The sequence below is a fragment of the Nicotiana sylvestris genome, chromosome 10 (assembly GCF_000393655.2).
Source record: "Nicotiana sylvestris chromosome 10, ASM39365v2, whole genome shotgun sequence".
In the NCBI taxonomy this organism is placed as follows: Eukaryota; Viridiplantae; Streptophyta; class Magnoliopsida; order Solanales; family Solanaceae; genus Nicotiana; species Nicotiana sylvestris.
Genome location: NC_091066.1, coordinates 95,921,906 through 95,993,994, shown reverse-complemented (window position 1 = coordinate 95,993,994; position 72,089 = coordinate 95,921,906). Strand labels below are relative to the sequence as shown.

At 36.8% G+C, this 72,089-nt stretch overlaps 2 protein-coding genes, 1 long non-coding RNA gene and 1 pseudogene across 3 annotated transcripts; 1 reads left to right on the top strand and 3 right to left on the bottom strand.

Moving 5' to 3' along the window:
- Positions 1-12,202: 12,202 nt before the first annotated feature.
- Positions 12,203-12,639, top strand: LOC104242461 (uncharacterized). Its single transcript, XM_009797513.1, has 2 exons — positions 12,203-12,520; positions 12,580-12,639. The coding sequence occupies exons 1-2, from the start codon at positions 12,203-12,205 to the stop codon at positions 12,637-12,639; spliced, it is 378 nt and encodes a 125-aa protein (XP_009795815.1).
- A 13,867-nt stretch (positions 12,640-26,506) lies between these two features.
- LOC138879699 (uncharacterized) lies at positions 26,507-44,298 on the bottom strand. The gene is made up of 4 exons (XM_070159331.1): positions 44,293-44,298; positions 44,083-44,209; positions 27,452-27,617; positions 26,507-27,350 (listed from the first exon to the last, which is right to left on the bottom strand). The coding sequence occupies exons 1-4, from the start codon at positions 44,296-44,298 to the stop codon at positions 26,507-26,509; spliced, it is 1,143 nt and encodes a 380-aa protein (XP_070015432.1).
- Positions 44,299-46,516: 2,218 nt separating this feature from the next.
- Positions 46,517-47,586, bottom strand: LOC104242460 (uncharacterized). Its single transcript, XR_715004.2, has 2 exons — positions 47,264-47,586; positions 46,517-47,136 (listed from the first exon to the last, which is right to left on the bottom strand). It is a non-coding gene; the product is annotated as an uncharacterized lncRNA (long non-coding RNA).
- Positions 47,587-48,253: 667 nt separating this feature from the next.
- LOC104242462 (ribonuclease J-like) lies at positions 48,254-62,930 on the bottom strand (annotated as a pseudogene).
- Positions 62,931-72,089: the final 9,159 nt, after the last annotated feature.

Sequence of the window (72,089 nt, the reverse complement as noted above, 5' to 3'; positions counted from 1 at the left end):
AAAATCCTCAGGGAGGGTCAAAAATCACGTGCTTACAGATATATCTAATTCTTCTATGACTAGAGTCATTCATGGAATTTGTGCATTTGCACGTTTCGTTCGTATCGTATGGATCATGCCAAAAGAAAGAAGGGATAGCCTTAACATACCTGCTCCCGGAATTATTTGAACGAATATGTTTTTTTGAAATAGGGAAGAAATTTATTCTGCTTTCACATTTTTGGACTGATGAAAGAATTTATTCTACTTTTGTTCCAATGTTTCTTGGATTGAATTGTTAGGAAGAAAACGTTTCTGCTTCTTGAAGTCTTGGAAAGAGACTTTGTTTTGAACTCTTTTTGGTTCAAATGGTTTTGAAAATGTTGAAAACAAAGTGTTTCTGATTCTAATTGAAAATCAGATTCATATAATGTCATAAATTGATCTTAGGTGGCCACGTGTAAAGGTGTATAGTGAGTCACCTTAAGGGGGGAAGCTACCACGTTTCTTGGGGGTGTGATTTTGATAATTTTATCCACTTATTAGTTAATCGGATAATATTATGTTACCCGGTAATTAATCAATTACTCGCATAGTTTAAAAATTACTTAAAATTCTATTTATTTTCAAAATATTACATATATACTTTATATATTATACTACCGTGGTCATATGGTACCTCGCATGGTACTAGTTTATATTTATCGGGTATTATTATTTGACCCGTATTTTATCCCAAATCGGCAAACTTCGACGAAAATTCATTCTTTGACTTGCTTCCCCTTCCATCTTCACGAATTTATTCATCACTTGTGAAATAACATAATCCTTATAATCTCCAAATAATATTTTCCTTGGACTGATGTCAATTACCTTACGACAAATTCAACGTACAATACTACGGGGTGCAACATCATTGTAACTTATTACTGCAAAGCGTAACATTTTCGTAACGTAATACTGTTGGGTAGAACATTGTCGCAACTTAATACTGCAGGACGTAATATTGACGTAATATTGCGGGGTGTAACACCTTCCAGGTTTGGAATTGCCTGATTAGATCTCGTACCTTCTCTAAATACTGTTGCATTCATGCTTCCCTGGAGGTATAAGTCCCCAGCATTTGGTTAACCACGAGATGTGAATCGCTCTTGATTACAATCTGATTAATGCTAAGTTCTCGGGCCAGTTCTAAACCTGAAATCACTGCCTCATACTCTGCCTCATTATTAGTTATAGAATGACTTTTAATGGCTTGTCGAATGGTTTCACCCGTAGGTGGTACCAAAACGATCCCTAAGGCTGCACCTTTTATGTTAGATGAACCATCAGCAAATAAGGTTTAAATTCCTGGGTTAGCTCCGTTGAGCACCTGCAATTCTTTTTCTGCTTCTAATTGCACCCCTTGACTAAAATCAGCCACGAAATCAGCTAACACTTGAGATTTTATAGCAGTTCTAAGTTGGTATGTGATATCATATTCGCTTAATTCTATAGCCCACTTGGCTAACCTACCTGACAACTCATGCTTGTATAATATATTGTGTAATGGATAAGCAGCTACTACAGTAATAGGATGACATTAAAAATAAGGCCTTAATTTTCTAGATGTCATGAATAATGCAAGTGCAAGCTTTTCTAATTGAGGATATCGCGTCTCCGCATCTAATAAAGATTTGCTGACATAATAGATCATAGATTGTTTACCTTGGTCCTCTCGGACTAAAAAGCACTTACCGCTACTTCTGAGACGGAAAAGTAGATGAGCAATCTTTCTCCAACCTTTGGTTTTGCGAGCAGTGGCGGATTTGATAAGTATGTCTTCAAATTTTTGAGTGCCTATTGACATTCCTCATTCCATTCGAAATGATCTTGCTTTTTAAGAGCTGAAAAGAATTTAAAGCACTTTTCTGAGGATTTAGAAATGAATCTTCCCAAGGCTTCAATTCTTCCTGCCAACCTATGCACTTCTTTTTTAATTGTAATTACGTCAGAGATTTCTTCAATGGCCTTAATCTGTGTGGGATTCACTTCAATACCACGCCTGATGCAACACCGAATGCACACTTCTCAGGATTTAATTTCATATTAAATTTTCACAAAATCTGAAAAGCATCAGACAAGTGTGATATATGATCCCCTGAATTTTGAGTTTTGACGAGCATGTCATCTATATAGACTTCCATAGTTTTCCCCAAATGTTTTTGAAACATTTTAGTCACTAGTTTTTGATATGTTGCACCAGCATTTTTGAGATCAAAAGGCATTACTTTATAACAGTAAGTCCCCTTGTCAGTTATAAAGGAAGTTTTTTCTTCATCTATCAGATCTATTTTTATCTGATTGTATCCTGAATACGCATCTAAAAAACTTAATAATTCATGTCCTACAGTAGCATCAATTAGTTGATCTATATGCGGTAGTGGAAAAGAATCTTTAGGACAGGCTTTGTTAAGGTCTATGTAATCTACACAAACTCGCCACTTACCATTCTTCTTCGGTACCACAACAGTATTGGCTAACCAATTAGGATACTTTACCTCACGAATAGACCCAATCTTTAGTAATTTTTGAACCTCATCTTGAATCACCTGATTTTTGAAAGTTCCTTGATTTCTCTTCTTTTGTTTGAGAGGAGGATATGATGAGTCTTCATTTAATTTGTGAGTCATTACCTCCGATGGTATTCCTGTCATATCAGAGTGGGACCAAGCAAAACAATTCATGTTAGTTTTCAAAAATTCAATCAACTTACCTTTCATGTCTTGGCTTAGATTGGCCCCTACGTAAACTTTCCTATCAGGCCATTGTACAAATAACACCATAGCCTCTAGTTCTCCAATTGTTGTCTTGATATTTTTGTTTTCCTCTAGTTCTTGAATGGTATCTGGCCTTGAGTCCACATCGGTTCGCCCTTGTTCAGTTGAGGTTTGTGTTGTGGTACCCTCAACTGGATTCTGTGATTGCTATTTTTCTTCGTTTCTCGTACTTGAATCCGCTACAGAGTTGATGCTCCTGGATGTACGTTGGTCCCCATGGATTTGACATATTCCCTATGGTGATGGAAATTTAATAACTTGATGCAAGGTTGACGGAACGGCATCCATCTCGTGGATCCATGGTCTCCCAAGGATCATATTGTAAGCCATCTCCATATCTACTACTTGAAACTTTGTATCTTTGACAACTCCTTCTGCGAATGTAGTAAGTATTACCTCTCCTTTCATCACGAAACTGGAATTGTCGAATCTAGATAGAGTATGCGCCTTTGGTATTAATTTATCTTCAGCTTGCATCTCACGTAATACTCTTAACAGAATAATGTTCACGGAACTACCTGGATCAATTAAAACTCGTTTTACATTAGTATCATGTACAAGTAGAGATATTACCAGTGCATCGCTATGAGGAGATAATATGCCATCCGCATTTGCATCATCAAACGTAATGCTTTCTTCTTCTAAGACATGTCGCACCCGCTTCCCTTGGGTAATTTTGACTTGGGAAATTTTATTGGTTGTTGTGTACGTCACACCATTGATGTCTTCACCTCCACTTATAACGTTATCGGTCCTTTTGGGAGAAGTTGGTTTAGGGTGCTCCTGCCTATTCTTCATGTATGCTTGCGTACCTTTCTCACTGAATAATTCGGTGAGATAACCCTGTTTTAATAAATGATCAACTTCACTTTGTAAAAACCTACAGTCTGCCATTTTATGCCACGACCCAAACTGGAAGGCCATGACTAGCACTCGACCATACTTGTCGAGCACCAACGTACATTTTATCTAACCTTCTTTATTATCTTTTAGGGTTGACGAGATCAATATAAATGGTAGACATGGATCATGGACAACCAATAATAAAATATGATGGCATGAACATACATAACATGGGATGACCAGACAATCAAGAAACTACATATAAGGTACGAGCTACCACGCTACCATAAAAGACTATACAACAAAAACCAGCCGACAAGGCATACCAAACTTTACATGAGTCGACACCTGTCTATGAGCCTCTAAATGAACATAAGTGCTGCAACATAGCCGGAACAGGGCCCCGACATACCCATAATGTCTATAACAAAATGCATATCAAGACCACGGCAAGTCCGGAGAAGGGATCTCGCCAATCACTGCTAAACTAGACAACCTACTGTGGTGGGGGACCTGCACCTGCCTGTCTATCAGGGCCTGCGGCATGACATACAGCGTCCACAAACAAAAGGACGTCAGTACAAATACAGTACTGAGTATGTAAGGCAGGGAACCATAAATACGAACAGTAATGTAAGCAGGGATAGAGAATATACAACCTGTAACATCTGAGTACCTCTGAGGGCTACTGACATGAAATGCATGATACATATATATAACTACAGAAACTTTTAAATCATACGCCTATGTGGGCATCATCATCATCATATCGTACCCAGCCGTAATAGGCTTGGTAAAAAAAATGTACCCGGCCATCAAAAGGCTCGGTAGTATCGTACACGGCCACGTAAAGCTCGGTAAAACCCAACTGATCAGTGGTTGCACAATAGGTGCCGTACCCAGCCCACTATAGCGCGGCTCGGTAGAGTAAAATAGATACATATATATAATGCATGCTCGACTCATGGAATCACATTCTAAACCTTTCGGAGTGACGTAAGGTCGGTATCCTCTGTACACGTTATTAGGACTAACTCTTCACTATGAACCTTATAAGAATCAGGAAGTACCAACAACATTGATAACATAAGAATAAGAGAAGCAACATTAACATCAATCGTTCCATAAGAGGGAAAACAATGTAAGTACTACTAGCTTCTAAGAGTGGAGTATCTTTGGAAGCTCGTTCATTACATTATGTACAATCGGAGTCGTGCAAAAGAAAGAAAAGGATAGCCTCACATACCTTGTATATACTACCCCAATCTCAAGCTTTGCAATTGTCACAACTCCTTAGTCTACAATAAGAGAAACGATACTATCGTTATCATTTAAGCGTCATAACTATTATGTATCGACCACAACCTATTTTACGATGAAACGGACAGCACCTCCCCTATATATATAACTTCACACAATTCAAAAAAATCACCAAAATTCCCAAACAACATCAACAATAATCATATTGAGCCTCCCAAAACAGTCCACGCACAACCTAATCACTTTATACATACGACGGCCACCGTAGTCATGTCAAATGACCCGGAAATGTTACGAAGAACTATCAGCCCATAACCCTACATATATATGGTGTTTCTCCATCCCCTTCCACCTCCAAAACTCCACAAAATAGTAGTAAACCACGCAGCCCAACAGCAACACAAAACAGTCCCCTACAAGTGAATAACTCGAACTCACGGCTTCCGATCACCGTCTCGTGAGTTCTTACATGTATAGAACGAATTACCATGAATTCATAGCAGAAAAAATGTATGAAAGAGGGAAGTAACTTACCTTACTTGTTGGATAACTCAGCCCTTCCCTTGGTTCTTCAAACTCTAGGTTTTATCTTCAATTAGAACTTGAAAGAGAGGGAAAATCGATTAGGGTTTGTGTGGGATTTTTGGGGAGGAGTTGTAGGGGTTTAATTTGGTTTTGAAGGGCTGAAATAAGCGTGAAATAACTGATTTTATAATCCCTTAAAATTCCTCTCTTGGACGACTTTGGGACTTTTACTTTTGTCCTCTCATTTTGGCAAGTAGGTGATGCACCTACTTGTCACCTACCAATCTGCACAGACTTGTGAAAATACAAATATCTCTATACTTCGAGATCGTATTGACAAACGGTTTAATGCGTTAAAAACTAGACTCATAAATCTTTAATTTGGCAGGTAGATCACCCCGTAATTCCTTGTAAACTGGGAGAAAAGCTTATAAACATTTGACCTAATATTTAAGTAAAATTATGAACCTAAGTTGCGACAACGTTTGTCAACTTTTGCTTCATAACTCGTTTGACTTCAAGACTTATGATACAGATATTATATGATTCAAATACTTTAATACATGACCTCTTGAGTGTATTAAGAACCTCTAGGTTTACCTGAAAATACGAGTTACAACATCCTTGATTCGTTTAACTTCTAATACTTGTTAATCACCCTTATACACCCGTGTATCACTTAAGACCAATAGGATTAACTTCTTATCATCTCAAAGGTAATTCCTTCTTGGATTTATGTTAACTAATATATGGTATGCACTAACGCGTGTGGATATGGGTTGTAATATTTTATACCCATGATCGTTGTGAAATTCACACCAATGATCAGGATTGCGCCTGTTTGGAATCGATCTCATCTCTTTTGGCCATCGTACCTTTTCACCCATGCTTCTTAAAACAGCTACGAGCTCGGAAGTGCTCACATTGAAATTATAACCACCAAACCTCGCCTTCAAGTTTCTATCATCATCTTGTGACTCACGCGTGTTTCGATCATTCCCAAATCTTGATGACGAGCCCGACTCTCTATTCCTCGACCTGTGATCGTACCTTTGATTGTCTTGTTTTGACCGTGAGTCTTTTCCCGCTGGTCCCATGTATGGTTCGTACCTATTTTTACCGGACCTTTTTTCGATTTTCGCCCGTCTCGAACTTACCTTTTCTTCTTTTTGAGACCGTGAGATAATATCTTCCTCTATCCTCAGCTTCGTGCTATACCTGTTGTAAACATCATTCCATGTTGTAGCTGGGAATTCATGAAGACTTTCCTTGAGTCGCCTCGTAGCTTTTGAGCTTTTTTCATTCAAATTACTTGTGAAGGCTATAGCTGCCCAATTGTCAGTACATGCGGTAATGTCATTCTTTCACGTTGGAATCTATCCACGAACTCTCTAAGCAATCCTGAGTCCCCTTGCTTGATTTTGAAAATATCTTCCATTCTTTTTTCGACTTTTTGATCTCCCAAGTGTGCTTTGATGAAAGAATCTGCAAGCTCAGCAAAAGAATTTATAGAATTTTCGGGTAAAAGAGAATATCATGTTAATGCACCCTTAGTGAGTGTTTCACCGAATTTCTTGACCAATACTGATTCGATCTCCTGTTTGGTCAAGTCGTTGCCTTTTATGCATGTTGTGAATGCAGTCACGTGGTCTCGTGGATCAGTTATTCCATCGTATTTTGGAATATCGGGCATTTTGAATTTCTTGGAACTGGAAGGGGAGCAGCACTTGGCTTCCAGGGTTATTGCAAATATTTATCCATATCTATCCCTTTGATTATGGGCGACACCCCGGGTATTTGCTCTATGCGGTCACTTTGCTCCTTAAGCTGTTTCTGCAATGTTAGGACTAAATTTTGTAAATCATAATTGACTAAGTTACCTGGTACTCCCTCTTGTCATTCGTTGGGGGTTCCACCACTACCTAAATTAACAAGCCCAGAGCGAGGGTTCTCCAAAGTGTTGTTATTTGGAGTGGGTGTGGGTGGTGCAGCTGGTAACTGGCTAGCAAAAGCCTCAAGAGATTTATTGACTTGTTCAGCAATTAGTTTTTGCAAAGCTTCATCGATAGCTTCAACATTTTCAAATTGAGTGTATCCATTTGCATGAGATCCATCAGGAGTGCCTTCTCGAGACCGCTGAGGAGAGCTTTGTGGAGAAGGGACCGGGGTGTGATTATCCTGTAAATTTCCCTGAAGTTGTTGGTTTTCTTGGTTTCCTTGAATGTTGTCATTATTGTTCGACATGGTTGATGCAACAAGGAAAGTTAAACTAAAAAAGAATAGATTATCAGATTTCCGGTAACGGAACCAATTTGTTTAACCAAAAAGTAGAATTTCGGTTAAAGCCTTAATTTAGAAGAACTCGGGTTACTGATAATCAAAGAATGAATAAAGGAAAGTAATTTATGCCAACAATAAGATAACAAAATAAAATCAATGTATTCAGTTTGTATTTCTGTGTGTTTACAATTGACCCATTCTTTCCCTTTATAGCTATCTTAGAAATATGCGTTTTGCCTTTGTCATAGTAAAGCCATTATAGACAATTAAAGATATTAAATGCTACATTATATAATCATTGTATTTTAATAAAGATTCTCTAACATTTTTAGTATTTAATGCTCATTAAATACTGTATTTGTACTCTCTTGTGCTGTCAGATTCATTCTCCTTAATTCTTGGACTTAAATAGGTACCGGCGTTGAATCTTTTGAGTATCCGCTCGTGCCTCCTCTTATGCCTCTGCTCGTATCTGTTGCAACTCGTGCCTCTTTACTAATCATAACTCTTTAACCAGTCTACGTATCATGACACATCATCTTCCAATCACTTTAATATGTAAACTCAATTTTTCCCAATACATGGAGTTTAAGAAGAAAAAAAAGACTTTTGAAACTTGTGGTCTTAAATGTTTAAGGTAAAAGCTTTGTAGGACTATGACATTTGTATAGTTATAAAAGCTTCTCATTAAGGGTATAATGAATAAAATAAAGAGTTTAAATTTAAATTATTTTCAATTTTAGAAATGTGTCATTCTTTTCGGAACGAACTAATAAGGAAAGTGTATCATTTAAATTGAAGGAGATGGAATATAAGTTATCCCTCTTTCTCCCGGAGTAATATGGTTGTGATCCTTGATCGGTTAAACGTTAAAACTATCTTGGTCATCTTCAATTTTAACTATGTTTGATATTTTGGTAAAATTAAATCTAACACTCGTGTGACCTAATTTTTTTATTAGACAGTTTTAAAAAGAATGAAATACTTTTTAATTTAAAAATATTTTGATTTTAATATTTTTAGTTTACATTTAAGCATATGCTTTTCTAACCAAAGAAATTCACGGTATGTTTAAAATTAAAAGTTTCAGTTTTTTTTTTTAAATACGTGCACAATTAAACTATGTCTCAGTAATTAAAACGGATGTAATAATCAATATGAAAAACCACACTTTACGCAATGAATGCACTGTTTTGTAGGTGAAATGCCTATCTAAATTCCTCTTGGGATCAAAGCAAGTACAGGTATATTTAAAGTTATATTCTATTCCATGAATATTCTTACCATTTGGAGATCACAGCACGAAGATAGCACAGTTAGCGTCCCCTTCATTTAACCATAATACTCTAGCCCTCAGTTTCGACAGTAATCTTCCTCCATCCTAAGGATATCATTATAATCATTTTTCAGGTTAGTCTCTAATTGTTGTAAAAATAAATTATTTGTGTAATTTACTGAATTTTAAATTCCTTGAAGTCTAGCAAGATTTTTTTTTTTTTGGCATTAAGGTTCCCAAACGTATTTTTCTTCCAGGTTTTAATGTTTGTCACAAAACTTTCACTAGCCTTGCAATAATCATTGCCTTCCCAATGTCTTTTTACTATATTTTAAAAATCCGGGTGCCTACACCAAAACGTTTCCTATCTAAAGGGTTGTTTATAATCTAATGTACTTTTAGGGATTAATTCCACCAGCAAGGGATTATGGTCGGAATACGTTTTAGGGAGGTGAATAATCAAGCAGTTAGGGAACATATCAAGCCATTGCTCATTTGCTAAGATTTTATCTAGTCTTTCCATTATTAGTCATCTATTTAACTTTCTATGATTCGCCCAGGTATACTTACAACCCTTATAGCCGATATCCATTAGGTTACAGTTATTAATTTTTGAACAAAGGAAATTACTTCTATTGTTGTTAACCGGTATACCCCCAATTTTTTCATTCGTACCCATTATATCATTTAGGTCCCTCCCCCCCCCCTACCATCCAAGGTCCCTTATAAGAGTTATAAATGCTTTTTAAATTTTCCCACATATTATTCCTTTCATTCTTATCAATGCTAGCATATATAGAAGAGAAAGCCAGGATTGGCGAATAGGAAGTACCTCTATAGTAGCATGTATTTCTTGATTTCTTCGCACACAATTCTGTACAGTAAAACTGGCTAAATGACCATCGCAAAATCACAGCCCATATTAGCAATTACTTTAGGAATGCTTTCACTACCTCTCATACTAGCACCAATTGGTTTGACATTAAAAAATCACCCCCAGTCATTATGATTATAACCTAGGTGCTCTTGATAACCCTTTAATGGATACTGAAATAAATAGAGCTATATTCTCCTTTAAACCTTTTAAGGCCCTGGGACCAGACGGTTTACACCCTTTTTTTTCAAAAATATTGGCATAGCATTGGCCAATCAGTGAAAATTTTTTGTCACAAAGTTTTTGACACTCAAGTATCCCTAGTGACATCAACAAAACCTATCTCTGCCTAATACCTAAGTTTCAGAATGCTAATAATGTCAAATATTTTAGGCCTATTAACTTATGTAATACAATCTACAAAATTATTACAAAAATTCTTGCAAATCGCTTAAGCCTTCTTAGAACATATTATTAGTCCTTCTCAAACAAGCTTTATGAATCATAGAAGAGCGTCTGACAATGCGATTATTATTCAAGAATTAATCTCCAATTTTAAAAAACTAAAAGGCAAACAGGGCCAGATGATTTTAAAAATCGATCTCGAAAAAGCCTTCGATCGCCTAGAATGGTCCTTTATATACTGAACCCTTAGATATTTCAAATTCCCACCAAAAGTTACTAATCTTTTAATGAGCTGCATTATCACTAGCTCAATAGGGGTTCTAGTAAATGGGTCAATCACAAAGTTTTTTTAACCTAGTAGGGGCATTAGATAAGGCGACCCCATATCTCCTTACATTTTTATTCTTTGCATGGAAATGTTCACTAGCTATATTAACTATCAAGTGGATGTCCGAAATTGGAATCCAATTCAAGTAGGCAGGAAAAGCCCTCTATTCTCTCACCTTTTTTGTTGCAGATGACCTAACCTTTATGGCTAAAGCAAACAATTCATCCTACCAAGAAATTTAAATAGGTCTAGGATTATTCTACAATCTTTCAGGGCAAAATGTAAATACCACTAAGTCAAAAATTATCTTCTCTAATAATTGCCAACCAAACATCACTAAGGACATTGCCTCCACCCTAAGTCTTAAATAAAGTAATGCCTTTAGAACCTACCTGGGTTTTCCAATCCTAACCAAAAACCCTCGTCCTAGGGACTACGTGTTTATCCTTGATAAAATGAGAGCCAGATTGGCAAATTGGAAGACTAGGTTTGTAAACATAGCTAGCAGAATGACCCTAGCAAATGCTTGTCTCAATACAGTCCCAAACCATTATATGCAATACACACTCCTCCCCACAAAAATCCTAAAAAATATAGACAAAATTCAAAGAGACTTTATTTGGGGTACTACGACTGAAAAGAAAAGATTACACCTAATAAAGTGGTCTACAATTTGCCAACCTAAATCTAATGGAGGACTAGGTATTAAAGATGCAAAAACTTAATATCAGTTTGTTATTAAGTTTAGCATGGAGACTACTCTCAAACGCTACGACTCCTTGGGTAAACATAATTACTAACACGTATGGCTTCAGTAAAGCTATCAAAAATCACTCTTTTATATGGCAAAGCATTTTAAAGGGGTGGAGTGTGTGTAACAAAGGTATTACCTGGTCACCTCATTTAGGCACCAATATGGATGTTTGGAACACAAACTGGATACCTGAGGCAAAAAACTTACGTAGCCAAATTGAGGGACCTCTATTAATTAAAGATCGAAACTTAAGACTAAGAGATCTTCATGATGGTAAAAATTGGAACTTCAATACTCTTTCAATAGCCCTCCCGGATACTGAAACCACCATATATCTAAGGTTAGGATTCGAAAAAAATGGGCCAAAATGGGATATCCCCATCTGGTCAAAAACAAACAAAGGTATCTTCACCACCAAATCGTGCTATAGTTTAATCGAGCCATCAAAACCTAACAGCATAGACTTTGATTGGATATGGAAATAGAATTTTCCAAACAAAATTAAATTTTTCATGTGGCAATGCTTTCATAATAGACTTCCTTGTAGAGCCTATCTAACCCACATCTCCATAAACATTGATCCTATGTGCCTAATTTGTAAAACGGAAGAGGAATCACTATTCCACATTTATTCAAATGTAAGGCTTGTAAGTTTTTTTGGGACAGTGTGGGTTGGAAAATAAGATATAAAACAAATGATATCCACTGGCTGCTACAAGTCAGAGATTTAAACATTAAACTAAGTAACAAATTATTAGACTGAAACATCCTCTTCCGCTTCATCCTTTGGAATACCTGGATTAACAGAAATAATAATAACTGAAATAATACCTCCAACATTATTAACATAAATTTTATAATGCATAGAACCCTTGAATACAAGCTCCTAACAGAAAATACAAACAACCCTTTAAAGAAGAGATCTATACATGTAAAATGGCATAAACCCCCTAAGGGTTGGTACAAGTTTAATATTGATGCTAGCTATAACAAAAACCAACCAAGTGGCCTGGGAGGAGTATTCAGAAGCACAAATAGTAGTTGGATACTAGGCTTCACAAAAGCCACTTATACAAATGGAGCACTAGAATCAGAACGTCTAACTCTCCTTGAAGGACTCACAACTGCACAGGAATGGAATCTATTTCCCCTCGAAATAGAAACAGACTGCATACAGGTAATATAATGTATAAATGAAGGAAACTACATGTTTAATGATATTGTAATTGCATGCAGATCGTTAATGCACCAGATGAAGGACGTGATCCTCAGGCACAACTTCAGGCAGGGGAATGAAGTAGCACATCAGATGGCAAAACAAAATGAGGCTCAACTAACTAAGAGAAAGCTTTGTGTTCAACCGCCTCCTTTTGTGGAATCAAGCTTAAGAAGGAACCAAATGGATGAAGTAGTTTTTGTCAAAAACTTAAGTAATGATGCTTGTAATAGTCTAGTAAGCTATGGTAACAAATGTGTCCTAAGTGACGCTAATTATGATTGTAATATTTTCAACCCTGTCTAGCTATGATATAAGTTTCCTGTTTTCGCTCAAAAAAAACGTATTTCCCTTTTTCTTACGGTCTTACCATATGTATGGGTGAAAATAAACTCATCACGTAGACCAATATTATGATGACATATGACATGAAAATCAAAGCAATGAAGAAGAATGATGTGCACAAAAGATATGAGTAATACCCATAGGATCATCTACGGAAATATCGTGTCTATTAGCTAAATAAGAAAAAATAGGTACGAGGCTACTAATTAAGGTCATTGGAAACCACAAAAATGAAAAGATCATTAATAGCTACGAATATGAAAAGAAATCACTTGAATCCCTGATTGTGCATGATTAACTATTATTACTTCAACCGTTACAAATCACTCATGTAACGAGTAATTAATGTAAGGCGAAATACATAAAGCGCTCCTTTAAGTTGTCCTCAACGATCAACTGAACACCTCAACTGAGGCCATTTTCAGCTAGACACTTTATTTATTCACAAAAGAAGATCAACTAAACACCCGACCATGTCAGCCCCCATTGCGTGAAATGCACTCTATGGGACGCGAGTTGCCTACCTAAAATTAGGTTTTTTTTTTTTACTAAAATAATATGGACTCCACCTAATTTTCACACCTACTTCTCCTCCAATTCTCTCATCCACCATTCAACACTCTTCTCTACCCTAAATCACCTTTGCCTCCGTTACAAAAGAACAAAATAACCAAATATATCATCACATCAAAACAACAAATTTTTTATACCAAACTCATTCTTCTCTTTCACCTGCTCCGAATCTCAATCTAGCGGGGAATAGCAAAAGCCAAGAAAGAAATTGGAATATTAGTGATGGGTCACACGGTTGAACAACACCATTCGTATTACTCCTTTTTCAGTATGGTGTTGTAAAAAGGCAAAATTTTCCTTCTTCCTAAATAGTAAAATCTCCTTCCCCATTCAATCCTCTCCCCTTCCCCTTCCCCTTCCCCCTCCCCTTCCCCTCCCCTCCTCTAAGTAATGTGGCATTTTGGTAGTCAATGTATTTAATATTTGTTCTTTTATAAAAAAGATTTACATATTTAAAAATTACTCAATGAACAGAATCAATTTCGACGGAAAAAATGGAGGCTTCCGGAAATTTTTAACCCAACTGGATCTTCTTACTCTCTCGTTAAAAAAATAGAGTTTCTTCTTCTGCTCTTCTTTATCGTCATATTCAGACATCAATGGCATGCCATTTTCCGAAAAGAATTTGTTGCTAGAAAGATGGAATGTTGTCGGATCTTTATCGTCGATCTAACTTTACACCTGTCATTTTTTGATTGGTCCATTTGACATGTCATCGGCAAGTGCAATTCACATATATGGTCTGATGTACTCGGGTGTTTATTTGACCTGCTTAATAGCCACTTGAAGTGTTAAAATGAAAAATAGTTCGGTTGAGGTGTTCAGTTGATCGTTGAAGACAATTTAAAGGGATGTTTTATGTATTTCGCCTTAATGTAATAAATACTAGTAATGAGCATGAACTAAATAGAGCAAGCGGTTACAAATTGTACCATTATATAAATTCTTTTTCTATATCTTGTATCCCCATCGAAAATACTATAAAGTGCTACTATCAATTGTTAATATTCTTATTATTCTCTGCCATTGGAGGATATTGTTCTTTCCTATTAGAAGAAAGCGGCAATCATCCATAAGATTTCTATCTCCTTATTCTCTCAATTTTATTTTTTGTTATTGTTATTCTATTATATTTGGAAAGTGAAGTAAAATTGGTTATTAGAAATTTTAATTACTTTTTTATTTGCTTTGACCACAAAAACTATTTTTTTGATTAAACACCATGTGGTAAGTAGTAGTACATGTTGGTGTGAATTTATTTAATCTATTGATATTCCCCAAATCTAAACAAATTTAGTTAATAACCATTAATTATAAGATAGACGTTATTCAGTCATACTGGTATCTAAATTTTTTACGTGTGTTTTCTTTAAGAAGATTATACTTTGTCTACAAAGTCCTTATGAATATGCGCAGACCTGTAGCTGGAGCATAAATTATAGCTTGGTTGGATTAAGCTATCTCTTCGTTGATACAAGTTAAAAACATACTATTAATTAAATATCAGTAGTTTTATACTTTATTTATAAGTTATAAAAAGGAATTGTTATTGTTTAACCAAAAATTGTGTACGTCTGTCAAAGCTTATTTTTAGAAGTACTCGGGCTACTGATAATCAAAAAATTCTATATTTTCTCAGTGATAAGAAAGGAAATGAAATAGCAAAGTAATCAATAGAAAGCAAAAAAAAAATAATTATATTCCAATAATAATCAGAACGTGTCTTTACAAGTGAAATTCCCTTCTCTTATATAGGAATCTATAAGTACAACGTCGCTTCCCTTTTAAGACTGAATCATTATGAATATTAATGATATTAATGAAACGTTATAATTGGCGATCGTAACTGTTTAGGAAGATTCTGTAATGTCTATGATAATTCATGCACATTAATTGGTGATTCATGAATCTTCCTTCTATACTGTCTTGATTTATTATGCCGGTGTCTCTTCATATAGCAATTCAGACTCGAGCGACCTTACTTTTTTATCTCGTGGGTGATTTGCTCGTACCTATTACGACTCATGCCTCTTTTAATGCATCTCTCCAGTTGTCGCTTTCTTAATGATCCACGTGTCTTGCCACATCAGCTACTTATATAAATCCTCGTGTCATATTTACTTTTACCAATACAGATAGTCCCCCCATTTACCAATTATTCAGCAATTGTGTGACGACCCGGCCAGTCATCTCATGAGTTACCACTCTGTTTTCCCCATTTCTGCTTCTTATTGCTTTGTCTATTAGTTCTATATGTGATCGGGTTGATTAGTTCGGGTTCAGAAAGGATTTGGTAAGGTTTGAGACATTTAGTCTCTTTTGAGGAAGCTTAAGTTGGAAAAGTCAACCGGATGTTGACTTATGTGTTAGAGGGCTCGGATGTGAGTTGTGATGGTTCGGTTAACTTCAGGAGGTGATTTGGGACTTAGGAGCATGATCGAAATGAGTTTTGGAGGTCCGGAGTAGATTTAGGCTTGAATTGGCGAAATTGGATTTTTGGCGATTTCCGGTTGATAGGTGAGATTTTGATATAGGGGACAGAATGGAATTCTGAGAGTTGTAGTAGTTCTGTTGTATCATTTGGGATGTGTGTGTAAAAATTTAGTTCATTCGGACGTGGTTTGGTTGGGTTTTCTATCAAAAGCATAATTTAGAAGATTTTAAAAACTTAGGCTTGAATCCGATGTGTTTTGATCGATTCGGTGTTGTTTTGAGGTGTTTTGAAGATTAGTATAAGTTTGAATAAGGTTTTGGGACATGTTTTTGCTTTTGGTTGAGGTCTCGGGGGCTTCGGGGTGATTTCGGATGGTTGACGGAGAGTTTGGAAGTTTGATGAAGCTGCAGATTTTCTGCTTCTGGTGTTTCCGCACCTGCGGAGTGGGGACCGCAGATGCGAAGAAGAGGGGCGCAGAAGCAGAAAGGTCCTGGGAAGGCTGGAGTCGTAGAAAAGGCTGAGGAGCCGCATCTGCGATGGCGCAGGTGTGGGAAAAGGACCGCAGAAGCGGTCAAGGAGGAGAAGGGCAGGAACCGCAGATACGGTGGGCTGAACGCACCTTCGATAGTGCAGGTGCGGCTACTTGGTTGCAAATGTGATTTTGGACTTTTAAGTGAAAGACGCATAAGTGGCTCATTGACCGCAAATGCGGTACCACAGAAGTGGTATCTGGGCCGCAGGTGCGGAATCCCTGGGCCAGAAGGTATATATTGTTTCCTTCGCGAAATATTGCTAAGTTCTCCATTTTTGAAGACGGGAAGCGAGCTAGGGTAGTGATTTCAAGGGAATCAGTCGGGTAAGTTCCCTAAGCTTCATTATTTGGGTTTATGATCATTTTTTCATTGTTTAATCATGGTATTAGTGGAGATTAAGGAAGAAAAATTGGGGATTAGGGCTTGAGATTAAGAGACTTTAAATGGAAATTTGAGGGGTCATTTGGACTCTGATTTCAGTGTTCTTGGTATGTATGGACTCGTGGAAGGATAAAGATTCCGTTGATGTAATTTTTATCGAGTTTTGAGACGTGGTCCCGGGGGACGGGTTTGGCCACTTTCGAGATTTTTGGTATTTTTCGATTATTATCGCTTGGGCTTCATTCCCTTAGCATATTTTGATGTCGTGATTCTGATTTTGGATAGATTCGACGCGAGTGGAGGGCGATTCCAGGGGAAAAGGCATCGCGAAGTAGTATTTTCACCGGTTTGAGGTAAGTAACCATTGTAAATCTGGAACTGAGGGTACAAAACCCAGGTATTTGAATTTGTTTTGATAAATGCGGTGACGCACATGCTAGGTGACAAGCGTGTAGGCGTGCACCGGTAAGGATTGTGATGTGGTCCGTCCTGTAGCGACTATTAAGCCGCGTATTTTATTTGAAAACTTATGATATTCCGTACTTTAGTTATTATACCATATTATGGGTTGTATGCCATGTTTGGGGCCTTGTGCCGACCTGTTGAGACCCTTAGGGGCATTTTTACCGTTTTTTCCTCACTTTACTTGTTTGAAAGTATATCCTCAGTCATGTTTTACTTGTTTATTGTTCAAAATTGGTTTTATCACTCTACTTCTTAAATGTGAGGATTGTTTGGACTGAGTTCCCTAATTTCTACTGTTGTACCCGAGAGGCTGTGAGGTTCATGACTGAGAGAAGTTGAGAACCTAATGGTGAGGATATTTATATATGTATGAATTATGGATCGGGCTGCATGCCGCAGCGATACTTATATGGATCGAGTTGCACGCAGCAGCGATATATATATTGGATCGGGCTGCGCGCTGCAGCGATATGACGTATGGGTTGTAGGAGCCCCTCCGGAGTGTGTACACCCACAGTGAGCGTAGTCGACTATAAACTATGGATCGGGTTGCACACCGTAGTGGTTACTATGATTATTACTATTATGAGATAATAATGAGCCCGAGTGCTGAGTGTGAGTACTGAGTGGCCAGAGCTGAGTCACGAGTGATTGAGAGGCTTCCCGAGAGGCCATATTCTGAGTGATACCTTGACCGAGGGGCCCATTTATGATATTTTCACTGAGTTCACTCTTCTTTTAAAATAAAGCCTCTGTTGAAAAAGAATTACTAAGCAAATGATTTCAAGTATTCCAATTGAAACTGAAGATTTTATGACGAGACTGGTTTTTAAACTGTGGAGGTTGATCTGTTATTCTGTTGTTTACTCCTTTATATGATTTTAACTGCTCGTCACTACTTTCAGACCTTATTTACTTTAGTTACTTACTGAGTTGGCATACTCACGTTACTCCCTACACCGTGTGTGCAGATCCAGGTGTCCGAGCGGCAGAGTGAGGGTCCTCAGCATTATCAGAGTTTGCCGGAGACTGCAAGGTAGCTGTATGGCGTCTGCAACCCTACTTTCTTCCTCTATCCTTGTTTTTCCGCATTTTATACTTGTTTTATATCAAACAGTCAGATTTGTATATGTTAGAGGCTCTAGACTTGTGACACCAGATGGTTGGGCTGTGTTGGTTTAACATTGTATTGATTTCTGCACCTTTTGGCTGTTTTATGCACTTCTTATGAAAAATTGAGGCTTCAAACCTGTGTTAGAAAAATGGTTTTATAAAAGGAATTTGTTGTAGTTAATGGATTTGGGTTGGCTTGCCTAGTAATGTGATAGGTATCATCACGACTAGGTACTTGGGGTCGTGACAAATTGAATATGTGGGAAGTGGATCATATTTATGGAAGGAATTTTTTGCTGCCGTTTTTCATGTATCATTATGTCTTCTTCAGAACCAACGTGTCGTATGTCACTTCCATTTAATGTTTGTGACACGTGGTATACATTGATTGGATCTGCAACTCCTTAGCAGTTTTTAGGGCTTTTCTACAGCTGCATCAGTCACGAAGTGACCATTTTCATTATGAAGTTTCCATCGTGAACCCCTTCGTATGACGGTTGCTTCTTTGTATAAATACCTCATTATACCTTTGCTTTCATGAAAACCTTTAATCTACAATATTATTCTTTCATAATATTTCTTGTTCATCAGGTCGTATTATTTTCTTATACAACCATGTCTTTTCCAAATCCCGATCCTCGTAGAGTAGTTATAGTAGATGAACTTCCCCGTTCATCTGCTCCTATTAGAAGTAGAAGAAGTGGCATATTACGTAGTTTAGGGTCTATATCTATTCATGGTTCTTCTTCTTAACCTAGTGTTACTACCCCTTCGTCCTCTAGAACTAGGGCTTTTTCTTTTTATAGATCTTCTGCTAGAAGTAGGGATTCAAGCGAATCTTTTCGAGAACCCAATATTTATGAGATTGTCCCCGTTGAACTCTCCTTCTCTACTGATCGAGAATCGATTAGAAATCATGTTACATATATGACTTCCCATGATCGTGCTGATGTTTACCCTTCCCAAATTACTGAGGGTTTGATTTCTCTTGTGCGAAGTGAATGCCATTGGAAATTTGATTTTCCAATTTTAGTCCCTAATACAAATCAAAGGATCACCTCATATAAAGCTGGTTATTCCTTTGTTTATACATCTCCCTTTACATTAGGATTCAGACCAATTATTGATCCAGTCATTATAGAATTTTTCCATTTCTTTAATGTTTGCTTAGGACATATTGGTCCTATTGTATAGAGAGTCGTGGCATGCTTAAGATACTTGTCAAATTTGGTTGTTTTACCCTTTACCTTTTATCACTTGATTCATCTATATTCCCTCAAGTGGTTTCGTTCTGGGATATTTACTCTCGTGGCCAGGAGTAAAAGGGTTTTGGTTAGCCCTGAAGATGACAAGGATCGTGGTTGGTATGCCCGTTTCATTGCTGCTCCCACAAAAGGTTTAGTGGGTGATGAGAATATGCCTTTTCCAGAAAAATGGAACTTTGCATGTAAGTTTTTTTTCTTAAACCTCCTTCTTCTTCTTTTTTTATTGAAGAAACAAGAACTTACAATTTCGTGACTGTATATTTTTCCTTTTTTCAGCAACTATGGAAGTTGTTGAGGAGATTCCAAACTTCTGTAGTTGGGTAGGAAAATCATTAACTGTTGCTACTATAGAAGGAAGGTCTTAGAAGTACCTTTCTAATAGGTTTGGTTGGAAAGTGAAGACTCATGGTATCTTTCCTTTTAATTTTCTACCTTGCTTTCATATTCACTTGAAAGTTTTCTAACTTTTTCTTTGTTAGGGTTTCCCATTCGGGGTGTTAGCGCCGCATCTATCGCTGCTTTAAGACTTTCTCTATCTATGCCTCAAGAGATGATTTTGAGTTCCTCATCAAAAAGAAAAGATGATAAGGCACTCGGTTCCGAGGGTGAAGAGGATCAAGTAGAGGGCTCGTTAGTTCGTAGGTTTCGAGCTAGGAGACGTGTTATTTCAGATGATGAAGTCACTCCTCCTCCAAGTTCAGTTCCCATGCATGAGCCTGAAAGTTCCACTTTGATGAGCTCCGATGAAGAGATGTATGTCGCACCCCGTGACTCTACAGAACAGCTTTTTTCTCATGGGTTTGATAATGAAGATTTTGGCTTTATTTCTGAGGAAACGCCTCTTGCCTAATTTCCAGTATCTGTTCCAATTGATCATCAGTTCCCCGCACCTGTTGCTACTGCTACTGCTCCTCCCATGGTTGTTTTGACCCCCTCAATTGTCCCTACTGATACAACTTCTGATGTTGAAGTTGGTTCTTCCAGTAATTGTAGGGTAATGAAAAAAGTTACCATCGAAGTCGCTGAGGATGGTAATATTATGAAGAAATCTGACCAAGCCGATGTGTGGCTAAAACTGTTGATTGGCCCAGTTGAGAAATCCAAATTGGAAAGTCACAACTCTTTAACGTGGATGAATGAGATTGTACATTCATCTTTAAAGGTATAAGCCTTAGATTTTCATTTTGCATGTGACTTTCTTTTCATCTATATTTGATAGTCACACTTTCCTTTTTCTCGTGTAGATCAACCTAATTGGCACGGAGCTGATGAAGAGGATCGTCCATACTGAGCAATTAATGAACGACTATCGCATCGAAGTGGAAAACTGGAAGGAACAGTTTGATGGCCTTGAGCTTGGAAAGAAATTTTAGATGAGGAGAAGTGTACCTTGGAGCAACAAGTGAAGATAATGGCAGCATAGTTGGCGGTTGAAAAGGCCTCTTCCAATCAAGTGGGCAAGGATAAAGTCCTCTTCGAGTCTTCATTTGCCGAGCAACTTTCCAAAGCCACTGAGGAAATTAGAGGTTTGAAAGAACTGTTGAACCAAAAGGAAGTTTACGCCGGGGAGCTTGTTCAAACGCTCACCCAAACTCAAAAAGATCTTCGTGTTTTTTCTGACAAAGTTCAGTTTTTAGAGAGGTCACTCGCTACCTTACAAGCTTCTTATGATGCTACTTTGACCGAAAAGGAAGAGCTAATTACCAAAATTGAGCAGTGGGAGAGGGATTATGAAGCCTTTGAGGATAAATCTATTGTTGATGTTAGTTGGGCTTTCTTGAACACACACCTCAAAACTTTAATGGAGGCAAGCCAAGAAGGCTTTGACTTAGCACTGCTGAAATTGCAAAAACTAAAGAAACCATTGAGAAAACTCAGTAGAGTCAAAACTTTTCTTCACCTAAGGTTAACATTCCTGTAGGTGATGAACTTACTCCTGGTGAAGTTGTTGATCAAACCTCTTCCGCTCAAGTTGAACCTCTTGTTGTTGATGATGCCATCTTGAATCCTTCTGATAATACTAGTTCGGAACCTGCCCTATAGTGAAAGTTTGATTGAAAAGTTTGTTGTTTTGTGTTTTTTTGGTGGAATGTTTAGGAAGTTTACCCCTGGTCCATTTTGGGGTTTAGTAATGATTGAAAGTTTTACCCCAGGTCTGTTTTGGGGTTTTGCATCGAATAGTGAGGTTGGAACTAAGTTTACACTTAGTTTTATATAATATTACTTTCCGAGTTTTTGGTGGTTTAACTTTGTCTTATTTTGGGGTTTGAAGACAAATGTTTGCCTTATGTTTATAAATTTCAGCTTTATTTTTCGCCTTTGTTATTTAACTTTGCATTAAAAAATGCTTCAATGCTTCATGACTCTTTTGAATAAGCACGAATTATAAAAGAGGGCCCTTTTATAAACGACACTAAATGAAGAAAACGTCTCAACTTCATATTGGTGTAAACATAGGAAAGAAGGAGTAGGAACATACATATTTCTTTGAATAATTTGAGGAAGTCTTGTATTCTTGAACTTTTAAACTGTATACTTTACATGTATTCAAGTAACATCTACAACTCTTTCATAACTATTTTCTTTATAACATATTTTACAAAATTCAAGGGTATATCTTGCAACCCACGACTAAATATTGCCTTTAACCTAAATACTGGTAAGAGTTTGTAATTTATATTTGCAAGTGTTTACTTCATCGTAGGTTTTTGAATTAGGCTTGTGTTTTTTGCTCTTGATTTGCTCACAACTTTTTGATTTGTTGGGTAGATTGGCTCAGGGTTGACTCGAATTCTGTCTCTTCTAGTCTTCTTTGCCTTCCATATATATAGTCCCCCAAGTGTTAGAGCTTTGAAGTATAAAATCTCGAGCGCTTGATTATTCCTTCCATATGGTCCATTTTCTGAAAATGAAAAACATACGGGACTCGGAGGTATATATATTTTTTAGATGATGACCGCTTAACCCTTTTATTTCCATCAGAAAGGTTGTAACCTAGACCGAGGATGATTTTGCATCTCGCATGTCTTTTAGGTCTAAAATCATCATTTGGTGTGGGCTAGCTTTATGCCTATCATCTAAAATGGTTAGTATAATTAAAAAAGAATAAATCTTTAATTTGAATAAACTATACCTGACCGGGGGTTTTCCCTTTCAGAAGTATTACTTCTTCAAATGAACATCATTCTAATTTGATGGGAGTACTTTGCTGTCCATTGTTTCCAATTCATATGTACCCTATCCAATAATACCTCGAATCTTGTAAGGTCCTTCCCAATTTGGGCACAATTTTCCTGTATTGGCCGCTTTTGATGATTGAAAAACTTTTTTGAGTACGAAGTCCTCAATCTTGAAGTACCTAAGATGAGCTTTCCGATTGTAGTGTCGCTCAATAATTTGCTTCTGTGTTGTCATCCTTATTAGAGTTGTTTCTCTCTTTTCTTCAAACAAATCGAGATTTACTCGCATCTCTTCATCATTTGATTCTCCGGTTGCATGGATGTAGCTTGTACTTGTATTTCCTATTTCAACTGGAATTAAGGCTTCGGCACCATAAACAAGTGAGAATGGTGTCTCTCTCATACCTGTTTTTGATGTTGTTCGATAAGCCCATAAGACTCCTAGTAACACTTCTGGCCACTTACCTTTTGACTCCTTTAATCTTTTCTTCAAGTTATTAATAATAACCTTGTTTGTTGACTCGCTTGTCCATTATCCACAGGATGATAAGGTGTCTAAGTTATCCTCTTAATCTGCCAACTCTAAAAGAATTCTATGATTTTTGCGCCTATGAATTGCGGGTCATTATCACACACAATTTCTTTTGGAACTCCAAACTGGCATATGATGTTTCGCCAAATGAAGTCCCTGACTTCTTTTTCCCGCACCCGTTTGAAGGCACCTTCTTCTACCCACTTGGTAAAATAATCAGTTAGTACTAGTAAAAATCATACCTTTCCTTTGGCTTGGGGTAGCGGACCCACGTTATCCACCCCCACTTCACAAAAGGAAAAGGTGCAATAACTGGACATAATAAGTCTGCTAGGCGATGTATATTATTACCGTATCGTTAGCATTTGTCACATTTGGCCACAAAGCTTTTTGCATCTTCTTCCATTTTTGGCCAATAATATCCTGCTCTAATTAGATTTTTTACCATGGATCATCCTCCTGCGTGATTTCCACAGTGTTCTTCATGTACTTCTCTCATCACATACTCTGTTTAAGAAGGTCCAAGACACCTTGCTAAAGGTCCATCGAATATCTTTCGATATAAGTGCCTCGATCCAAACAATAATGGGTAGCTTTTCGTCGAAATGCCTAAGCCTTTTTTTATCTTCAGGTAGAATCTCGTACTCCAAAAAATTAACAATATCGTTTCTCCAATCCCAGGTTAAATTATTGAAAGTTACCTCATTTTTATCTTGATCAAGTGCTAAATGAAACAAATGTATTACGAAAGCATTTTCTTCATTTGTCACTTCTGCGGCGGATGCAAGATTAGCCTGCTTGTCTGCTTCAACATTTTCCTCCCTAGGTATTTGCACGATTTTCCAAGACTGGAATTGTCTGATTAAATCTCGTGCCTTTTCCAAATATTGTTGCATACTTGCCTCTCTAGCTATATAAGTCCCCTGCATTTGATTAACTACAAGATGCGAGTCGCTCTTGATTACCATATGCTCTATTCCGAGCTCTCATGCCAATTCTAGACCTGCAATTACAGCTTCATATTTTGCTTCATTGTTAGTAATGGGATGACACTTTATGTCTTGCCTTATAGTTTCTCCCGAAGGTGGGATTAGAACAATGCCTAAACCCGCTCCTTTAACATTTGAAGAACCATCAGTAAATAGCGTCCAAGTATCTAGATAGACCCGTTGAATATATGGAGTTCCTTTTCTGCTTCTATCACTATTCTTGGACTAAAGTTTGCCACAAAATCTGCTAAAACATGTGACCTTATCGCAGTTCTAAGTTGATATATGATATCATATTCACTTAGTTCTATGGCCCACTTGGCTAATCTACCTGATAATTCCTGCTTATGCAATATATTTCATAAGGGGTAAGCGGTCACTACAGAGATTGGGTGACATTGAAAATAAGGCCTTAATTTTTTAGATGCCATTATTAGGGCTAAAGCAAGTTTTTCTAAATGAGGATATCGAGTTTCAGCATCCAATAAAGACTTGCTAACATAATAAATTGGAGATTGTTTACCTCTGTCTTCTCGAACTAACACTGCACTTACCGCCATTTCTGACACAACGAGGTAGATGAGTAGCCTTTCTCCATCCTTCGATTTAGCTAGCAACGGTGAGTTTGACAAGTATGTTTTTAGATTTTTGAATGTTTGTTGGCATTCTTCAGTCCACTCAAATTGACTTTGCCTTTTCAACACTAAAAAGAACTTATAACTTTTCTCCAAAGATTTAGAAATGAACCTTCCCAATGCTGTTATCCTACATATCAACCTCTGCACCTCTTTTTTGCTCGTGATTATATCTGGTATTTCTTCAATGGCTTTAGTCTGTGCTGGATTTACTTCAATTCCTTGGTTAGAAACAAGGAAACCTAAACACTTACCTGAAGACACGCTAAATGCACACTTTTCGGGATTTAACTTCATATTGAATTTGTGGAGAATCTTAAATGTATTTATCAAATGTTGGATGTGATCCCTCGCTTGTGTTGACTTGACTAGAATGTCATCAATATAGACTTACATGGTTTTTCCCAAATGTTCTTGAAACATCTTTGTTACTAACCTCTGGTATGTGGCTCCAGCATTTTTTAGGCCGAAAGGCATGACTTTATAACAGTAAGTCCCCCTGTCTGTAATAAAGGAAGTTTTTTCCTCATCTAAAGGATCCATTTTTATTTGATTATATCCTGAGTAGGCATCTAAAAACTTAATAATTCATGCCCTGCAGTAGCATCAATTAGTTGATCTATATGTGGTAAAGGAAAAGAATCTTTAGTGCAAACTTTATTCAAGTCAGTATAGTCTACACAAACTCGCCACTTACCATTCTTTTTAGGCACCACTACAGTACTAGCCAATTAGGATATTTTACCTCTCATATAGACCCGATTTTTAAAAGTTTTTGTACCTAATCTTGAATCACCTGGTTTTTGAAGGATCCTTGCTTCCTTTTCTTCTGTTTGACAAGTGGATATGTTGGATCTTCATTCAGCTTATGGGTCATCACCTCCGGTGGTATACTTGTCATATCTGAATGCGACCAAGCAAAGCAATATGCGTTAGCTTTTAAGAATTCAATTAACTTACTTTTCATCTCTGGGCTCAGGTTGGTTCCGATGTAAAATTTTCTGTCCGGCCAATGTATAAACAGCACCACAGTTTCGAGTTCCTCAATTGTTGTTTTGATATTTTCGTTCTCTTCTGGCTCTTGAATAGTATCAAGCCTTGAGTCTACATCCGTTTGTCCATCTCCAACTGACGTTTGTGTTGCTAAATCCTCAACTGAATTCTATAATTACTATTTTTCGTCTGCAAAGTCATTTTTTATGCTTGAATCTTCCACTAAATTGAAACTTCTAGAAGCTTGTTGATCACCACGGATTTGTCTAATTTCCCATTGCAAAGGGAACTTAATAACCTGATGCAAAGTAGACGGAACAGTATCCATCTCGTGAATCCAAGGTCTATCGAGGATCATATTGTACACATGTCCATACCTATCACTTGAAATTTCATATCCTTGACTACTCCTTCTGCGAATGTGGTGAGCACTATCTCCCCTATTGTAACAACGCTCGAATTGTCAAATCCGGATAAGGTACGTGCTTTGGGTACCAATTTGTCATAAGCTTACATCTCATTTACCACTCTTAAAAGAATGATATTTACAGAGCTACATGGATCTATCAAATCTCGTTTCACATTAGTATCATGTACAAGTAAAGATATTACCAGTGCATCTTTGTGTGGGATCAACACGCCATCGGCACTTGCATCATCAAATGTTATATTGTCTTCTTCCAAAACTTGGTGAACTCGCTTTCCGTAGGTAACTATGACTTTTGACACCTTTTTTGCAGCCGTATATGTCACACCATTGACCTCCTCTCCTCCACTTATCACATCAACCGTCATTTTCGGTAATGGAGGTTTTGGTGGCTCCTGTCTATTCTTCATATATGCTTGCTTACCCTTCTCACTAAACAAATAGGTTAAATAACCTTGTTTTAACAAGTGCTCTACTTCACCTTGTAGCAATTTGCACTCTGCTATTTTGTGATCGTGATCATTATAAAACTCACACCAGAAATCTGGGTTTCTTTTGCTAGGGTTCAATCTCATTTCTTTTAGCCACCACACTTTATCTTCCATACTTCTTAAAACAGCTACCAATTCAGATGTACTAACATTGAAACTGTAATCACCAATCTTTGCTTTTGAACTAATGTCGTTGTCCCGCGTATCTCGCTCTGTTCTAAACTTGGATGACGAACTCGCATCTCTGTCCCTTGATCTGGAATCGTACCTTGGGTTCTCTTGTTTTGAACGTGAATCCCTTCTTGTTGATCCCATGTAAGGCTCATGCCTGTTCTTACCAGACCTTTTTTCAGTTTCTGGTCGCCTCGAACTTATTCTTTCATCTCCCCGTGACTGAGTGATCGTGCCTTCCTCTATCCACAGCTTCGTGTTATATCTGTTGTAAACATCATTCCAAGTTATTGAGGGAATTCTCGTAAACTTTATTTGAGTCTCTTTGTGTCTTCTAAGCTTTTTTCATTTAGGTTACTTGCAAACGCCATAGCCGCCCAATTATCGGGTACACGTGGTAACATCATCCTTTCACGCTGGAATCTATCCACGAATTCCCTGAATAGCTCTGTATCTCCTTGTTTTATTTTGAAGATGTCTTCCATCCTCTTTTCAAATTTTTGAACTCTCGGGTGTGCTTTTATAAATGAATCTGCAAGATCAGTAAAAGAATCAATAGAATTTTTAGGTAAAAGAGAATACCATGTTAGTGCTCCTTTGTGAGTGTTTCACCAAATTGTTTGACCAGCACTGACTTAATCTCTTGCTTGGTCAGGTCATTGCCTTTCACGCCAGTTGTAAATACAGTTACATGATCTCGTGGGTCGGTTGTCCTATCATACTTCAGGATATCGGGCATCTTAAACTTTTTTGGAATCGGCAAGGGAGCGGAACTTGGCTTCTAGGGTTGTTGAGAATATTTATCAATATCCACTCCTTTGATTACGGGTGAAACACCAGGTATCTGCTCTATGCGATCGTTCTACTCCTTGAGCTGTTTATGCAAAGTTAGTACTAAACTTTGTAAATCAGAATTAATTTGGATACCTGACCTTCCACCACGAGATTCGCTGGGAGTTCCTCCACTGCCCGAATTGGCTAGTCCTGAGCGTGGATTCTCTATGGTTGCGGAACTAATTTGTTTAACCAAAAATTATGTACTTCGGTCAAAGCTTATTTTTAGAATTACTCGAGCTATAGATAATCAAGAAATTCTATATTTTCTCAGTGATAAGAAAGGAAATGAAATAGCAACGTAATCAACAGAAAGTAAAAGAAAATAATTGTATTCCAATAATAATCAAACGTGTCTTTACAAATGAAATCCCCTTCCCTTATATAGGAATCTATAAGTACAACGTCTCTTCCCTTTTATGACTGAATCATTATGAATATTAATGATATTAATGAGACGTTATAATTGACAATCATAACTATTTATGAAAATTCTGTAACGTCTATGATCATTCATTCACATTAATTGGCGATTCATAAATCTTCCTTCTTTAATGTCTTGATTTATTATGCTGGTGTCTCTTCATATAGCAATTCAGACTCGAGCGACCATACCTTTTTATCTCGTTGGTGATTTGTCCGTACCTATTACAACTCGTGCCTCTTTTAATGCATCTCTCAAGTTGTCGCTTTCTTAATGATTCACGTGTCTTGCCATATCAGCCACTTATATAAATCCACATGTCATACTTATTTTTATCAATACAGTTATATGACAACATGTGTTGTTTACGAACATTTATCACTTAAATATCGTTGTTTAATTTGGTTTGAACAAAGAAAAAAGAAATGGGATTTGGAGAAAGGGATTTAGTTTTCCCATTGTCACACACAATTTTCACTCCTTTTTTTGGACAATAAAATGTCGAGAAATTTTCAAAAGTTATTTAAAAAATAGTAAAATACTAGTAGTAGTCTTTTTTTTGTTTTTCGTGCTTCACTTTGTCTTCCTTTCCTTCTCTTTGTTGATGATAAATGATGAAAAGTGCATGTTTTTTGGGTATGTTTGCATATTATTTTTTATGTGAATTGTGAAAGATTACATGATTTTTGAAGTGAAATATGATCATTACATGTTTCTTATATATAAGAGTAAATTTGGCTAATAAGTGATCAAAAGATATCAATTTGTTGCAAAAAGAAAAAGACGGAAGAACTGGGAGCTCGTCCACTCTCGTGCATGGCACGAAAATAGATGCAAAAAGGATACATTTGAGTGTACAAAAATAGCAAAGTGAAGCGGAGGCACGGATCGCTCCCCAAAATGGAAAAAATTCAGAGGCTAAATCTGCATCTATGAGTGCGTGAGGCGGATTCCAGCTTTTCTATTCGAAATTGGATTGCATTGGACAGACCTTCATCCTACCTAGGTCATATAAAACATGATTTTTACACAACTTTTGACGGAGAAGACGCTACTTCAGGGTTAGACAACACCTTTCGAGGCAAAAATAGGCCAGGAGCAAGGAGGAAGATACAACCGAAAGTTTTTCCTTTCTTCTTCCTATTTTCTATTGTTGGTTATGAACTTTAGTATTGTATTTCTACATACTATAATGAGTAGCTAATTTATTATCTAGAGTTTTAATGGAACCTTTTGGAGGATGAAGTCTTGTTAAGTTTTAATATAATTTAGCCGTTGAATTTCTTTACTTGTTCAATTACGTACTTATTTCAATTGATTGAATGGCCATCAAACTGTAGCTATTTATATGTATTGCTTGGGAAAGGGTACATATTGTAACGACCTGGCCAGTCGTATTGAGTATTTTAGCCCCTTTTCTCCTATTTAATGCTTTACATAACGCCCTCGACGTGACTTGCGAGGTTGATTGGTTTGATTTAAGGAGAGTTTTGGATTGATTTGGGACACTTAGTCCCTTGGATGGAGGCTTAAGTTGTAAGAGTTGACCGGAGTTTGACCTTTGTGTTGATGACTCTGGAATAGTATTTTGATAGTTCCAATAGCTTTGTATGGTGATTTTGGACTTGGGCGTATGACCATATTGGGATTTGGAAGTTCCTAGGTTATTTTGGCGAAAGTTGAAAAGTTAATAGGTTTGACTGAGGGTTGACTTTGGTGATATCAAATTCGGATTGCTATTTCGGGAGTTGGTATAGGTCCGTTGTGTCATTTGATACTTGCATGCAAAATTTTAGGTCATTCTGAGTTGATTTGATATAGTCCGACATGAGTTTTGGAAGTTGAAAGTTCAGATCATTAGGCTTAAATTGAGGTGTGATTCATAGTTTTGATATTGTTTGATGTGGTTAATGCCTCGTGTAGGTCCGTATTATGCTTGGGGATTGGATTGTATGATTGGACTGAGTCTCGGGGGCTCGGGTATATTTCGGATAGGTTTCAGACCATTTACTCTTGTTTTGGATTGATGTTTAATTGGTGTCTGGTTTCCTTCTTCGGGATTGCAAAGAGGAAGTCGCGTTCGCAGAGGTCATTTTGGTGTCAGACAGGTTTGTTCTTCGCGTTCGTAAAGTTGGGACCGCGTTCGTCGAGCTTGGGGGCAGTGCGTTCGCGATCAAATTTAGTGACTTAAATGGCATTCAAATTTGAGAAAGTTTCATAAAGTACTATCTTTTAGTGGTAATTAGCTATCTATAGATACCATTTGTTATATTACGGATTGTAGATACGTTTTCTGTTGTTATAAGATGTATTAGATGTATTTAAGCTACTGTATTCATGAATACAATAACAAAAATAAGCATGAATCAGGGAAGTTCAGCTAATCAGTTGTTGTATTCGAGTGTATTCGACTGTATTCATGGCATGAAACATGGGATTACAATTGGACTGCTGTAAATACAGTCGATTACATTGTTTTTAAATGGAACGTGAATCAATTAACATAATAAACTCCTAATATAACTTAACAAACTCAATTATAACACACAAATTTTGTATTTCCAGTTATAAAAAAGATTCTCAACCGAAAAACACCCCAAAAATATAGCAATCTTTAGAGAAATTATATAATACATAAATTATATTAATTAAAAATATATATGAATACATTCATGGAATACAACGAGACAATGAATACAATGAAATACATGGAATATAACGAGATACATTGAAATACAATGAAAAAAAGACAATGAATACATTGAAATACATGAAAATACAGCGAGATATATTGAAATATATTAACAGAAAATTCAAGTTGCTCAGCCCCAAACTCTGTCGTCTTTGTTAAAGAACAAACCCTAATTTCCGACGAATCCGCCGTCGAGGAATGGTGGCAGAATAAGGACTCTGTTAAAGCTTGAACCTTGTATTGAAGATGACGGAAGTTGAGAACCTCGAGTTTATCCAATATTAGGACGCTTCTTTCTCCAGAAGATGAACCTCGAGAAGATGACGTCGTCGAGCAATGGTGGCAGAATAAGGACTCTTCTTTTTCCAATATTAACATACCTATAGCTTTACTAATTTAAGACTTGCAGCAGTTAATTAAAATGGTGACTAATTCTGAAGAAACAAAATTGAGCATGAAGCTTTTGATTGACACCAAAGCTCCTAGTGCTATCTGTCCAAATTGTCGAAACCATATGTCAACATATTTGACGTGGTAACATATATGCATGCTCCGATGGAATTGGAGAAATTGGGATCGAAGAGAACGTAGGTGATGTGGGTGAGAGGAATTTTGAGATTGAACATCGTGTTTTCAGGGAATGGGGAAGAAATGGCATGTATTAAAGTAGAGAGAGAAAGAAAATAGTATAACTGAATAGCGTATTTAATGGCTTAGGATTAGGAGGTAACCAAAATTAGATATTTTGCTATAAACATTAAAAGGTATTTATAGAATATAATTTTTTAAATGGTATTTATTTCAAATAAATAATGTGTTAACCTTCAAAAAATTCTTCAAATTTAGCCTATTCAAAACATTACTTTTACATTTCACATGTATAATGCATTTAAAAACATTATGTTTCCCAAAGATAAATATTTTGATCGTGCTATGATATAAATATGTCACAGAGAACTGCTGCACATCGTTAACTTTTTGTTTGCCAGCGTAACCAAAATGCAAAAATGATGTTAGCTGCTCAAAAGATTAAGAGTTATATTAATCCCTCTCTCATCAAGGTTGCACAATGAAAATAAATTTTCATAGATAATATTTCTAAGAGGTTACATACTACACCGAGCCTTGGAATTTCGGAGTCCCAATATGGGGTCAGAATTTGAATCTCTACTTAGATTATTTTTTGTAATATCAAGATATTTTCAACGAGGTAATTTCAAGAACCACTCAACTTGAGGTGTCAAATGAGCAGATTGTGTCGATTTTGGGTGGGTCAAGACAGATCAAGTCAAAAAACCGATAATCCAATTAAAATCAGGGGGAAAAGCCCGACTATAGTTTAGTTTGATTTGGTTTGGTATTGGAAAACAAAATCCGATTATAATTCATTTGGGTTGGTTTTAACTAAAGAAAATCAAATAAAAACCAAACCAACCCGACATTACATGTATACAAATTTTAAAATATTTTATACATAAAAATATATATAATAATGTAATTCATAAATATTTTTTAAACTGTTTAATAGTTCTCTCTTTTTAACATATTATTTCAAGCATGGACTTCTAAGTTTTTAATGGTCCAGAATGTTTATAGTCTGTAAGTGTTAGTGTCACGGCCCAAATCCAACTAGTCATGATGGCACCTAACCCAACCCGCTAGGTAAGCCAATTAACAACTATCCAATTCCGATGAAATTAATAAGGCAATTGAATAAAAGAAAATATCTAAATCTGATACATTTCCCAATGACTGGTAGTGCAAATCATGAGCTTCTAAATTAGAATTTACAAAGCTGGTAAGAAATAAATACATCATTTGTTCGAAATGTACATAAACAGATTTTTTTTTATAAATCTAAGGCTACCATGAACAAGAGGCAGCTACATCCGGAACGCAGGTACATCTTCAATTCCAGCTCTCGTCGATCACAACAACATCTGCATGCAAGGTGCAGAAGTATAGTATAAGTACAATCGACCCCATTAACTCAATAAGTAACAAAGCTAACCTTAGGTTGAAAGTAGTGACGAGTTGGGACAAGGGTCATAGTCCAACACCAATAGACAACAACAATTCATAACAACATAATGAAAGTAATGAAAGAAGTAACTCAGAGATAAAATGCTCAGCTCGTTCATAGTTCCAGAAAATAGGTCTGTTTTTCAAGTAAATCCATGAAAATTTCAAATCTTTTACTGAAATCGCAAAAAAAAGAGTAAGTTTGAAAACTGTAATTTTTCCTAAAAAACTTTCAACAGGTGAATGTTTCATTTTCAAATGGCATGAGGAAAATACATATTTATGCCTATATGTCAACATGTGTGAGAAGTCAGGAATGACGTGATACCGTACAGCATGAGGAAAATGCATCTCTATGCATGTATGCCATGTGTGTATGTCAATGCAATGTATCTCAGAGATGAACTCATGTACTCACACTCTCAGCGTACTCAATCTCACTGTCTCACACTTTCCACTCATCATGCTCAACCACTCGACATGCTCAGTCACTCAATATTGTATATGGTCAATCCAGCCCAGGGAAAATTCATCCCGAATATATACATAGCAACTGACAGTTAGTCACTCAGTATTGTATAAGGCCAATGCAGCCAGGGGAAGATCCATCCCCAAATATAATTACTTCGCGCAAGATCCATGCCCAAGGAAGATCCATCCCTCAATAATAATCAATCGTGCTCACTGGGGGGGTGTACAGACTCCGGAGGGGCTCCTTCAGCCCAAGCACTATAATCCGCACAGAAAACTCACGTGCTGCACGGACAAATCACGTACTATAGTATCAATATCTGGATCTGCACGGACAACTCACATGTTGCACGGACAACTCACGTTCTATAGTATCAATATCTTCACAATCAGGCCCTCGGCCTCACTCAGTCATCAATCTCTCCAGTCTCTCGGTCTCACAATACTATGAAACTAGCCCAAAATGATGATATCATGTGTCAATAGATATCAACGAAGATTGAGATATGATATGAAATGATTGAACATGACTGAGTATAAATTACAATTTAAACAAGTACTTCGAATGCAAGATGACCTTAGTGGGTCCCAATAGAATAAGCATGAAGCCTAGACATGGTTTCTAACATGGATCACATCTCAATAACTCTAGTACGTAGAGATTTCATGATTACAGATAAGATTAGGTAACTACACAGTGCCACAGGAATAATGGAGTCACAATTCATACGGTGCACGCTCACACCCCCGTCACCTAGTATGTGCGTCACCTCAACACCAAACGCATAGCACGTAATTCGGGGTTTCATACCCTCAGAACCAAGTTTAGAAGTGTTACTTACCTCGAACAAGCCAAATCCAATACCGATCAAGCCGAATGATGCTCCAAAATTACCATCATGTGCGTACCAATCTCCGAACGGCTCGAAATTAGCCAAAAGCAACTCAAATACATCAAATAAAGCTCAGGGAAATAATTCCAAATGATAAGGGTCGAATCCTTAATCAAAAGCCCAAAATCGGCCAAAAGTCAAAACCCAGGCCCGTGCCTCGAAACCCGACAAAACTCACAAAATCCGACAAACCATGTAATTACGAGTCTAACCATACTAGTTTCACTAAAATCCGACTTCGAATCGATGTTCAAAACTCAAAAACTCAGTCTATGAAACTTTAGGCTAAAACTCCTCATTTCCTCTTTAAAATTCATCAACCAATTGCCAAAATGAAAATAGATTTATAAAAAAAAAATCAAACCAAGTGTAGAACACTTATCCCAATTCTTGTGATGAAAATTGTTTCAAAAGTTGCCTCAATCTGAGCTCCATAGCTCCAAATATGCAAAAATGACCAAAACCCTCGAACTTAAAGCTTATGTCCAGTCATTTTCGCCTTTGCGAACAAATGAGTTGCTTCTGCGACACAAACTCTGCTTCTGCGGACTCCATTAATCAGCTGACCTCTACACATGCGGACACTATTACGCTTCTACTCAATCGCATGTGCGAGGCTAAAGTGCGCATCTGCAAAAACTCCCAAACGAGCCGATATCCACTTCCGCGATCAAATTCCCGCGCCTGCAGACGCGCGGAGGCGCCAAACATTCCGCTTCTGCGGCCTTCCTCGCCTAGGTCTCACCTGGCTTCTGCAACTGCCTTGTGGCTTTTTCGACCATTGCACCGGTGCAAAACCAGCCACATATGCGATCACACCAGAACCAGCAGCTCCTTCAGCAATGCAACATGCAACAAAAATGATCTGAACCTCGTCCGAAATTCATCCGAGTCATTCGGGACCCCATCCAAATATATCAACAAGTCCCATAACATAACACAAACCTACTTGAGGCCTCAAATCACACCTAAAAATATCGAAACGATGAATCGCACCTCAATTCGAACTTGATGAACTATAAACTTTTCAACTTTCATAACTCGTGCTGAAACATAGCAAATCAACCCGGAATGAACTCAAATTTTGTACACAAGTCCCAAATAACGTAACAATGCTATTCTAATTCCCGAAACCACAATCCGAGTCCGATATCCACAAAGTCAATTCCCGCTCAAACGTATGAACTTTCCAAACTTTCAAATTTTTAATTTTCGCCAATTTGTGCTGAAATCTTCTAGAAATATCCAAATGCAAATACGGTCATACGCCCGAGTGTAAAATCACCATCCAGACCTAACGGGGCCATCAAAACTCCAATCCGAGGTCAAATACTAAAAAGTCAAACTTGGTCAACTCTTTAAATTTAAAGCTTCCTAGTTGGGAATCATTCTTCCAAATCAATTCCAAATAATCTGAAAACCAAAATCGACGATTCACATAAGTCATAATACATCATACGGAGCTACTCATGCCTGTAAACTATCGAGTGAAGTGCAAATGCTCAAAACGACCGATCGGGTCGTTACAGTTAGTTACTCAAATAAAGGCCAAAACAAAATCAAATCAATATTAAATAAAAGAAATTTCATTCAATACTAGGAATGACAATAGTGTTGGATATCTATTTTTTTAATTTTGCATCGGTTTGTATAGTGAAAACGCACAGCTTATTTTTTTATTGTTTAATCATGTAATTACTATTTAGTATTTATTAATCGTATTTATTTTAGCATGACTTTGTACTTTTAGATTATGTTCATTTCATTATGGCTTATTAGTTAGCAAAATTTTTTATGTTATTTTATTATTTTTATTGTAGAATATTCTAGTACAATGTCATGATTCATCTCACATTATTTTTTTTATAGTTGTATCCTAATAGGACCAAAGAAATATTTGGAGTACAAGTTATGTTTTGTGCTATCAAAATATTACCGGGAGAAAACCGAAAAATCTAAGAAAAATCGAGATTGAAAAATCCGACTTTGTTGGTTTAGTTTGATTTATCTATACTATATTAAAAGCACGAAGCCCCTTCGAGAAATATTGTTCGCCTTTTTTATCCTTTGTAAATGGAGTTCACATTGGACAAGATAGTCATTTAATTATATTCGTAACATTTAGGAGTTTAAAATCAACTAAAGTTTTAATTATTAAATCTTTCCTGTTTAAAGTATATGAAACTCCTAATAATTAAAATTTTAATCATAAATAATCTACCTAATATAAATCTTACTCTCACATGTCCTATTTTGCATACAAGATACGGATAAATTAATAGTAAGATTGTTCTCATCAAGGGGTTTAGCCTCCGAGATATGATCATATTAATAGTCGGGAGTGTTACTACATTGTCTCTCAATCAAATTGATATAGCTTTTACAAAAACAACGTACAAAGTCCAATTCTTTAAAAACATAAAAAAATTATTGAATAAAAGTAAATTAGATTTACATATTTAAAATATGGTATAAGCTAATATTAAAAATTTAATTCAACAAATAATAAATTATTTTATTTAATATCAAGAACAAATAATTAAGTATTTGAATTGACTAATTCAGAAAACAGATAAACTTTTTTCTAATTCATCATATAAATAAAATTAATTTTTAGGTTGATAAAGATCTTATTGTTAGACTACTAACAATGAAAGAATTGAGTAAGAAAATAGAGAAAAATCATTAGTGTATACTATTAAGAGTCAACTTGATTAAAATGCAAACTTGAAGAAAGGTAGGATACAAAATATATTATGTGTATACACTACCCTCCTCAAACCTCACTTTGTGAGTTACATTGAATTTGTTATTGTTGTTGTTGTATGATTTCTTTCTTTACTGAGTTAGCTAAATAGGATCAACAATTTAACATTTACCATTTTCATAAAATTATGATTTATTTCCTTAGATTCTATTTTATAACTCAAATATATTTTTTCAATATTGTTTATGTGATTATTAAAAGCCTGTGTCGTTCGTCTTTTTTTCCTTTAAAAATTAAGTTCACAATGAAAAAAATAGATAGAACTTTAAAATCAACTAAAATTTTATTTATTAGTTAATTTTTTTCTTATTTAAAATATTTAGGACTTTAAAATTAATTCAATTATGCCTTATAGTAATTTATTTCCTATTCTTCTGTAATAAACGTGTTATTACTCAAAACCTTTTTTAGGCGACACTAGACTAATGTTCCTATTTTTCCTATGATCTCTGTGGTGCAACTAATATTCTCTCCTTTTTGTTTTTCTTATTATTTTAAGCCGAGGGTCTTCCGGAAACAGTTTCTTTACTCCTTCAGGGTAGGGGTAAGGTCTGCGTACATACTACCCTTCCCAGACCCCACTTATGGGATTTTACTGGGTTATTGTTGTTGTTGTTGTAGACTAATATACTTTGAAACCCTAAGTTTAAGAGACAACACATACTCCTTAGTACTTTCTAGATGTGTGCCAATTAAAGATTATTTTTTTGTTATTTGAATTAGGTAACAGAATCATTCTCTCTAATTAGAGTTAGAAAGAGATATTTTACCTATAGATGTTCTGGATATATAGAATTCTTTATGTTTTTAGTCAATGCATTTTAATTTGTTTTGAAGTTTGAGTTTTATACTATTACATTGGACATATTTAACGCCCGATTATTTACATCAATATCAACACATGCTTCCAACAGTATTGCATTTAAAAGTTTTGACAGATATATGATTTACTCATCGATTTGGCGGGATCATGTGACTATTAGTCTAAATTTTGAGATTCCATGAGATGACGAAGCATAATTTATGGAATCATAAAAATCATAATCATGTAATTCCACAAAGTTTTGTCAAACAAGTCTTATTTTAAAAAGAAGTAATGGTGCCTTTTAGGATGTAATTTGGTTAAAATTGCTATTTAAATTATTTTTCTTGGTTGAATTTTTACATTAATGAAATTGTTAGCTATTAAAATTTCTCTATTTGAATTATGCAAAAATTCTTAATATTTTAAAATTTTAATTTTGAGTAAAATTTTACTTCTATAAATATTTTTCTTATTCGTCGTAATTTGAGAATTACTTATATAGGATCAGTACTCATCATCTTCATGAATTTATACTTTCATTTTACAACTTAAACAAAAATTTTAATATAATATTTATCTAATTTTAGAAAAAAAGTTTATATTTATTAAGAAAAGACACTGAGACTAGTAGATTTAAAAATTCGATACAATTGGTATCTATGTACACCCTATTGGTATACAATTGGTATTCGATACATTTCGATACAATTGGGACGAGTCGTTACAGCCCGTTGGGTTACCTCATTATGACCCATCCGAACCCAATTTTCCAGCGGGTCAAAACGGGTCTACACATTTTGACCCAATTACTTTTTAGTTATCACCCCCAACCCAATCAGCTTTCGACGGGTAAGCGTCTAAGTTGCTAGCTCTACACTCATTCTAGAACCTAATTTGTAGATGTGAAGCCAGGACAATTAAGTCTATTCTATTCTATACTAATGCGGTTATGTTCGGGCTAAGCCCGGGCCCAATGTTATGTGAGCAATAATGTATAAATGTATATCTTTGTTTAATTTTCTCTATGCCGATTCTTTGTGATAACACAATATTGATACCATTCAGAAACTTTCTAGGTGTTTTAAAAGGACGATACAGTTGGCTATATTCATCAAATAGAATAAGGCGAACATTTTTAGTTCAGATTGACAATCCTCTATGTCATTTACTTTTCAAAATTTATGCGCTAAGACTTATATCAGGTATTATATTAAACATTGTCTGCTCGTATATTTGTCCACTTTTCTTGTAATAGACAAATTAGTGAATGTACACGTTTAAAAATTTACCCAAAAATAAATTTTTCTGTCTATTACAGTAAATGATTTATTGTATGCAGTGCAAAAAAAATGTTCTTAGCCTTGCGGCCATTATTGGTGTTAAATAAGTGGAAGCATCTTTGATGGTTCTTTTAATAATTCACTTGTTTTCCCTTTTAAATTTTTGAGTAGGGTTATGGAGTTAGCGGCATGAATTATAATTAACGAAAGACATTTTCTAATAATTAAGTGTAACCAACTTCCTTCTACAAATATTTATTGAACTCTTTTTCATATTAAACCAGATTAAACATAATGTGTTATAGTTTGTTCAATTCTCTTCTACTATTGTCTGCCTCTCTAAGTTTTTTTTTTAACGATAAGGAAGCATATATTAATAATAGCAAAAACTTACATAGAAACTACATAGTCTCGTAGGACATTACTATTGTTTAAAGCCACTAGACTATTACAAACACTGGTACTTAATTGCTTAATTCCAAAACAAAGACCTTGCATGTCTTTTTCCAAAAGACAATCAACAAAAAGAGGGGGGGGGGGGCAAGGTGATAGCATTAATCAGGGTTGAAGTATTTGATTGCTTCCTTAGCTAAACGATTTGCCACTGCATTGCCTTCCCTAAACTTGTGCCTGATCACTGGGATTTTCAGTTGGAGCATCAATAACCTGCAATTGAGTAAACAGTTGTTAGTGTCACACCTCATTTTTGCGCGCCCGCCCCGAAGGGTAAAATGCGCGAGGGAGTTTTTCCAACTTAAGTGACAATATTCGAAATGGGATTATTTATTTAATTCAGAGTCGCCACTTGGGAAAGGTTTGGCTTTTGGTGTCCCAAGTCACCGATTTATCTTGAATCCCAAATCGAGGAAATTTTCGACTTTCCCAAATGAAGTCTGCGAACCAGAAATTCTAAGTAAGGAATTCTGTTGACCCGAGGGAAGGTGTTAGGCACCCTCGAATCCCGTGGTTCTAGCACGGTCGCTTAAATTGTTATAATGGCTAAATATCTGATTTAAATACATGTTACGACTTATGTGCTTTTATTGAGTTTAAACCGCTTTTATCATTATCATTTATTTTTTATAGAATTGCAACGTCGTGGAAATGCATCTCGAACCACGTCACAATCAATGCACCCGCAGTTGTTAACACGTTCCGACTCCGTTGAGATTTGGATTTGGGTCACATAAATGCGCACCCGAATTTAAGAAAAGTAACATTATTAAAGCGTGCCTAAAGAGAATATCGCGTTATTATTTTTGGGGAGGGCAGTGAAGTTCACTAAACCAAACCATCCCAGATTTTAAATATTTTATTATGATCAGTTATTGAGGGCCCCGCAGTTTGTGCATTTTATTTGGCGAGGCTCATCTCATTTTATGAAAGGATAAGCCTATAGCGATTACATTTTTTCTATTCTGTTTGTCTCTAAGAAAAGTGAAAGAGAGGAAAATGCACGCTAATTAAATTACATGCTTGATCAATTCTGGATTCCTGTTAATTATCTGATTAGTTATTTACAAGGCGGGGATTGTTTCGTGCCTTATTCCATGAGTGAACATGTTGTTATTTTGCTAAAGGAGATTACATACAAGATTAAAGGAAATGTTAGACTTATGCCAAATGTTCTTCAAGTTCGAATTTAAACTAACTTATTCGGGCTTGATTAACGGAATCAATCACTTATTGCATTTTTCACCCAAACTAGAAGCAAACTGATTGGCATGTTTGAAACAAGAATAGAGGTGAGATTTAGCTATTGATATACTAAACACCTATGCATTCCATATCATACGAATGGCTAAATAAACAAGATCACAATATTTAAACAAACTATGTTTCAACTGAGTACAAGCTAACCCAAAGTATTTTTCTGTTTGAGCTACTAAAATTACACGATCCTAACAATATTTATAAAGCCGTAAGTACAGCCACAGTTGATTAAACTCCTTTGCATCTTTCATTTCGTACTCATTGTTACTGTTACATCAGTGTGAGATTCAAAGTGTGTACCTGGATGTTGAATACAACAAAAGAAAAAAATACAGAGAAGTCAGCAGCAGCAGCAGCAACAAGAATGGCAGCAACAACAACAAATACAGCAGCAGTGGAAGCAACAAAACAGTAGCAACAAAGCAGTAGCAAATACCAACAGCAGCCAGTAGAGTAAACCAAGCAATAAGACCAGAATCCAGTGGCGGTTTCAGGAGAAATCAAGTAGCAAGCAAAGACAGACCCTCAACAATACTACCAAAGCCCAGAAAATTGAAATATGGCCCGGAAAAACCAAAGGTTGTAGAGAAGAGTCTACTAATATTCGGATGAGTTCAATAGCTTTAAAACTTCAGACACTGGACAGGATTGCCTATTTCAAACTAATGCCTTCGTTCTTTTGAGGGATGTTGAAATTCAGTTCTTGAAACTGAATTTAAACTGACTTTTGACTTTGAAACTGAGAGGCTTGATTTAAAACCTCCCTAGACTGATTCAGAAAAGCTTTTACCCCCTTATCCAATTTTCTTTTGTGTTCTGCCTCCCTCTTATCTCCTGATCTATTTTTATGCAGGTGTGTGTCTATCTGTGTGTATTTGTATATCTCCCCTCTTTTCTCTTTTTTATCTCCCTATGCTTTTTAGTCTTTTTTTTTAGCTTCTGTCTGTCTGTCCCAAACCAGTGGAAACTCTTCTATTTATAGCCTAGCATCAGCCCATTCAACAGCCTGTTAAACAAACTCAAATCCCTCCCATGTTCTCCTGCTGTTTTTTCACTTAAAGATAAAAATAGAACACTTCCCATGAGATTCTCCTGACAGCCTCTTTTTCATTATTATAAGGATTTATCTTTTATTATTTTAAACAGGTATGGGCAGCAGGAGTACATGTTGTCCATTATACTACAATGCACATGCTGCCCAAGGTCGAAAATGAGTAAACGATGCCATCAATTAAACTAAAATCTGAGACCTATCCTAGACTGCAGCTATAAATCAATCCTTAAATGTTTTCTGATTTAGCTAACAGACTAATACACATTGACAATAAACAACTAAGCTGATTCACAATGCTTCAGTAAATCAAATTAAATAGCATGAGTCGAATTACTATCATTCCAACTGAAACTAATTGACGACATATATCGAATCGACTACGCGAATCACAACACATACAATCGAAGCCAATGATCAGAATCCAACAGTATTAACATGTGATTCAAATTGTATTGACCAAACAAAGTTGCCCTGGAAACTAATTAATCGACCAAATTCAATTTCAGTCGATTGTATAGTTTACACACATACACACGATCAGTAAATGAAGAAAGACTCGACCAAATACAGAGGTCCGGGCAAGGTGGACAGAACAGTCGACACAAAACAAATCAACTACCATTTAGGCACATGAACAAACATTAACAAAACAAACAAACAAAATGAACTGACAAGAAAAAAGGAAAGCAGAAATACCTAAAAGGTTTGAAAAAATCAGAAGACCATGTCTCGGATTTGAATCGACCTTTCTTGGGGTTGAACGGACTTTAATCGAAGTGTTCTCAACTGAGAACACTTCGATTAAGGTCCATTAGACCCTAATCTTCTGGTTCAAACGGACAAAAATCGGACTCAGGACTTCTAGGGTTCTTAAGGCAGATTTGGGATTCAGGTTTTCCTGGTTGGATTCGGACCAAACCAAGCCTGGTTTGGTCATGAGGAAGGTCAGGGGAGTGCCTGACATGGATTTGGGGTGGTTTGGCATAGGTCGAGGCCCGGCTCGAATCTTCAAATGAAGATTCGAGACAGTGGGGGAAGATTCGAAACCTAAGGTTAGCAGATCTGTGTTCAGGGCGGTTGAGTGGTCCTAGCGTGTTAAGGTGGTGGTCACCGGCGTTGTTGCCGCCGGGTTCTACGGTGAAGGGAAAGGGGGCATCGCGAGGGTTCTAAGGGATTTGGGGTTTGGGTGAGGGAGACGACCTAAGGGCAAAGGGGGGGTCCGGCTTAGGGCGCGGGGTGAATGGATTGGGGTTGTATAGTTTAGTGGGACATTTGATCTGGACCGTTGGATCAAGGATGATCAATGGGCCAGATCCTTCACTGGGGTGAAATGGCGTCGTGTGATTTAAGTGAGACTGGGTCGGTCTCTGGGTTAAATGGGTCGGGTTAAGTAAGGAGTAGGGGAGGCCGTAGGATTGAACGAGATGGACGGCTCTGATTGAACACCCTTATACGGCGTCGTTTGGTTTTAAAACGGGAGTTAAATTGGACCGTTAGATATGTCAGATCAACGGTCCAGATCTGGTAGGCCTTGGACGACGTCGTTTGATGAGGCCGAATTGGACTGGGTCATGGGAAAATATATTGGGCCTGCTTCTTGGTCTCAATTTTAAACCCAAGTCTGAATTCCTTTAATTTTAAAACCCCTTTCTTTTCTTCTTTTAATTTCTAAAAATCCCAACTAAATTGTAAAATAAAACTATACAAACATTGAACAACAATTATCACACATATTAACATTTAATTAAAATAAAATCACTTAATGACAAAAATAGAATAAAAGATGTATATTTTTGTGATTTTCCTTTTAATAACCGAATTATGGTTTGATTAATTCCTAATAGTAGAACGATATCCTAAACTTACACACGACATATATTTTTTTGTATTTTTGTTTGATAAGACTAAATAAACACGGACAAAACCACAAATAGCTAACAAAATGCCACGTAAATTCCAAAAATTGTACAGCAAGGCCATTTGTTATTATTTTTTGATTTCTTTTGGAGTAATTGTCGTGTAAACAAAAATCACGTGCTCACAGTTAGTAGGGGCATTATCTTCCATAATCATTTTTATTATGTCTGTTGAATCTGATTCAATTTCTAGAGCAGCTAGTGACATATCCAGAGCTAACTCGAGGCCTTGCTCCAGTGCTAGTAGTTCTACCTGCAAAGAGCATGTTGCATAACAAGATTTGTAATATCCCATTATCCAGTTACCATTGCTATTTCGGAAGAACCCTCCTATACCTGCATGAAGCTTTTCTTTTAAGAAAGCACCATCAATGTTAAGCTTGATAGTGGGGGGTTTGGCCCATGGATTTCAATTTTGATTTTTGATTGTTGTGGGAGATTTTTTTCAATAAAAAAAAGATATTCCCATAATTGATGGAGAACTTGGTTAGCATTAAGATCCAGGTCCAGATCGTTCACATTATTGTTATCTCTAAGTTGTGTTCTAGAAATAGACATTAATAAATGAAGATAGCTTTTAAAGGTAAAGACATTAAATTCTCTGTTTGGCAAACTACAGTCCTTTTTCTAAAAAAATTTAACTTTACACTTGGAATTAAGCAACAAGACTAATCTGGTGCAAATATCACATGAAGGTAAAAAAAAATCTGAATCTATTCATAATTGCTACTGACCCAATTAAAATCCCAAATTCAAAAGGTGAAAATCAGTCTTCACTGGTGATGAATATTGAGCTAAAGTGAGTCACATGGCGACTCATCTCATTCATTATTAGTCTTAATTAATTTATTGCATCTCATCTTTCCAACTCCAGTGTAATGTGTAACATATTCAAAACCCGAATTTGGTGAATTTAATTTATTTTAAATAATTGTTTATAGCATATGTTTTATACTAGTCATGTAATAAAGATGTCTTATCAACATAATACGAAGTTGCCATCATATAGTGTCTTCTAGAAAATTCTACGCCTTATCAACTTGTTTTTCAAGTTTACCATAGTAAAGGCAACTGAATTTATCCTTACGTACGTAACAAATTAAATACGATTGTAGAGATTAAGTAAAAGAAGCAAAAAAAGACAATTTAGGTTCTACAAAAAGTATTTGAACTAAATCATGAGGAAAAAGTTATTTTCCTTCAAAATAATTTAATGCAATTCTCAATTTATAAGAGTTTAAACTTTCATGTAGTCCAATATAGGATTGTTTTAGACCGTAAATTTCAAAAGTCTTCCTTTCTTTCCGTATGAAAATCATTTATATCCTGTTAAATTTGCTTTAAAAATCAACCCCTGCTTTAAAAATCAACCCCCCCCCCCTCCCCTGAGTAATTGTCATTCTCCCCCTTATTTTCTAATTAATTTTTAAATGCCTAGTTTAACCTCTATATTATCAATATTTATCTTTCTATTAAATTTTTCTTAATATCATTATATTTTTCTCATTTTTCTAATATCTATGTTATGAACTTGCCTATATAATAACTAAATTGCATTTTTAAATTAAAAAGGTAATCAAGCGTATGATTTAATGATGTTGAATAATAAAAATGATGAGCGAAATAAAACAAATTACTCATATCAATAATTTTATTAATAGTACTTAAATTTCCCAAGCGCAAGATAAAGACTTTGATTAAAAGCAATTACCTAAACTAACTTAGTAAAATTTGACACTAGAAGTACTGACCGAAAGAGTATTTACTTTTATATCTAGCTATTCTAAATGACATTCAAGAGAAAAACTATGTTTAAGCATGTACCGAGTTAATTTGATTTATTTGATAAAAATTTATGAGTCCTTTGAAATTATTGCAATCGTCTAACCAATAATCATGTATGCCATTTAGAATTTTTATTACCCAAATGATAAATTATTTTTATGCCTTCTGGAATATACTAACCTAGTATGTTGAATTTAGTTTCAATTGTTCAAATAAGCATATCTCTCTTTTTGAATTTAAATTATAATCTTGGTGACGAAAAATACCGTAAAAGTAACGGATTTTGTTTAGCATTTCAATTTGGTGTATGCACCAGTTTACTCTTGTATAGACAATTGACATTTACAAGAACTATTCAATCACATAATCAATTGGAAGTCTCAAAAGACTTTTCGGTTGTCCCCACCCTTAAAATTGTTGATTTCCATAACCACAAATATTTACACATGGATGTTTAAATCATTCCAGAAACATAACTAAACACTTAAAATAGCTTAAATAAATAGGATGAATTTATCAATCTGAGTGGTATCATGGTGTTTCTGCCAATGTTATTTTGGGACCAACTAATAATGATCATAAATGAACACTGAGGATGAACAAGGGCTTCTACATGTTATAACTCCAAACTTTGAAACTTATATATTTTCCTATTCATAAGTTATTTTAGAACATTATGATGAATTTTAATGAAAAATGTACTATTTTTTGTTGCAACTATGAGCAAATACACAAAAGCTGCTTATTTTAACCATTAGGTTCGCAAGTCATAATGTTCGAATGATCAATATTTTAAAGTTACTATTATATTAAGTATTCTATTAACAATCTAAAGACAAAAACGGTTGTTTCTCCAAAGTGAAACTTCAATGAGTAGACACCTCATTCTTGTGGGGCCACAGTAATGAGATAACTTGGCAGACAAAGTGACACGTTTGGAGGCTATAAAGTAATGAGATATCAAAGTGGGCAAATTGTCTTTACAACCAAAAATAAATAAAAGGGCTACAGTAGTCCAATCAAAATAACACAGAGGAAAGTAAGATTTCAATGTTATCCCTGTTGGACTGCAAACACACAGCACGACCCGAAGCTCCTTAACTGTCTCTTTTGATGTGGATAAGTTGATCAAGAAATATACTTTTGAGTGATGTCCGAAACCTAACTAATTGCATTCCTACAGTTCAAATAAGGTTTTTCTACCCAGGAAAAAAAGAAAACAATCAAGTCTATTAGGACAGAGGAATACCTATATGACTTACACTTCTATAGTGGTGCTTCAATTGAAAAAATCACATTTCCAACTCAACTCATTTCCTTGTGTCTTCATTAATAAGAGTATCGTTAGCACTTCTGTCAATTTAGGACTTTTGGTTAAGCAGCAATGTTCACAAGCTGTCGTAGTAAGCAATTTACCCAATATAAACAATTTTTGCACAACAACAATTTGGAAAATACCTAGAGCCAAATAAATTCATTTAAAAAAATCATTTCTCTGCAGCAAGCAAGAAATATAAATTACCTTTCAAGATGAACAAGAGAGTTGTGATGGAACTATCTTGTCACAGCATAGAGTTTAGATCCAGAGAGAAAAGTGAAATCGTTGGACAATAAGGTCTGAGATCGGATGCCTATGTTAATTTACAGAAATTCCAGGGGAAACCGGGGGGGGGGGGGGGGGGGGAAGGGAAATTCCCCATTTTCCAAGAGCGAAACTGGAAGAGGAATTGAGCAATTGTGAAAATCTGGAGGAAGAACCAGCGTATGCACTAAGCGTTTGTACGTGTCAAAACCGGGTAAAACAAGAATACTACGTGTGTTTGGTTAAATCAGTTGTAATTTTTCCAAAATACCCCTGATAACCCCAAGCTTCTCAAATTGTCCCTTATTAATAGTAGGAATATATATATAGAAATAACAAAAAAAAAAATTGTTGTCAGCTACCCAAAAGAATGAACAATTGGCAGAAAGTTGATCATTTCTCCTTTAACTAGAATGAAAGAAATTACAGGACAATGACAGCCAGCACAAGATTAATTCAAAAAGGAAAAGGGAGAAATGCATATATATTTTGAGAGAACAGTTCAATTACCAATTGCAGAAAGTATCCTAGTTTCAAATTTCTTGACGTGAACGTGTTTACTAATCACACATGGAGTATCATATATCTATCAAGAACATATTTAGTAAACACAAACTCAAACAATTTATTATGGCACAAGAACGAGATAAACAAATTTGCTTAACTAGAAGAAAAGAAGCCTACTCCGCTGATGCTGCATGATATATATACAAATAGGAACAAGTAATTCTGCCTCAAACTTTTGGAATAAGTATTAGTCATCACACTGATATCTACGTCTTTCTCAACAATCCTTCTACGGTCATGAATTTTAGTTTTTTTTTTCAGTTTCTTTATTTATATAACTACTGTTTGTGTTCATAGTTCTGTCTTAATTTCTTTAGCGATGTTTTGTTCGTTGAAGTATTAGAAACATTGAATAGCTGTGACTACTTATAATTTCGGGGCGGGGGGAAGCTGCCATACATAAACAGTGTAGTGAATCACTCGTATGATTACTAATGTATAACCATTACAGGCCCCAAAATAAAGAATACACAAAATCTACCTTCAAACCCTCAACAAGTTCACATTCATTTTCTACCCTAATGCCATCTCTAACATTCTTGCTTCAAACACCAGGCTGCAGATTACTAGCATGGGAATGAAGAGAGGTGCCAGCACAATGATGCAGCCCTAGTCCACATTCTATGTTTAAGGCGAGTTGGACTCGTTTGGAACAATCTCATTGCTGACATCCCACTATTGAAGAATTGCCTCGACAAGCACTAGCCTCAAGTACAATGTCATTCATTTCAGAGACAAGATGTTACTAATGTCCGCAAAGTAAGCAACTTTTTCCTGGCTCTTCTTATCATTCTTGCTTGCCTATTACAGAGCGGCAAAAGCTGTTATAATTACCTACATATAGCTTAAGAGAGCAAGATATTTTTACAAACTAATATGTGGTTCTAACTTAAGTTTTTTTTTTTTTTTTTTTTCAAAAGGTTTGGTTCTAACTTAGGTTTTCTACCCTTTTTCCTTATAACACAGCAAAAATAAGGTATGGTCTCTATTTCACTTTTTAAGCCCGAACAGAGCAGACATCTATAGCTAATCCCCAGAACTTGTTCCAAAAAGGATCATTCCAATGAAGCTTAAGAATGCTATCGACCAAGTAATGGAACAGTGTAATCAGTGGCGGAGCCACCTTATAGGAAGGGGTGTCAAATGACATCCCTTTGCGGGAAAATATACTGTGTAGATAGGTAAAAAAATAAATTATATGTATATATACTATGTATTGACTCCCCTTAATTTCCTGGTATGTTTACTTTTATATATTTTGACACCCGGCTCCGCCACTGATGGAACTACAAATGAACTCAACATAGAAGGATAAGGAAAATAACACACCTCATATTTTTTAACTTGAGAAGCCCACTGAGATTTACACTGTGCAGGAGTCCGATTGATTCCACCAGACACTAATCTTGAAGATATCTCTTCCCAAAGTGCCATCCGTCCCCGGACAACCTGAAACCTGCCGTGGAGTTCCCCCCGGATTTTAATCAATTTCTTAACCTCTTCAGGTTTCCATCTGTTCCTCTTCAAAGGTTTTGAAGATTGCTACTTAGGCTCTAGCAAGTTTGAATCAAGGCCGACGCTCACTTTTCTGAACATTTCTTCAGATCCCGCTTGTAACAAATCAGCAGGCCTGCCTTGTTGTAACTGATCTACTGGTGATGATGTCATATCTGACATATTCTCACCGGAAAAGAAATTATCCTGTGAGTTTGAACTTGAAGTAATTGCCTCCTCATGCATAAATCTCTCAACACATATCACGTGAAGGAAAAGTCATGAAGAACACTCACTACAAAAAGCATTGGATTCATAAGACCTAATCATTATTACAAGATGAGAATAGAAACATTGAGTCTACTACTATAAAATATCTACCCCTAAAGAAAATGTCTTCTCTAGAAGATAAATATATTGCAGACCGAGAATACATTCAGAACTTAAATCTGTTTACTGGCCAAGTCAAAATAAGGAACTTTCACATGAAACAAAAGAGTGGGTCCGTGGAAAGATCATCTTCCTTTAGTTTCACACACTACGGGACTTATCATTAAAGCCCTTCTCACTACGTCAATATGCACATCAAAATTTGCATCAGATCCTCGCCTATGGTTACGTGATATGTGGTTTACCAACCTTTCATAATTGCAGTACAAATATTACGCTATCATCCATATAACTCTGTATAATCCTCTAATTCTACTCCTCGAAATTTCTATACCATACTATGAGTACCCCTGATTATGTGTCCAGTCTACCACACAAATCTCAAAAACAATTACATTAGCATCATGACGATGCGACAATGATGATGATGATGATAACACTAGTAATATTATTATTATTATTATTATTAATTATTATTATTATTATAATCGAAAATGGATTTAAAAAAAAATCCAATTGAGTTGCTATATCTAAATTATTTATTGATGATGAAGGGTATTACATTTACAATAGTCTAACATAATAAAAGGAAAAGAAGAAAAAGTAAAATAAAATATGAATACCTAATTACAGCTGTGAAACCATTCAAAAGGGAGTACTATTATTATGTTCATTGTTACAATTGTTGCTATCACTCTGAAAAGTTCAGCTGTTATCATTTTCAATCATAAACTATTCTGAGTTTCTAATAGAAGATGGTCAGAGGATAGAACTAGAATAAATCATAGAGTTAAAAAGTAATTAGGACCCGCTACGAAGTACTAAGAAAATAGGACTTTTGGCCTCAAAACTTAGCAGATTTTTTTTGTTTGATAAGCGTCGTGTCTGGTGCAGCTTGCGCACACCTCGACCAATTCCATGGGGTACCTGCTACCTCCCACAATCACAGGGGTAACTCTACCCATCAAGGCTTTTGGACATACGGGAAGAAATCACCTAGTATTTTTTGTCCTCCGCTGGGACTTATTGTCTAGAAACTTAGACAGAATAATTTCAAATTTATTATCTTGTAAAGAAAACAATGGGAACAGAACCTTTGACTTGCTGTTCTGCATCATTAGTTGGATAAGCATGGGCATTGCATTCTTCTGTGTTTGTTGCACTTGGCGGTCTTTTCCTCGGATCTCCATCCAACTCTTTTCTAAGCGCAGAAATACCAGAACAAACATCTGCCTTTCTAGAAAGTTTTCCATTGATCTCGTCTGCCAGGGCTCCTGCAGTTTTTTCTAAAGCAATGGCAATAACTTCAGGCTTTTTACAACTGTACTTCCTGACCATTTTTCTTAGAACTTCACACACAGTTCTTTCCATGTGTGAGAGTAGGCAATTCACAGGACAGCTTGACAATGCAGCATGTGCAGCTTTATGGAGTGCATACAAAAGTTTCCCCTTGTCGAGCCACAAGCAGCGTGTAGTAATTCTTATTTTTCCGTTCAAGGTTTTTTCTGCTATACTTTCTGTAAATTGAGGACGTAAAACTTCCATACTGCAGTCCAGATGTCTTACAAGAATCAGTGTCGCAATGTGGAGAAATCTGTGATTCAATGAGAGGTGATGAAGTTTACCTGACCACGATAAGACCATCAGATGCAATTCTTAGCCTCTCATCAACACAAAGTTCAGCAGCTGTACCCAATGCTTTGTCACCATCACTATACATCAACTGCAATTTGCTAACTGGATTACTGGCATCTCCTTAATTCTCAGAAATAGAAAACTAGTAGGCAAATATGAATGTTTCTGTCTGTATAAACTTGTGCGTGTGTGAGTGTGTGTGTGTGTGTGTGAGAGAGAGAGAGAGAGAGAACAAAACCTGCAAATTCTCCTTCCCTAGGGAAATGAATCCATTGGATAGAACTTTTCTATTCCTCAAATGTGAGATTCCAAGCATCTCTCCATTCTTGATGACCTATTTACACAATTACAACATAGGGCATTTTAACCAGATATCAATTGAGAAATAAGTGAAAATGCTTGGAAAGAAAGCTTGCAAAGCAACGGTTAAGACTACATATTTCTCCCCACGCGAATAATTCCCATGCTTGGATCACACCCCCCCCCCCCAAAAAAAAAAAAAAAACGCTACCTCAGGCTGTTAAAAACATTTACTTTAAAAGAATAAAAGAATGGGCTTAACCTACTTACATCACTGTGGAAAATGGATCCTGTAGTATCTTAAATGAGAGACACAAATAGGTTGGTCAGCTTGGTTTTATTTTGGGCACATAGAAAACAAGGTCATTAACTCAGTTAACATATTATCTTTAGGTAACATACATACACTACACACACACACATACCTAATGCTATTTGAGCAGATTAGTATTCAATCAGGGAAATTGTATGCACACTATTGGACATGCTCTTTTTTGGGACTAAAGTTGCCATTTTGTTTGGGATCTTAAATAAGCAAAACACATTTGAAGAAGAAAATTGTATATACACGGTTAGACATGCTTTGTCTCCAACAATATAGTTAGCTAAGATATAGGACCCTATGCTACATTCATTCCGTTTGGGGTTGACTTCCAAAACCTATTTTTACAATGCAAGACTAATGTCATCCATGGTTCACGCCAACCTCTAAACTCTGCAGGAGCCATTTTCTTCAGTTTCATATGGCACGGTTATGTTTTTCATGTTATTGTTTCCCTCCCTTGGGCTTTAGGCGTGATTACAAGATTTATTTAGATCAAGATACCAATTGGTTTAACTTGTTTAGAGACAGTCATCATAATTTTTTAGGCTCTTGTGGAAATAATTATAATATAACAATCAAACTGTATTTTGAAAAAACAGGAGAAATGCAATTCTTGAAAATCCAACAAAGAAAGTGCCAAAAGCAAACCCAAAGGAAGATATGCTTCATTCAAACATGATGCATTTGGCTTCAGTAGTGAGTATTCTAGAATAAGTAACGTTTCCCCCATCACCTCGGCATGATTATCTTGAAAAACACCTTTTAAAGCCAATGGTCTCTGCACTATTTGAAGGACTCGAAGTAAACAGAAGTAACAATCAAATATTGAACTAGAACCACATTACTTACAGCTGTGTGATGAATTCCAGTTGATCTCCCCAGTAATTCATGCTTTTTCAGGAACAAGAGTTCACCATGAATAGGAAGAAAATGTTGTGGTTTCACAATTTTCAGCACTTCTTCCTTCAAACAAGAAATCCAACATTAGAATTGTAGCTCAAATATTGAGCATGACACTGTAAAGGGGAGTAATATTATAATCGGTGGTGCAAGATAGAATTATGTCATGCACTAGTATGTTATGCGAAAAACTGGTATTCAAAGTAGTAATGGCTTTAAGAAGTTTGATACTACGTCTTTTCCCTAGTTTCTTTAAAAGTGAAAGGTGCACTTAATTGCCTTAAGAAGGTTTTTGCTTTTATAATGGTAGTGTCTGGGCTAGCTTGCACGCACCTCGACTATTCTAGTGGGTAACTTTGATCTCGCACCAGCACAAGTTCCGGGTAACTCTTGCCCACCAAGCCTTCAGAAGTTTGATGTCTTTTCCTTTGTTTCTTTATAAAGTAAAAGATGCACCAGACATATTGATTAAGCTTTCCCACTTTAATAGGTCAGTCTGCAGCAGCATAAGAACTTGCTATTCACGTCACCTTTAATGAACAGTGACCGCCTTTGCAGTTTCCCTTACACATCCACAGTTCTCTTCCTTCCCTCAATCATTCCCCCTCTCTTGTGACGATTTGAAGAGAGGATATACAAATGATGTCTATAAGCAGAAGAAGGCAAGTTTTGTTGCTTTTATCATCTCATAGCTACGGTGTTTATATCACTGTTTTTAAGTTGAGGGAATGACAGCAGGCTGATAAATAACACCAGCTAGATCAGACTATTCAAAATTTGCTTGCTCGTATTAGCAATATAACTTCAGAACCTAAGTCACATATATCATATATTATAGAGCAAAAGAAAAAACCATCATCATATGAGTCATCCTAGAGCAGTAAACTCAGAGAATAGAAACAAATAAGTCCTACAGTCTCGCATACAAAACTCCTCACATTCAGAACCACATACTAAAACCATGAAATCCAAAAATCGAAATCGAGTAACAGTCGAAGAAAAAGGACTCACCAGCTCCTCCCGATGAGTATGGCCAGATGTATGCAGCAGCTCATTCTTTCCCATCACAATTGTTGATCCTATATCTGATATACGGTTTAGCATTTTCATCACCCGAGAACCATTACCAGGAATCACCTATAAAAAGCATAGCTTATATGGAAATCTCTCAACATTTGCTCTAACTTTCTCCAAACATAGATGGATCTCTCTCTTGAATGACTCCAGAAAGAGTCTGAGAAGGCATTATGAACTTGCAGAAAATATGTTCTGAGGACCACCAGATAAACACAAAAAAGGATTTTTTTTAAGAAAAAGAAGGAACCTAAGTTACCAAATACTCCCTCTGTTTCATTTTATTCGTCTTACTTTGACTGAGCACGAAGTTTAAGAATATAAAGAAGACTTTTGAATCTTGTGGCCTTAAATTAAATGTGTATAGCAATACCAAAATACTGCTTGAATCTTACGGTCTTAAATGTGTCATGTCATTCATATAGCATTCCCATTTTGTGACACTTCTTTTTTTTCAAGTTCAAAAAATTGAAGTGTAGTTAAGGGTAAAATGGGAATGTTGAAATTGAAAACTTACTATGTAGAAAGAGACATTCTTTTTTGAACAATAAAAAGGAAAGAAAGACACAAATTGAAATGGAGGGAGTATTTTTTCCTTTATAACGATGGTTTGGGGCCACCTTTTCCACACCTCGACTATTTCAGATATATGCTACCTCCCACCAGCATAGATATCGGCTTACTCTATCCACCAAGGCTCGGGCAGATTTGGAAGAAATCATTTAGCATTTTTTGTCTTTGCTAGGATTTCAACCTTGGTCTCCCATGGTTTTCACCCACCTCATTGAGTGGTAGACCAGACCCTTGAGTGCCCCTAAGTTACCAAATATTGTTCCCCTGACTTGTTTGTCATTCAAGCAAAGGAAACAGTGCAAGTATACAAATGAAGATCTTTTCCTGTCAATTTCCCCTCGTGGTGCCTTATCACAAACGGGACCTGATTTGCATCTTTTCTTTATGTTTATTTGACTTTCCAATTTTTGTTTGGTTTTGGAAGGACAACCAGAAGAGTGATAAATTGTTTTTAAATACAATCAGACAGTGTTCGCAAGATCTCTCAAACTCAGATTCCGTGTCTTAAGACCAATGAAAAAACCGTAATGTTTTATCAACCGGAATCTTTAACAGCACATAGATGGATACATGTTATCTTGAGTTCTACAATACAATACCTTGGCTGAATACAAAATTATATCATCTTTGTTCAACTTGAGCGAATGACTACTGCCATAGGATGCAAGATTTAATGCAGCACGTGGTTCAGCCTGACACAAGAAGCATACTTACGCTATTTAATTAGTGACCGAAGCTTGCAAAGCCACCAGAAACAGCAATGCCACTTACTTGAGAGCCTGTTGTCCCTATCAGCAAACCTTTTGGGGCATAAGCATCAATATCCTCCACTTTCACCAGTAATTAGATGTGTATGCTTATAAGTGGGAAAGAAATTAGAATCAGATTTCAAGTGGAGATCAGGGCTAGAAGGTAAGACCTGGTTACTGAATCAAATGTCATTTCGAACTTCATACACTCCACATATGAGACAGTAATCACATACATATAATCTCCCCTGAGAGTGAGAATCAGTAGACAACTAAATGATCAAGGTAGCAGGAAGGCTAGAACTGTTACAGAATCAAAACCTAATGTCCACAAACACTTTGATATGCTCCACAGATTAGACAGTAATCGCAAAAATATAATTTGCCTTGAAAGTTACCTTTGTCCTCCCTCTCTTGTCAGACAATAGTTGGGCAAAGCAATATGGCCAGTTTATTCAAACCTCACTTGGAGAAAAGTTGACTGCATTTTTTTTATAACTAAGTTGACTGCATTTGGTATGTAGGAAAATATTTCTCACAAAAAATATTTTACTTGTAGAAATATTTGTTTGGATCATCTTCTAGTATGTGGTTGGATATAAAAGTAGGTTGGTAATCATATAAGGTGGAGGATATGGTTTTAAAGATAGTGTATTGGTGATATTGCTGAGTATTAAAGGTAGACAAAAATGTTTAAATGTTAGTTGAAGCAAGTGATATAGAGTAAGAGTCGGGATATTTCAAATGAAAATAACATCTGCACATAATCGACAACATTTTTCCTCCTTTATAGTTTGTCCCGGAAAAAATGACACCTTTCTATATTTAGAAATTATTTAACTTCAAACTATCCATTGTATAATGAGATGATTTAAAGCCAGAAAATGTATATGGCTTGTTCTAGACCACACGTTTCAAAAAATAATTCTTTCTTAAACTTCGTGCCTAGTCAAACACCATCACATAAAATGGGAAGGAGGGAGTAGTTGTTATTATTTTTACAGAAGATATCATAACCAAATATCAGAAAATGGTTTCATCAAGGAAAGCTTTTCTGAAAAAATGCATCTTGTCGTACCAAACACACTATAAGCTGATAACAAGGAAACACGACAAGAAGAATGAACCTCAATAAAGCGAAGTGCGATTTCTTAATTAGGAATTGCTAAGTAGTCCGATAGGCAAAAGTGTGTGATTTGGTTGCGTTCGCTGTTTAGCATAACATTCTGATTTCGCAAAAATACCTCATACTCGTATTATTATATCAGGTCTTCAAAAAAGATACCGCGTGCACAAAGTATGAATGATTAAACTATGACTGTAATGCTAGGAAGAAATACATGTTCATAGAATAAGCTTTACTGGGTTCATGTATGTGTACTCGTAGTCACACAAGTAATTAGAAATAAAAGTGTCATTTCTTTAACAACTTAAGCTTTTAAATGGAAGCAATTATCACAATAGAATCAATCAAACACTTGAATACATTTGCATATCTGTAATCCTTGCAATATTTAATTCTCAATACTAGAATTCCACATTAGTTGAGGAAATGGGTTGTTGTCTCCTTATATGGTCTTGGCCAATCATCATCTTATGAGCTAGCTTTTGAGGTCGAGTCGAGTTTAGCGAAGGTCCATTTCTTAACATGGTATCAGAACCAGACTCATCCCTATCTGCTATCCATATTTGTTGTCCACGCTTTGGTGTAACAAGGGATGTTAAGAGTTCTATATTGGTTGAGGGAACAAGTTTTTGTCTCCTTACATGGTTTTGGGCAATCCTCGCCTCATGTGTTAGCTTTTGACGTTGAATTAGGTCCATTTTCTTAACACTCATAACATTCTTGTACTATCTTCTCGTCATGGAGTATTTCGTATCCCATAAGTGAACGCTAACATCTATGGTGTAGAAGACACAAATGGACTAGTTAGCCTAGCAGTTGCTTTCCATAATTAGGCATGTCAATTGGCAATTTGGCATAACCAGCATATCAAACGCATGTTAGTGTCATAAGCAAGCAGACAAGAAATGTACTCCTACCCAAGGAGAGATGAATAAATAGAAAACTTAGTTAATTCCATCATCAAAGTTGATGGATCAAAGGTATGTCTCCAGTCAAAGGAGAGATGAAAAATAGAAACACTATCAACGTCCATTACCAGAGTTGATGGATCAATTGGTGCGTTCCCATCTTTCCATGCAGCGTCAATATATGTTCTCAATGACATGCCGACAAATACCTATTAAAAGATGGCATTATTGTCTGAATCTAAAAGCACGAAAGAAAATATGGCAAACAACTTTAGAAGATGGTGAAAACACAATGAACAAGAAATTTAATAGCTAAGATGAGAAAGCATATACCAGCTTTCTACCAGTCAAATCAGCTGCAGCTTTAACACTTCCAAGACGATGAATATTCGATACAAACTGAGTAGTAATAACCCTTCCTTTGGCAGCTGAAATATGTCTCAGCAACGAATCTGCAACTACAGTCTCACTGAGTGTTCTTCCAGGGGAAAGGACATTTGTCGAATCACTCATCATCTGAAAAGGAGTGTCCATCAAAAATATATGGAGCACATGAAAACCTTAAGAGATTGCAAACACAAACTAGTTGATGCATGCACAGTTCACAGAACAAATGATACCATTAAATGCAAACATAAAATACATACCTCTGCAAGCACTTCTGATAAGAACTAGAAAATTTTTTACTCACAAAATTCATAGTTATATGAAATAAGAGAGGATGCATGAAAGAGATTTTGTGCTCTAATAAATGTAACCGGAGGCCTATGATACTTACTACCTTTGAAGCAACTAGCGAGATGGTTTATGGCTTTCAACTAGAGAGCCTGCATAATCAAGTGAATGTGGAGTACTATATGTGCTCATGTTTAAAGTAAAGTCAATAGCAAAGACATCAAAGATGACTGTGTGCATAACACTACTCAGAATTTAAACTATTTCATCAAGTCTGTAGCATCAGTTATACAGAAGAGGATTTCTTCAAGTCTTTTAAGCAAATATGAATGAATACACTTAATAAGAGATATGACAACAATGAGAACACAATTATGCGATAGTTGCGCCTGAGTATATAAAAAGGAACACAACGGAGTTGATGGCCGAAAAGTTTAAAGCCAAAGAAAGTGGTTTTCTGGATCCAAGTTTCACTGCCACCTTTCATAACAAATTCTATGTGCTTTGCTCATGAAAAGAATTAGATTCACACATGAAGGAGCGTCTTGACGACATAATTAAGTAAATAAAATTGTACCGTCTCTAATAACTTAAAATCTAAAGTGATCAGACATTTCTATAAATAGATACAGTAAAATAGTAGTCCATTTCTTGTTGACTCTTTTACTTTTAAAGACCCTCAAAAATACAACAACAACAAGAAACCCAGTATAATCCCACAAGTGGAGTCTGGGGAGGGTAAAGTGTACGCAGACCTTACCCCATAAAAATAACGCAGGAAATTCACATGATATTTAGGAATTGTCAACTCCTTCCGTAATTCCCCTTCTCTTTCGTCTTTTGGGGAAAGGGAGGAGTTGCTGATAGAGAAAATTCATAAGCAAAAGAATTGTTCACCAAAAGTTAATCAGAGTAGAATGTATGTCTTGCCATTACACCTATTATTTCAGTAAGTTGAAGAGAGTCATTTGTGTCTAATTGGAAAGGTAAAATCCTTGCGCTTACCAAAGTAACTCCTTCTTTCGAGAGTTCCTCGAGGGCCTCACGATCAAAAACTTTCCCATCCAGTGGTGACTCATCTATCTATCAGACACCAAAAAAAAAAAAAATACATCAAGCTAAGATGACGATTTAAAAAGCAACCTGACTAAGGATGACCTGTGACAGGAACATGACCAAATACCTTCCAGTCGCCTGTGTGGAAAATGGTACCGTTAGCACAGCGTAGAACTAGTCCACTACAATCAGGAATAGAATGGGTAACCCTGATAGATTCTACCTCAAAGGGCCCAGCGGTAAATTTCCGTCTTGTTTTAAATTCCTTGAGCCTAGATGGAACAAAGATTCCAAACTCCTTCAGTCTTTTTTTAATTAGCTGTCGAAAGAGATATTAGTCCTCGAATAAGGTAAGCAGATATCGAAATGCAATTATGCCAATCAGTTGTTGATAAACGAAAATGAATATCAATGCTCCAATAAGTATGCAACAGTAGGTACAAGAGTCTTAATACTCGACAAAGCCAAATGACCTTTGCAGCTAAGGTGACAGCTTTTACCCACAGATCGACTGTATTTGATGACAATAACGATGAAAACAACAAGCAAGTCCAAGGCTTAGTTGGAAAGGGGCAACGGGAAACAAAAGAAAGAGCAATACTACGCATAAAAGGGAAGGAAGAAGGAAACAGAGTCATAGAAAGGGAGAAAACAGGGGAAAGTATGGAAGAACTAAAACAAGCAGAACAAGAGTGTACAGAAAATAAGAGAAGGAAATCCAGTAATTGAAATTTCCCTTTTCCTGGTTGGTAGGACAAGCAAAACGAATAATTTGTTTTATGTTGTTTAGTTAGGAAGGAGAAAATACAGAGTTGCACTTTGTCCAGAGATCTTCTCATTTCCCCTTCAAAGTAGAAGATAAGTTTACAGGTTGGGTTTTGGGCTTTTGGCTGCTGAATACCACATAACACTTGCATGCAAAGGCTATGATACCAAGTAAATCATAACATTATTATAACAAACCTGCATTGTGAATGATGATGCAAAAATCGGTGTCTGTGAATCCAGTGCAGGGATTACCTGTTTAGATAGCAAAAGGCTCAGTGAGAACAAGATGTGCAAAGAAAACCATATAGGAGTACTCAAAAATTATACAAAAGGAACTGGAACACCACAAAAAAATTTTAAAACACCAAAAAGGCTAACTGCCAAAGAAGCGAGATCACCAACAGGGAGGTGAGGCAGCAAATATATGGTGAGCTAAACCTATCAAGAAAGGACTTTTTTAGAAAAAATAGAGCTCTAGACAAATAAAAAAGGGAGAGCTCTTAAAGAATCTGAGTATCCAACTTAAAACCTTTAGATGATGGGTGAAATAACCAGAGATCAATATAGCTCTTTCAATGCCTTTATATACCTGATGTGGGATATTATATATCTCGAACACCTTCCTGCACGTATTTCCAGTGTTGGGTTCATATGCATACTTTAACAACTTTAGTAGATCCAAAGGTTCGTTCTAACAACATGTGAAAAACTCAGTGTCCAGTCTAATAACTTAAAGAAAGGATAGGGACATCCAAGACAATTACAAAACCTTTTGAATATCCTATATAATGTGGACACTGATATTCAGAAAGCATCACTATTATGATTTGATTCTTTAACCTTTGATATAGCGCATAAGCAAATTATCACTACTTCATCCTACTGACCCCAGGACTACTGGAATATCAATACCATATCTATGTGACCAGACCTCGCAGCTTATGAGGACCACAATTTATTTAGCTGGCTGCACCCCTGCGGTTATAAAGGCAGGATAGCCAGAAAAGAAAGAACTCGAGTAACTAGAAAAAGTGCACTCTGCTGTTAGATGCAAGCTTCTAGAATTGACTGTATAACATGTAGATAGCAGTAAAACTGACATCAAGCTGTACTGTACCCATAATTCGACATCAGGCCTTACTTAAAACTATTAGATGACAGACTTGTCTTCAGTTCTCTTAGTAAGATTTTTTTTTAAAAAAAATTCCTAATTGGATTCTTGTGGACCCCATATGTGCAGTCTATCAGTATAGTATAACAATATCTATAGAATCAGAGTGAAGACTTTACCCAAGGCAACGCGCCAATGTGATCTTCATGTCCATGGGTTATGATAACTGCTTCAATCTTGTGGTTCCATTTTTTAATAAAAGTTGTATCGGGAATAATCTTCTGGACACCAAGATCATCATCGCTGAATAGCATGTCAGAAAAAATCCCAGGTTTATCCATGCGGAACAGACAAGTAACTGAATTACAAAAACACATGCAGCTACAAGATCAATGAGAAAGAAATGTTTCAAACAGATTTTTTTCAGTAAAAGCTCTCAATTCATATGTAAAAGCATACAGCAGCTTTAAGCAGGAATTACTATGAAAGTTAGGTAAAAGAGTAGAGGAGTTTTGACGGTTATCAAAAAAAGTGTAAAGGAGCTTTAAGTGGGAATTACTATGAAAGATCCTCCCTCATAAAATAAGCCGCTACACCAGGAAGAGTCATGATAGAAGATTCAGCAGGATTATGCAAGCGGCCATAGTATTAAATTGTTGAAAGTTGCACCACAGACCACTTTCCAATACTTACCCTGGGAACATTACTCCAGCATCGATAAGAATATATCGATCATAATTACCAACAAGCATGCAATTCATCCCAATTTCTCCCAGACCACCAATAGGAAGAACACGTAAAGGCGGGCCATCAGAGCCCTCATAAAATTGTTCAATCCTTCGTTAGACAGAGTCGTCAATACTTCTTCCTGCCCCCTCAAGTTTTGCAGGTATTTTATGGGGGCCTTTAGATCCACGCACGCCTAAAGGACAGCAGATGTGAACAATAAGTGGTAAAAACAAATTCACTAATCAAATCCTGAAGGATGCACGAAAAAAAGAACAAGAAAGAAAGCAACTGGATTTGTATAAACGAGTGAGCATATATGCAAGAACATATTTCCAGGCAATGCTAAAAAAGACATAGTACATATTCATGTGTGTCAGTGTGTTCTTATGGAAACAAGAAACCCACAGATCTTAACAGCAGAAGATCTGTGGAAACAAGTATATCTTTTTCTTCGATAAGGTAAAGTATTTAATTGACAAAGCAGTACCTTCTTGGTACTGCTGATAGTTCAGGACTCCAACAGGTACTACAGAAAAAACAGAATCTAGCAAGCCCATAAAGTCAGATATCCTAATAACAGTATTTTCTCTACGCCAACAAAACAAGTTCTGAAAACATCTGAACTTTACAAAGGCAATCACCCCCTCCTATCCTCTCATGCCATACAGTCCACATGATGCATACGGGGATTAATTCCCAAATCTTGTTCATTCTTCTTTCTATGTTTTGTCCTTGCCAGCAGTGCAGTAAATCTTTAAAGCTCTATGGCATCACCCAATCAACACCAGATACTTTTAGGAATATGGACCAGATAAACCATGTTTGTTTATAGTGCAACAGTAAATGGTTAACAGTTTCAGCAGAACCACCCAAACAGTGGCGGAGCCACCTTAGGCTAAGGGATGTCAATTGACACTCCTTCGCCGGAGAAATTACACTGTGTAGCCGAGTCACAACTTTATTTTTATGTATATATACTTTATGTTGAACCCCCTTAACTTTGTGTGTTTACTCCTTTATAGTTTGGCACCCCTTAGTGAAATTATTGCCTCCGCTACTGCACCCAAAGCATGCTACTTTGGTTGAAGCTTTCGATTTAAACTGCATTTTCCAGCGCCAAAGTCTCTCAGATTCATGAGTCTGTTCTTCTAACAGTTGATAGCAACTTCCTCCAGCTCCAACCATCTGTCCTTTAACAGTCCCACGTCCGACAATCTGGTTTTCCATTACTAACAATAGTTTCATGTTATTTCAATTATCTCCCCACAAGTTTACTATATGTTTCCTCATAGTCATAGCCCACTCCATAAGGAGAGTTTACAGGCTTAGGATCCCAAAATCCCTTTCTGCCATACTTAAAAGAAAAAGGAAAGTATTATAAAAAACACAACCAAAATACTAGTCAGGAAGTTTAAATCGAAAAACACTTGTACGACTAGTATATCTTAGTAGTAGTAGTACTAAATTGCCAGTTTCATTGCTGAGAGAATTAATAGTTAAAAGCAAAGTAAACAGGTTTCCTTCCGTCGCAGAAACCGGCCAAGTTCCATGTGCATCAATTCTCATTACTTAAAACTTATACTTGAAGATAAGAAAAGAAAGTCCCAATGAGAATGTCACATACCTATATTAGTAGAGGAGGGCACAGAGCAAGAAATGTATCGATTGTTAGGGTTTAATTGACAACATAGTTTGTAGGGACCGAGTGAAATAGAAGTATTTTTGGCCAAAAATTGAGGTGTTTGGCCAAGCTTTTGAAAGGAAAAAAAGTGCTTTTGAGTAGAAGCAGAAATAATGGCATGAGTGCTTTTGAGAAAAATATTAGAAGCAATTTTTTAAAGCTTGGTCAAACACTAATTGTTGTTCAGAAGTACTTTTCAAACTAATTAATCAAATACAAACTGTTTCTTACCAAAAGTATTTTTGAGAAAAAAAATTCTCAAAATAAGCTAATTTTTGTAGCTTGGCCAAACGGGCTATTAAATGGTTTATTGCTTTGCAGAGATTGAAGGGGAGGAATGAATAGAGATGTGACAAAAGGGGTTTGCTGAATTACGAAATATCTTTCTTATCCTATTGGCTTCTACACCTTTTTTTTTCTCCTCCACTATAAGCACTAGTGCCAGTTTGGCTTACGGTATCTCCAACCTTTACCTTATTTTTGGTCCTCATAATGAGAATTTTCCCATTTTGGGAACAATTTACTCCGATCATTCTCTCATTTTTTTCCCAAAAAGAGAATATTTTTTTTTATATTCTTCTCTCTCTTCTATATTATATTATTATCTTTTATTTCAATTTTATTTTTTAATTTCCATTAAATAAATTTCATCTTTTATTTTCATTAATTTGTAATTTCCATTAAAACAATTTTATAAAATTTTAAATAATATAATTTGTAAGCAATTATTATAGATTAACTAATAATTCAAATAAAAGTGAGATCATTGGGATACAAGATTAATTAAATACATATTACATAACGATAAAATTCATTCAATAGTCAATTTCAACCTCTAGTTTTCTCCCATAAATGATCTATTAATGCATTACGAAGTGCAAAATGAGCATTTTTGTCCTTAATTCTTCTATGTCGAGCTAAAAATTCTTGAAATCGTTGATTTTCATCTACTGCCATTTCTACTATTGAAGGTGGACCTTCCAAATCATCTTGAATTGGTGCATTAAGATCACGGACATTCCAATTTTAATGTATTTTTATTTAATGTATTTTCAATTTTTATTTTTCAATATTAGCAACATCTAATATTTTATATTCGCACCTTTCAATTTTAGCAACATTTAATATTTTATATTTACACTATTCATTTTTTAAGATGATTATATATTTTTGTACAATTATAACTTATAGTAAAATTAACTTATAATTTTACATAAAAATAATAAATGCACAAAAATTAATGTATCATAATTATACGCCAAAGTTAAGATGTAAAATTAATATTATAAAAATATTACATAAACATAATTAGGTATATATAAAGAGATAAATTAAAAGAGTTAAATAATAAAATAATAATAAACAAAGCATGAATAGTAATGGAGAAGATGAATAGTGTACCCCATATTTGAGGGAACACTATTCATTTCCCATTTTGCGGGCAAAAATGAGGGAGGGTTGGAGCTTCATTACCCTAAAAGTTGCCCCCATTATGGGGAAATGGGGTAAGATTGGAGATGGTCTTAGCTGATTTAGAGTAGCTGATAAGCATTAGGTGTTTAAAAACATTTTTAAGTGTTGAAGCTGATTTAAAAAAATAAGTAATTACGTGTTTGGATAAAAGTGCTGAAATTAATAATATGTAGCTGAAGAACTGGGTATACGAAGAGTTTTGTTTTAAAAAGAAGTATTTTAGGGATAGAATAGTAAATATTTTGGTCAAACTTAAAGTTCTTATAAGCTTAAATTTGATAAGTTAGGGGAGACCAACTTATGGATTTTGGCTTATTTTTGGCTTATAAGCACTTTTAATTTTACCAAACGCGTAGATAAGCCAAAAAATACTTATAAGCCAGTTTGTCCAGCTTATAAGCTTAGTCAAACACCCTCCTAGTATTTCAAAAAAAAGTCATTCACTCCGCTAATAGCTTGTTTAGCTCAGCTTATTTTAAAAATTATTTTTTAAAAAAATGTTTTTATTGAAAAACAGTTTGTATTTGTCTAATCAATTTGAAAAATATAGTTTCATACTCAAAATTTGATCAGCGGTGATACCATTATGCATATTAAATACCTTTTGTATAGGCACCCGATAATCATAAGCAACTTTAAGCATTTCATACGTAGAATTCCACCTAGTACAAACATCTTTTGAAATTTTTCTGTATGGAAGTTCAGCACTAGCACATTGTTGTTTAAACTCACGAATTCTACTCGCTTTATTAGCACGAAAAATATAGTCGCAAACATGTTGCATTGTAACGACCCGGCCGGTCATTTCATGATTTACCGCTCCATTTTCCTCATTTCTGCTTCTTACTGTCTTGTTCGGCTGTATTATGTATTATCGGGTTAGTTGGCTCGTGTTCGGAGAGGTTTTGGTAAGGTTTGAGACACTTAGTCTCTTTTGAGTAAGCTTAAGATGAAAAAGTCAACCGGATGTTGACTTATGTGATAAAGGGATCGGATGTGAGTTCCGATGGTTCGAATAGCTTCGGGAGGTAATTTGTGACTTAAAAGCGTAATCGGAATGTGTTTTGGAGGTCCGGAGTAGATTTAGGCTTGAATTGGCGGAATTGGAATTTTGGCGTTTTCCGATTGATAGGTGAGATTTTGATATAGGGGTCAGAATGGAATTTCGGAAGTTGGAGTAGGTGCGTTGTGTCATTTTGTGAAGTGTGTGCAAACTTTTAGGTCATTCGGATGAGGTTTTGATAGACTTTTTGATTGAAAGTGGAATTTGAAAGTTTTAGGAATTCTTAGGCTTGAATCCGACGCAAATTTGTTGTTTTGAGCGTTTCGAAGGTTGGAATAAGTTTGCATGATATTGTGGGATATGTTGGCATGTTTGGTTGAGGTCCCAGGGCCTTGGGTGAGTTTCGAGTGGTTAAACGGACCATTTCATGTTGGAGGATATTGCAGAAAACTGTTGTTGGTGTTGCATGTTTTTGACCTTCGCGTTCGCGATGCATGTCCTGCGTTCGCGAAAGATTGGGATGTGAGGCTGTGAAGTTGTCCTTCGCGTTCGCGAAGGTGGTCCTACGATCGCGAACAGTTCAGATCAATGGTCATCGCATTCGTAAGGGGTTAATCGTGTTCGCGTAGAGGAAAGGTGAGCAACTAGGTCCAGGTTGATTTGTTCTTCGCGTTCGCGGGTGGGTAGCCGCATTCGCGATGAGTTGTGAAGCTAAGGCTTCGCGTTCTCAATGAAGGGAAAATGGTAAACTTAAGTTTGTGCTTCGCAAACGCGAGGCGTTGACCGCGTTCGCGAAAAAGGATTTTGAATAGCTGGGCAGAATGTTTTAAAAGGCCATATCCGCGATTTTTGGTCTAAGTTTCACCATTGTTGGGCGATTTTAGAGCTTTTTGAGGAAGATTGAAGAGGGACTCAAGAGGAAACACTTGGAGGTAAGATTTATGGACTTAATACTCAATCCTAATATGGTTTCTACCTAATTAATCATGGAATTTGTGGAATTTAAGCCTAAAAATTGAAAGTTAGGGCTTGGAAATTGGAGACATAAATCTAGGGATTTTAGGGTTGGATTTTGATGTATTTGATATGTATGAACTCGTGGGAAGACAAGGAGTTTATCGGTGTAATTTTTATCGAATTCCGAGACGTGGGCCCGGAGGTTGGGTTTGGTTAATTTCGGGATTTGTGTTGTAATTTGATTACTTTCGGATGGTTATGTACTGATTTTGGTTAGATTTGGAGCATCCAGAGGCCGATTCGAGAGGCAAGGGCATCGCGGGCTAGAGTTTGGACCAGATAGAGGTAAGTAATGATTGTAAATGCTGTCCTGAGGATATGAAACCCCGAATTTCACATCGTAGTGCTATTGGAGATTGTGACTTAGTCACATTGGAGATTGTGACTTAGACACACACACTAAATGACGAGCGTGGGGTCATGCACCATTGGAGATTGTGACTTAGTCTGTCCCATATAGTTGCTTAAACTGATTGAAAATTGTTTGCTATCATCATGTTTTGGGCTGAATACCATATTTAGGCCTCGTGCCAACTGTTTTGGACCCTTAGGGGATTTTTACTACTATTCCTCACTGTTTTGACTTCATATTTGTACTCAGTCATGCTGTATTTTACTATTTTCACAACTCAGCCATATTTACTCTATTTTGATATTTTAAATAATATTTTAGGCTGAGCATCATATTTTACTATTGCCCGAGTGGCTTGTGAGATTCTGACTGAGTAAGGTCGAGGGCCTGTGTTGTGAGGATGTTGTGGGATCGGGCTGCGCGCCGCAGCGATATTGTTTTGATTCATGATTATGAGGCCGAGGGCTTGAGTTGTTATGCTACGAGGTGGCTTGATATGAGGCCAAGAGCCTGTTTGATTATGCCACGAGATGGCTTGTTATTGCGCTTGGGCCATAAGGGGCTTCTCTCGGAGTCTGTACACCCCAGTGAGCACGGGTGCCCAGTGTGATATGTGATATAGCCCGAGGGGCTGATGTTGTTCCATGTTATTGCCCGAGGGGCTGATACGAGTGATTGTGAGATAGCCCGAGGGGAAGATTTTTGGTATCTATCTTTTCTCCCTATTTTCATTCACTCGTTGAACTATTAAAAGATGTTTTAAAGAGATTTTCACTGAACTAAGGTGTTTTTACGAGCTTTCACTATTTTATTGCATTGTATTGGTTTTATACTGCCTCGTTGTAGCATTTTGTTGTGTTTTACGTTTTTTCTTATCGCTCAGCTGCCTTTACTTTTATTACTTACTGAGTTGGCATATTCACATTACTCTTTGCACCTTGTGTGCAAATTTAGGAGTCTTGGCTCACACTAGAGAGGGTTGATTGCTTCCAGCAGGCTATTCGGAGTTCACTAGGTAGCTGCTCGATATTCGTAGCTCAATGCTTCTCCCTCCTATCTTTACTTTCCTTTGTACTAGCTCTGTAATAGACTATGTAGTTTTTTTCATACTCTTAGACGAATGTTTAGATGCTCATGACTGGTGACACCCCAATGTCGGGTTGTGTTTGTTTCCATATTTGTTCTATTTCACTCTATTTTGGGATTTATCACTTATTAATGACTTGATTATGAATTATTATAATTGTTAATTGGCTTGGGGGTTTGTGTCAACTGGCCTTGTTTCACGATAGGTGCCATCACGACCAGGTCTGGTTTAGGGTCGTGACAAGTTGGTATCAGAGCCTATGTTACATAGGTCTCACGAGTCATGAGCAGGTTTAGTAAAGTTATGCGGATCGGTACGGAGACGTCTGTATTTATCCTCGGGAGGCTGCAGAACCTTTAGGAAAAACTTAATATTCTTGAAATTCTTGTCGTACGAATTTGTTGATCCGAGTACTAAACTTCTGTTATTTTATTCTCTCACAGGTGGTGAGGACACGTGCTACCAGTCAGGATGGACGACCACCAGTTGGGGCCACTAGAGGCCGAGGATGCGGTCGAGGACGTAGTAGTGGAAGGGGTGTAGCCCGCACAGCAACTAGGGCATCACCTACAAATCCACCAGCCGCCCCAGTTCATGATTAGGTCCTAGTTGTAGACGCTCCAGCAGCACCAGCTCAGGCACCAGCTATGCCCATTGTGATTTTGGGTCTTTAGGAGGCCCTGGCCCAGATTCTATTAGTATGCACTGGCCTAGCTCAGGCGGTCTCAGTTACTACAGCTGCAGATACCTCTCAGGCCGGGGGAGGCACTCAGACTCCCGCCGCTCACACACCTGAGCAGGTCGTGCAGGGACTTCAGATACCAGGGGCACCTCCAGCCCAGCCAGTTGCAGTTGTTCAGGACTATGTAGCTCTTGTTATGCTAGAGGACGAGCAACGCAGGTTGGAGAGGTTTGGTAGACTTCAACCTCCGACTTTCAGTGGTGCAGAGGGCGAGGATGCTCAGGGTTTCTTGGACAAGTGTCAGAGGATTCTTCGTACAACGGGTAATCTGGAGACCAGCGGGGTCGCTTTCACTACTTTTCAGTTTTCTAAAGTTGTCTTCACTTGGTGGGAGGCTTATGAGAGGCGTAGGCATGTGGGTGTATCACCCTCACCTGGCAGCAGTTCTCCATTCTCTTTTTGGAGAAGTATGTGCCACAGTCTCGTAGAGAGGAGCTACGTAGGCAGGCATAGGCAGTTCGAGTGGTTGCATCAGGGAGATATGACTGTGACACAGTATGAGATGAGGTTCTCGGAGTTAGCTCGTCATGCTATTTGGTTGGTTCCTACAGAGAGAGAGAGGATTAGGAGGTTCGTTGATGGCCTCACGTATCAGCTTCGAATTCTTATGACCAGGGAGAGGGTGTCTGGTGCTACTTTTGAGGAGGTTGTTGACATTGCTCGCAAGATTGAGTTAATTCGTCGCCCAGAGTGAGATGAGAGGAAGGCCAAGAGGCCTCGGGGATCTGGTAGTTATGGTGGTGCTCCTTTGAGGGGTCAGTTTCAGCACGTCAGAGGCCGTCCATTTAGACACGCTCAGTAAGTTCGCCCAGGTTATCGTGGGGCATTATTAGGTCATGGTTCTCGTTCTCATCAGGGTTATTCATCACTCAGTGCCCTTCTAGCCCAAAGTTCATCTCTTGCTCCATCAGTTCAAGGCTCTTCTATGACAGGTGCATCTGCTAGTCATTCCGGTGCTAGGGTTCACTTTAGTCCCCGTCTCCAGCACCAGGGAGTTGCTATGAGTGTGGAGAGTTAGGTCAAATGTGGAGGCAGTGTCCTCGTTGTGTTGGAGGTTCATCTCAGCAGAGGAGTTAGCCATCGGCTTTAGCGCCAGTTACTTCACCCCCACCCACCCACCCAGCTATGGGTGAGGTCAGTCAGCTAGGGGTCGCCCTAGAGGGGGAGGTCGATCAAGTGGCGGTCAGGCCCATTTCTATGCACTCCCAGCTAGACCTAATGCTATTGCTTCAAATGTTGTGATCACAGGTATTGTCTTAGTCTGCCACCGAGATACCTCTATATTATTTGATCCCGGTTCCACTTATTCTTATGTGTCATCATACTTTGCCCGTTATTTTGGATACGCCCTATGAGTCTCTTGTTTCATCTGTTCGTGTATCTACTCTGGTGGGCGATACTATTGTTGTAGACCATGTGTACCAGTCATGTATGGTGACTATTGGGGGTCTTTAGACCCGAGTGGATCTTTTGTTGTTTGTATGGTGGACTTTTATGTTATATTGGCCATGGATTGTCTATCTCCGTATCGTGCTATTTTGGACTGTCATGCTAAGACAGTGACATTGGCTATGCCGGGTGTGCCACGGATTGAGTGGCGAGGTTCGACTGATTATGTTCCCAGTAGGGTAATTTCATTCTTGAAGGCCCAACGTATGGGTGGGAAGGGTTGTCTTTCTTACTTAGCCTTTGTGAGGGATGTCGGTGCAGATCTCCTAGTATTGATTCTGTTCCTGTTGTAAGGGATTTTCTTGATGTGTTTCCTATAGACCTGTCGGGCATACCACTGGACAGGGATATTGATTTTGGTATTGATCTAGTGCCGGGCACTCAGCCCATTTCTATTCCACCGTATCATATGGCTCCAGCGGAGTTGAAGGAGCAGCTTTAGGAACTCCTTGATAAGGGGTTTATTCGGCCTAATGTGTCGCCTTGGGGTACATGTTCTATTTGTGAAGAAGAAGGATGGAACGATGAGGATGTGCATTGATTACAGGCAGTTGAACAAAGTAATAATCAAGAACAAGTATCCTTTGCCTCATATCTATGATTTGTTTGACCAGCTTCTGGGAGCAAGAGTGTTCTCCAAGATTGATCTCCGTTCAGGTTATCATTAGTTGAAGATCAGGGACTCGAATATTCTTAAGACAGCTTTCAGGACCCGATATGGTCATTATGAGTTCCTTGTGATGTCTTTTGGGCTGACCAATGCCCCAATAGTGTTCATGCATTTGATAAAAAGCATGTTTCGGCCTTATCTCAACTCGTTTGTCATAGTTTTCATTGATGATATTCTGGTGTACTCGCATAGTCAAGAGGAGCACGTGGAGTATTTAAGAGTTGCATTGCAAAGATTGAGGGAGGAGAAGCTTTATGCAATGTTCTCCAAGTGTGAGTTTTGGCTCAGTTCAGTGGCTTTTTTGGGGCATGTGGTGTCCAGCGAGGGTATTCAGTTTGATCCAAAGAAGATAGAGGCAGTTCGGAGTTGGCCCAGACCGCCCTCAGCCATAGAGATTCGTAGCTTTCTTGGTTTGGCGGGTTATTATCGCCGGTTTATCAGGGATTCTCATTTATCGCATCACCCTTGACCAAGTTGACTTAGAAGGGTGCTCCATTCAGGTGGTCAGATGAGGGTGAGGAGAGCTTTCAGAAGCTCAAGACTGCCTTGACTACAGCTCTAGAGTTAGTTTTGCCATCAGCTTCAGGTTCATATACCGTGTATTGTGATGCTTCGAGAGTTGGTTTTGGGTCTGTGTTGATGTAGGAGGGTAGAGTTATTGCTTATGCTTCTCGTCAGTTGAAGCCCCATGAGAAGAACTACCATGTTCATGATTTGGAGTTGGTTGCCATTGTTCACGCGTTGAAGATTTGGAGGCATTATTTGTATGGTGTATCTTGTGAGGTGTTTACTGATCATCGTAGCCTCCAGCACTTGTTCAAGCAAAAGGATCTCAATTTGATGTAGTGGAAATGGCTGGAGTTGCTAAAGGATTATGATATTACTAGAAGGCCAATATGGTGGCCGATGCCT

What these genes read in the sequence shown, in the direction of transcription:
- LOC104242461 (XM_009797513.1), top strand. Translation starts at nt 12,203, where the DNA reads ATGCATAGAACCCTTGAATACAAGCTCCTAACAGAAAATACAAACAAC. An exon ending in TAGAAACAGACTGCATACAG is followed by an intron (nt 12,521 to 12,579) that starts GTAATATAATGT and finishes AATTGCATGCAG; the next exon opens with ATCGTTAATGCACCAGATGA.
- LOC138879699 (XM_070159331.1), bottom strand. An exon ending in AGATAATGCCCCTACTAACT is followed by an intron (nt 27,618 to 44,082) that starts GTGAGCACGTGA and finishes CTGATCTTGCAG; the next exon opens with ATTCATTTATAAAAGCACAC. An exon ending in GATAATTGGGCGGCTATGGC is followed by an intron (nt 27,351 to 27,451) that starts GTTTGCAAGTAA and finishes TGTTTACAACAG; the next exon opens with ATATAACACGAAGCTGTGGA.